The sequence below is a fragment of the Terrapene carolina genome, unplaced genomic scaffold (genome assembly GCF_002925995.2).
Source record: "Terrapene carolina triunguis isolate 2854851 unplaced genomic scaffold, T_m_triunguis-2.0 Scaffold85, whole genome shotgun sequence".
In the NCBI taxonomy this organism is placed as follows: Eukaryota; Metazoa; Chordata; order Testudines; family Emydidae; genus Terrapene; species Terrapene triunguis.
Genome location: NW_020664436.1, coordinates 21,825,815 through 21,897,903, shown reverse-complemented (window position 1 = coordinate 21,897,903; position 72,089 = coordinate 21,825,815). Strand labels below are relative to the sequence as shown.

The following is a 72,089-nucleotide window of genomic DNA, read 5'->3' as shown; positions in this document are numbered from 1 at the left end:
GGTGTAATAAACAATTCTAATGCCAATCTTAACAGCCAGTTCTTTCTCACACACATACCTGACCCATCAAACAGAAACAGTTCCAATGACCAGCACCTAAACAACCTTAACTCTGCCCCTGTAGCAGAATAACTACAAAGTGTAAATGAATCCTATCCCTTCATCATAACGCTCTCAAAGAACTACACAGAAAAACACTACTATTTTACTCTCATTCATTGACTTCAAGGGGCCTTGAATCAAGCATTGTTTCCAATAGAAATTCATTTTTAGTTTCAGACCTTTGTACCTTCAAGGGACTAGTCACAGGCTGCTAATTGTTCTTTACATTTTCTTCATTCATCTAGTTCAAAATAACCAGGCAAGCACACTATTATAGTTGAATGTGTTCCTTAGTATTGATTTAAAAAAAAATTATTGTTGGGACTGTTCGCAATGACAGATCTTGTGAGCCTGTTTTATTTTTTTAAAAGAAACGACGTCTGATTGCTAAGCCCTGCAGTCTAAAAGGTAAGAGCCAGGAAGGGCCAGACCACCGGAAATGCTCACTAAGTAACCAGTGGAACTGCTCACATGAGCAAAGTGAGCAGAATTTTGTCCTTCTATTTCCAATGTCAAGTATCAGAGGGATAGCCGTGTTAGTCTGGATCTGTAAAAGCAGCAAAGAGTCCTGTGGCACCTTATAGACTAACAGACGTATTGGAGCATGAGCTTTCATGGGTGAATACCCACTTCGTCAGATGCATGTCAAATAGTCTATAAGGTGCCACAGGACTCTTTGCTGCTATTTCTAATGTAAATTTCTTAATTACAGTTGACATTTCTGAACTTGCCACTGTTCAAAAAGTGCTGTCGTTTGAGACTCTGCCACGTCTGGCTAACGTCACGAGTGGTACCGCTTTATCCTTGTAAGCGGGAATCAAAATTGCAATCTAATTTAAACTCTGTTTCCAATACACTTCTGGATTTATTCATGCTGAGATGCAATTTTTTTTTTTGACCTTTCAGATGGCTGAGCTGAGTAACATGGTCATTTTTTCTTTTGAGATTCAGAAAAGCTGAATAGAGAATATGTGATCGACAACCAATAATGTTTGTTGTATTTACAGATAAAACAATTAAGACAAAGGTGAATCTCTGGGAACTGCAGTTTATTCTTTGGAGTGGGGGAAATCCAGCCCTGTATGGAACAATGTGGCAGTTATCCTGCTCCCTGGCTGTCCCCTACAGGTGATTAATTTTTCCATAACTACTGTAGTGTTTAAAATGGTGAGTAGGGGCATCAGGCTTGAAAGCCTTGGTCAAGCTGGCTCAGCAGGCATAGAAAATAAGCTGCATCCTGCCTAAGCAGGATCACCATGGGCCAGATGCTCAGCTGGTGTAAATCAGCATCATTCAATAGTGCTATTCTGATTTACACCAGCTGTAAATCTGGCCTTATGCATTCAAATCTCTACCATCCCCTGCACTCTCTGCTATTGCCTAAAATGGGACCATACATAAGGAGCATACTTTATATGCTATGTGTTCTAGTTATATACTACAGTAATCAGAGCACAACAGTTGCATGGCTAATAGCTTAAATATCAATATGGACTTGTGGCAGGGTGCTGCTGCAAACACACCTAATCAGCCCCAATCAAAGGGGGTAGATTTGGGCTGGTTGAAAAGCCTATTGTCTGCCTGGGGATTGGCAACACCTACCACCCTGATAGTCCAGGAGCTAAAAACGCTGGGAAGTAGCCAGAAAGGCAGAAGGGTCAGTCAGAGAGGGAGGTGGAAGCCCTCTAGCTGGTTAATAACCCAGCCTCCAGTAGGCAAGAAACCTGTAAGGCTTGTATATAGTTGGACACTGGTGGTGGGAAAATGCTTAAAGAATAAAAGACACGGGTGTTGCACAGAGCTGAAGTCTCCCTGGACTTATTTGGGAGGGCAACTGGGCCTGGAAGAAGAGGGACCAACCGTGCACCCCATGACAGGACTGTATCTGATTAAAAAAACCTGTATGGCTTCTGCACAACCTCTGCAGATAAATCAATATTTAAGAGCTAGCAAAGCCTTGTGTGGCTGCCACAGTGGAGAGACTAGATGGATATTTTATTGAATCCAGCACTATGTAATTGCAGAGTAATGCATGTGGTTCATGCCCGGTAAAATAAAGCCCTGGCTGAATGGACTGTAGTGCGTTATCAGTGCTGGCAACTTCCATACAAAAGCATCTAAGTGTGTGTGTCTGATATGGATAAAGTAGCCGTACACCGGATTGTATTTGAACTCCAGAAAGAGAGTCAGGATTTTGAGATACAAGAAGCAGCTGGTATTGGGAAAGGTGTTTATCCAGTCAAGTTCCAGGGCTTTTGCATGAGGTTTTCTCAACATTAGACAAGTAAATGATGAGTAAAGGCTCAATTCTATAAACTTCTTCAGCCCATCAAAAGACTGGGCCCTAATAGACTAGCCTCATCCAGCCCCCACTGAGGTCAGTGCAAGCCTTTCAGTTCATTTAAGGTCTGATCTAACTCCTATTAAATCAGCACATAACTAAAATTATATCATGTTAGGCCTGATTGTGCTCCCACTGCGGTCAGTGGCCAGACTCCCAGTGGTGGTGGTTGTGGTTTATTTGTGTTACAGTAGCATGTAACACTCCCAAACCAAATTGGGATCCCATTTTGCTGTGCAATGGAGAAACGTATCAAACAATTCTTGCCACGAAGAGCTTACAGTCTAAATAGACAAGAACATAACAGCCACACGGTGTCAGAGCAAAGGTCCATCTAGCCCAATATCCTGTTTTCCATAAGTGGCCAATGCTTGGTGCTTCAGAGGGAATGAACAGAACTGGTAATCATCAAGTGATCCATCCCGTCATCCATTCCCAGGTTCTGGCAAACAGAGGCTAGGGACACCATCCCTGCCCATCCTGGCTCATAGCCATTGATGGACCTATCATCCATGATAAGACAGCAAAAGTTGAGAGAACTATTATCCCTGGTTTATAGACGGGCAACTGACACCCAGAGACTGTCGTGCCCAAGATCACCTAGGAAATCTGTGTCAGACGAAAACTGAACCCAGCTCTCAAGTCCTAGCCTTCTGACCTAACCACACAACCATCCTTCCTCCCCACTGGTTTAAATGGGTACAGGAATGGACCCCAAAAGTTTGTATCTTTGTTTCTATGTACCCACCATAAATAACTTTCAGATTATAATGCAGTAAAACATTTGCTTTTAGATAACAGTTGCCATGGTAGTTTTACTAATATTTATAGTTGTCATATAGAGCTCAGTGAATACTGAAGAAATAATTACTAGGTGTTTGAGGTTTTTAAATGAATGCACTTCAACTATGAGTGCTGCTTTTGTATTTGATTTCCATGAACAGTCATGCAATCAAGTTATACTAGCATGTACGCTTGCAGAATGATTTTTAAGCCCACACTCTCAAATGCTCAAGAAAACCCCCTTTTAAAAGTTGCTTTCCATGAACATTCACATTGGAAACCTGATAAGAGTCAGTCGGAGACTGACTGGTCTGTGATTTCCATGTCCTCTTTGTTCCACTTTTTAAAGATAGGTGCCCTTCTCCAGTCCTCTGGGATCTCACTCATCCTCCATGAGTTCTCGGAAGATAACTGCTAATAGTTCCAATATTGCTTCTGCTAGTTCCTTGAGTACCGTAGGATGAATTTTCTCAGGCCCTGCTGATTTAAATGCATCTAACTTATCTAAATAGTCTTTAACCTGCTTTTTCCCTCTTTTGGCTTGCATTCCTTCCCCCTTAATGTTAATATTAACTGTGAGTTTCTGATCACCATTAACATTTTTAGTGAAGACTGGAGCAAAATAGGCCTTCTTGCTGTCCTCTGTTAGCTCTCCTCCGCTAAGTAGAGGACCTACACTTTCCTTCATCTTCCTCTTGCTTCTAATGTATTTAAAGGACCTCTTCTTATGTCCCTTGTGAGGTGTAACTCATTTTGTGCCTTAGTCTTTCTGATTTTATCTTCGCATGCTTGTGCTATTCTTTTGTACTCCTCCTTTGCAATTCATCCATGCTTCCTCTCTTTGTAGGATTCCTGATTTTTCAGGTCATTAAAGAGTTTCTGATTAAGCCATATTGGCGTCTTACTATTCTTCCTACCTTTCCTTTGCATCAGGATAGTTTGCAATTGTGCATTCAATCTTGTCTCCTTGAGAAACTGCCAGCTCTCCTCAACTCCTTTATCCCTTAGATTTTCTTCCCAGGGGACCTTACCTACCTGTTCTCTGAGTTTGTTAAAGTCTACTTATTTGAAGTCCATTTTCCTTGTTCTGCTGCTCTCACTCCTTTCCTTAAAATCATGAAATCTAACTTTTCATTATCACATTCACACAAATTGCCTTCCACTTTCAGATTCACAACCACTTCCTCCCTGATGGTCAGAATCAAGTCTAAAATAGTTGTTCCTCTAGTTAATTTCTCCACTTTCGGAAACAAAAAGTTGTCCCCATTACATCCCAGGAACTTCTTATCATAAGTGTAAGCAGAGTCTAAATGAGCTCTCCCCTGACATCTAGTGGTGAGCTGTGACAAAGGACTTTAGGAGCTGATCTCGTTTGCATGGGCACACCCACCCTGCCTAGTGCTCAGCATGATGGGATTGCTTGCCCAAATAATCATTTGTGGCTGGTGTTGGATTCCCAGTCTCCTTGTTATTGTGGCAGGAGTAATAAGGGGTTGTTATCCTTGTTGTGTGAATCGAGGGCAGCAGAACTATACCTGGCATACTGCAATGGAGGGACTCACCCTCAACTGAATGGTACTCGCTAGGCAGAGGACATGGGTTCCAAAGCCCAGTATGTTGAGAGAGGGTGGGGATAGGTACTTGTACCTGGTGGTGTGGGCCCTAGACACCATTTGACCTGTCCTCTTTCCATGGTAATTTAGCTAATTTAGACTCAATTGAGAGTCTTGTTACACTGTGTAAATTCTCCCAGGTCTTAAGCTGGTTTGGTGTTGTATTGGTAAAAAAGAACCCCTAGATACTGAACCCGGCCCTTGTTGCTGCTGGCTCCACATGACAGAAGAGTTACATAAGGAACAATAATAACAAACAACAGCTATAAAGTTAAACTAAATTAATGCTGAATTACTTTGAGAAAATTGAAATCTGTTCACAAATATTCCATAGACAGAAAAGAAAGTTGAAATTAAAATAATCCTTACAAGCCATTTGCTCAGCATTATTTGTCATTCTCTTTTGTAATTAAGAGAAAATCTTAAAAGGACCATGAGTTTTATTACATTCCACTGAGATGGTTTATTTGTTTTTCTGATCTATTGGAGCAAGTGACAGATAAAGAATTAAAGGATAAAATACATACAAACATAAATAAGAGTTTAAAAAACAAATCTATAAAAAAAATGGCAAACTAATATTATCACAAAGTAAACAAGCACCATTTTTGATAGAGCCATTGCAAGTGAATCAGTAAAAATGTGTCTTTATAAATGATGTTGTTGTTAGTTGTATTCTTACATTCTTGGGGGAGAAAGGGAACCACCCCTGGTAAGTTACCATGGTGATTATAATAACGCATCATAGTTTTATTACTATGGCACCTTTCCTGTATAACCATTTCAAATATTTTAGTTATCTCTTTGCTTTTATAAAAAGATCCCAGAACAAAACAAAATATTACTGTTGAAATGCAAGTGCTATTTAAATAGAGCAAATAAGAGTTAACGTTTCACTTCACAGGATGAAAGGTATTTATAATAAAATTCTATGCTATCCTTAACCACAAAAGAGCCCATTTCCTTCTATGTTATATCACCACACGAAGCAAAGAAAATAACAAATTGTACTATTGGCATTAGAAGAAGCTAGTCTTCTATTACTGCACCAACCAATAGGTTATGTTTATAGTTAAATATAAAGACAGATTCCACCTAAAGTATGTTACAAGAATGCAATTTTCATAACAGAAGACTAAACTTTGGAAGGCTATAGCTGTCTGTCCCACCAGGGTTGCAGTCCGTAGGAATGTTGAAATGTGCTCAGACAGGTTATGCTTGAACTACATACAGATTTTTGTAAAACTCAGCAGGCAATATAATTTCCTCTGTAGTTAACTGCGGCTATTCTTAAAACAGCCTCCTTGTTTTCCCCCTTTTGCGGGAGAGAACAGGAACGTCAATGCAAAAATGACAAGTTGAAGATTCAATTTTCTGCTATAACACAACAAAAGAAATATGTTTCCAGTCTTGTATCTGAAGTGTTTCATTTTCTGCTGCTATGTATTGTACTATTTGGCAATAACTTCAGACATAAAAGAAACACCTTGGGATAGAAGTCACTTAAATGTCAAAGCAAGCTGCACTATTATATTTAAAATGTTGCTGACTTTTCATAAATATTTAATGCCTTAGGATAAGTACTTCTAGCCTCTACTTCAATTCAAACCTCTCAGGACAGGGGCAAGAGTATGTGGTCCTGTGGTATTTAACATTTTGTTCTGCTGAAAAAATGTCCATACACCTATCACATAACATGAAGAGTGATTGCCAAGCAGATCAGAATTGGATTGCTATGCATTAGATTTTTTTCTACGAGAGGCTTTTCCTTATGTAAGTTGGTGTCAGAAAAACAACCTCCCTCCACCCCCAAGGCTAGATATCTATAAAGCTTTTCTTCTACACACTGTAGTCTATGGCCAAAATGTTCAGACTCTAAGTGCCTAAATCAGCATTTAGATGACTAAACAAAAGGTACCTGCTTTTTCATTGGTGCTGAGCCTTTGCAGCTCTCTTTGAGATTTAGCAAAATGGTCCTTTGGGATTAATGGTCTCTTTGTCTATGGAAATAATCATACAGATTAAGAGGGGTAGTTTCTGCTTGTAATTGCAGGACTGTTGGAATTGCCATACTAGGTCAGACCAGTGGTCTAGGTAATCCAGTACTGGAGAGGAAGGGTGGTCCAGTGGTTAGGGTAGTAGCTTTGGATGTAGTAGGCTGCTCTGTCAGACTTCCTATGTGACTTTGGGCAGGTCACTAAGAGTACGTCCATACTGCATTGTAAACCCAGAACTGTGGGCCCAAGACTGGACTCCATGTTTCCAAGCCCATGCTTGAGTTTCCACACTGTGTTGTCAACCAGGGTCCTGAGTGCTAACTGACCTGAGTCAGATGGGGGGGTTGGGCTCAAACTGGAGTCTGAGCCTCGGTTTACGATGCAGTGTAGACATATCCTTAAGGCCCGATTTCAAGGGTTTTGTTGTGCTGGAAGGTGTTTATAGCTTCCAACAAGCTTGTTTTTGATCTATAGGTAATCACAGACCACATTAAAGCTGGAGGGCATGCTAATCACCTTTTAGTCAAGCTCATTGGAAGAGCAATTAAGCTTCTTTAGGGAGTAAGACAGCCGGAGACCATGGAAGCCCCCTCCCAATGCACTAGGCCTCATGCATGAGGCATCAGCAGCTAAGCCATGCAGGTGAAGGAGTTTCCTGGGTACTGATTGCAGTTTCAGGGGCTGTGTGTATCTGTGTGAAAACCAGCAGACAGCATGAGAAGTGTGGAGAGGGAGTAGAGACAAAGCTCCTTGGGGCACATGACTGGCTGAAAAAGGCAGACTTGGAAATTCTGAGCAAGGGAATTGCCACTGTTGTTTGTTCCTACTGTGTTCGGGGAAAGAGGACTGCATACACATTTTTGGTAAAAACAGGGTTGCACCAAAAATTCTATTGACATAATTTCTCCTTCTTAAGAAAACAATCTGGCAAGGCCCCAGATGTTGGCTAACTGCTCAAGTCAAAGGACGACAGTATTTAGGCACCTAAGGATGCAGTGGGCATCTAATGGGAATTTACAAAAGCACACAGTGAGTTAGAATTTCAATAGGAGTTAGGTGCCTATTATGCTTAAGGCACTTTTGAAAATACCACTGGGTGCCTATCTGCATCTTTTGGCATCTAAACACCTTTGAAAAATCTGTAAAATAAATATAATAGCACTTGTGAGGATAAATACATTAAAGAGAGTCCCTCAGATACTGTGGTGGTGGTATATAAATACCGTAGACGGTATTCTGAGAATCCTTGTAATGGGCAATTATAGAATAACTTGCCCAGAAGAAGTTTTTGTAATCTTAGGCATAATTACTTTTTCTACATAGTAGGAAAATGATTAATAATAATAATTCTTAGCTCTTATATAGTGCTCTTCTCCCAAGATCTCAAAGTTTGAAGTAAATACACAACATGCTTCACTTAAGCGTACACAATAACATGATTCTTCACTGGTTTTGCAATTCAGCCTGTAGCAGCCAGTATGTGCACTCTATCTTTGTCTTCTCTTGTTTGTTTTCTTTGTGCCTTTAGGTTATAAGCCCTTTGAAGCACCTGCTATCTGTCTGGCACTACTCTAACTGTATAGAGCTTTCAGTGCTATGTCATAGCTCTTCAAATCCTTTAATAATAAACTTATTACATTTGTGATTATGCTTGAATACACTATTTTATTTGTTAGTATCTCTCACACATTGATATTATACTCCTTAATGGGTCATATGACCACAGGTACTTAATAAGAATTTACCCTGTTAATGTGATTTCCCCTGTTAACATATTACAGAGTAAGTACCTTGGGCCAGATGTTTCTTTCTACCACTTTTCTTCAATAGTCACTTGAAACCTACTGTATTTTTGATAGGCTAAGGAAGTGCATTGATTGTCTAGCTTGCTCGGTAAGGGAATTCTTCCTGACAATGGTGCATCAGGGAGTTTGCCCAGTGATTTTGCAAGCTCAGTATACACTGTGGAAAATAGTAAATTTATCTTATGAGCTTCCTTTACTTATAAGTACTGCAGTGATGTTACTGGAAAGGGCAAAGCCATGGTGCCATCTAATTCCTGCTTAATCATGGTGTGTTGTTTTTTTTTAATTGTTTTTTTTAACACCATTATATCTGTGCTCTATTGAAAGGACCTCAATATGTTACTGTGGCAAAAATATTTCAACTTGTGTGCCAAAAGTGAGGCACCTACTCCATATTGGATCACCTTAAAGCCCTGATTCAGCAAAATACTTACACATGTGGGTATTCTCATTAACTTCAGTGGGACTACGCGCTGATTCAGAGTATGGATGTACAGTAACTCCTCACTTAACGTTGTAGTTATGTTTCTGAAAAATGCAACTTTAAGTGAAACGATGTTAAACGAATCCAATGTTCCCATAAGTTTTAATGTAAATGCGGGGGTTAGGTTCAAAGAAATTTTTGGGGGGCAGACAAAAGGCATTATACTCTGTACAGTACTGTGGTTGGTTGGGAGGTGCCCCTGGCTTACCCCACACAGGCACAGCCCGCTGCAGACAATGAGGCAGGCAAGGACACTAGGAAGCACCTTGCGCAGCAGCAGCGGCAGCTTCCTCCCAGAAGAACAGGCGCCGACTTTGCCCGGGGATGCTCCAGGCCCCCCTCTTCCCGTCCCCACTCCACTCCAGGCCCACCTCTTCCCACCCCCACGCCACCTCCTCTCCGGAGCACGCCGCGTCCCCGCTCCTTCCCCTCCCTCCCAGCGCTTCCCTGCCACCAAACAGCAGTTTGGCGGTGCTTAGGACTTTCTGAGAGGGAGGGTAGAGGAGCGGAGACGTGGTGCTTCCCCGCTCCCTCCCTCTATCCCTCCCAGAAAGTCCTAAGCGCCGCCAAACAGTTTGGTGGCGGGGAAAGAGCTGGGAGGGAGGGGGAGGAGGCGGAGAAGAGGAACTTGTGCAATGCTCCCTTGTAAAGTCACTGCTCTTCCACAGAATCCTACAAGCAGTGGACAGAGCAGGCAGCCAAACAACGTTATAAGGGATCATTGCACAACTTTAAATGAGCATGTTCCCTAATGGAGCAGCGACGTAACTTCGAAACAACGTTAAACGGCAGGACGTTAAGTGAGGAGTTACTGTACTTAAGTACCTTGCAGTATCAAAACCTATGTTTCCCAATTTTATAGCTTGCTGAGTGGGGCAAATAACAGATTTTTTTTTTGGTACATGGACAATTTTATATATATAATATATCATTTTTGGTTGAACTGGAAATGAATTTTTTTTTTTTACATTTTTAGTGAATCAGAAAGTTTAAAAAAAAATTAAATGGGGTCAAATGAAACACTTAGCTCTACCGAAAACCAAATGTTTAATTTTGATTTCAAGCATTTCTTTAATCTTAGTTTTTTAAAATAAAGAAAATTTCAAAACAAAAAGCCATTTTGAATCAAAAACAGAAACATTTCATTTTGACAATGTTGAAACAAAACGATTTGATTTTTTTTTTTCAATATTTGGTTTTAGTTTATTTTTGTGTGTGCTTGTTTGGTTGTTTTGTTTTTTAACCAAAACAATTTGGCAAAATTTGACATGAATTCACACAATGTTTCGATTTAGCTAAATCTGTTTTGTGCCAAAAGAAGTTAGTTGAAAAAAAATCTTGCACAGCACAAGTGCTGAGTGTCTACAACTCCCATTAATTTCAGTGAAAAATTAGGCCTAAGTATGTATTCACAGAAGCACTTGAAATATGCAGAAGAGGAAAGCGCAACAGGAGTAGTGCACACATTAGTAGCCTTTAAAAAATATATTTTATAAGTAATATTTTGAAATTTTATTTTCAGAACATTACAATATAGGCTGGTGCTTTTTCTTTTTTTTCCATTCTCTACTGCGATCAATGGAGTTTTGACACTTGACTCCAGCTGAGGATCTGTCCCATACTGTAGTCAATTACTCCAGGCTCAGACTTGTAACTGAAAGCTGAATGTGGCTGATTGACTAAAATTTATTTCTGTGACATGTTCTTTCTGTGGATTTCTCTAAAACCTTCCATTAGCTGATAAAAAAACAACCATTTATTTTAAGGCTATTGTAGTGCAACTTCAGCCACGCTCAGCCCAGTGGTTGATGACAGCAAAGACGTTGCTGCTCATTTGTGATGCTTCTCTTGGGGCACCCAGAGCTGTGAGCCACTGTGTGGCATGTCTCAGCTTCCAGTGGTCTGCCTTGCCAGTAAATACTACAGGACTCTGCCAGTCCAAACCCTGCCTTGCAGGTAAGAACCAGGGAACTCCCGGTTCCCCTGAGAGTCTCCCTGCAGTGTCCAGTCTCTCGCTCTCATTGTTAAGTTTGCTGTCTCCAAAGAGACAGCATTCACACCAGCCTGTGAGGTTAGCTGAGGACTCACTCTCCGGTTTCCTATATAGCACTGGGATGGTTTTTTAATGAATATGTTTATTAACAGAGATTTAAATGATACTAAGCAAGAATAAGAGAGATGGGTTGTTACAAATAAAACAAAACCTGCTTTCTAATGACTAAAACTTAATTTCACAAGTTACAATCTTTATCTAAGCAGGGTTCTCACCTGTAGTCAGTTTCCAGGTCCTCTTGCCTCCTAGGCCAAGAGGATCCCCTTTTCATGAACTCCCCTTTGTCCCTTAGGTGATGGATGACTCAAATGTCTCTTTGCCCCCCTCATATTACCCCATTGTCTCTGTTTCAAGAGCCAGGAAGGCTTCCTGGAGGTACAGACTCTTGATCGCCGTTGTGATCATTATGCAGTCATCTCCCCCACTTGCCAGTTCTATGGCTTTGTTTACCTTACGTGTAAATATACTTTTCATTGTCCTCTGCTATGAAGCTGCTCAGACATGTGAATACCAAGTTCATTTGTCTAGGGCAGGCTGGGCTTTATGCGCAGTCTCCAAAACACATTTTAAGAACATATTTCAGCAAACACGTATAATTCTTTGCACCCCACCCCTACATACATGCAATGATTTTTGGGACCAGCTAGTTACTAGTTTGCATATTATATTTTACACAGAACTTTTTAGATGCAGATTATGACAACAATGTGTTGAGGCAATGAATGTGTCAAGCCTGATGTGAGTTATGGTACAGTGTTCCCTCTGCAAGTTGGTACTGAAGGGCTCCCAGGGTTACATTGATATAACCTTACCAATATTTCATAGCAGCAGTTTTTCAATGACAAGTACAGCTTAGAAAATGGTGCTGAGATGTTAGTGAAGTCAGACTCAGTGATGGAGAGTGGGATCACTTCAATATTCTGTTAATGGAATAAACATTAATAATGAAGAGGTATAGTATACTCAGTACTAATTACAAGACCTAATCTGACAGTCTAGTCACTGAGGGCTACCCTTCTGGCCAAAGTTGGGCCCATCTGGAAGAACAAAAATCACAGTACTTACACATGAGGTGCAATGCAGATGATGCATCTGTCACGGAGTGTGTGGGAGTCAGGGTCCTGCACCCCCCACTTCCTGCAATTCCCGTGACTCTCAGCCAGCCAGTAAAACAGAAGGTTTATTAGACGACAGGAACACTGTCTAAAACAGAGCTTGTAGGTACAGAAAACAGAACCCCTCAGTCAGGTCCATCTTGGGGTGTGGGGAACCCATACCCAGGTTCTGGGCCTCCCCCCATCTCCCCAGCAAGCTCCAAACTGAAACTCCCTCCAGCCCCTCCTCTGGCCTCTCTCTCTTTCCTGGGCAAGGAGGCCACCTGATCTCTTAGTTCTCCAACACCTTCAGTTGGCACCTTGCAGGGGAAGGGCCCAAGCCATCAGTTGCCAAGAGACAGGGTGTCGGCCATTCTCTGTGCAGACAACAGCACACCTGCCCTCTAGGACCCTGCAACAATCACACACCCTTATCCCACCACCTAGGTACTTAAGAAATGCATAGGGGAAACTGAGGCACACACACAATATTCAGAGAAAACATTAAGAACATTCCCACTTTGTCACAGCGTCCATAAAGAAACTGGCCAGAATTCAAGTGGGCAGGAAATACTGTGGATTGTCCGTTCCCTAGTTTCACTTGTTTGGCCACAGTGAAAGAGGATGTGCCAAGTCCATTGAGAAACTGCTCATATAGAAAAGGGAAAGAGATCACCGGAGGGAATGGTGTGACAGATTGGATAATACCTTGCAATATCCTGGCAAACCTTATGGAATTAAGTAAACCTTACTGGATTAAGTATTTTAGGAGCTCATTATATTAAAAATCACAACGTTTATATACTATTGTGAGACTGAATAAAATTTTGTTAGGAGGAAAACAGGATTAATGCAATCTCTGGGAAATATTAGAAACTTCAAAGGATTTATTGGGACAATACTTGTGAAGTGGATTTCTTAGGAAACATGTGGAGTGAAGGGAAATGCAAATGACCCACCTCCTAATCCATCCTTCTGAAGCTCCACCTTGAGCAGAAAAACATTGGTTGATTACCTATTCATGGTCTCTTCAAAGGCCCAAACTGAATAAATGAGTGACTCACAGTCATGAGAGTTCTTGTTCTGATTAGAGAATGTTATGGACTTGAAACCACAGGAAAGTCCCAGAGTGGCATTTTGATGACTGCTCCCCTGTCAGAGCCCATGCTGGAGTTGAGGTGATCTCTGGTTAGCTTATTAGCATGTCTGTAGGTTCTTTTGTTTTAATACATTTTTCTCTGTACTGCTTTTACTTTAATAATAAACAGCGCTTGATTAGAAAGAACTATGTAGTAACTTGACTGTGGAAATTACACTGTCAACCGTCTCAGAAGAGAAGCCAAAAGAAGCCTGTTTAGGCAGGCTCTCTTTTGCTGGGGATATTACAGGATAGTCAGAGGACTGTTCCATCTGGAAATACCGGGTCAGAAGGGAGAGAGATGTGTGTCTCCACTAAAGACAGTGAACGGCTGGGGAGCTGGAAGTCGGACAGGGGGTACCCTTGCTGGACCATAGAGGAGGACTACAGGTGCAGTTGCCCTAAACTGTGACAGGTGGTACCAAAATTATGTAAAAAGCAACAGAGAGTCCTGTGGCACCTTATAGACTAACAAATGTATTGGAGCATAAGCTTTCGTGGGTGAATACCCACTTCATCAGACGAATGTAATGGAAATTTCCAGAGGCAGGTATAAATATGCAGGCAAGAATCAGTTTAGAGATAACAAGGTTAGTTCAATCAGGGAGGATGAGACCCTCTTCTAGCAGTTGAGGTCTGAACACCAAGGGAGGAGAAACTGCTTTTGTAGTTGACTAGCCATTCACAGTCTTTGTTTAATCCTGAGCGGATGGTGTCAAATTTGCAAATGAACTGAAGCTCAGCAGTTTCTCTTTGAAGTCTGGTCCTGAAGTTTTTTTGCTGTAGGATGGCTACCTTTAAATCTGCTATTGTGTGTCCATGGAGGTTGAAGTGTTCGCCTACAGGTTTTTGTATATTGCCATTCCTAATATCTGACTTGTGTCCATTTATCCTTTTACGTAGGGACTGTCCAGTTTGGCCGATGTACATAGCAGAGGGGCATTGCTGGCACATGATGGCGCATATACAGGGCCAGTGCAAGGAAGTTTCGCGCCCTAGGTGCTCCCCCTGCCCTGAGGCGCTCCCCCGCGGCAGCTCTCCACCCCCCACCCCCGGCCCGGGGAGCCGTGTGGCACCTCCCCACCCCAGCTCACCTCTGCTCCGCCTCCTCCCCGAGCACGCCGCCCCCGCTCTAATTCTCCTCCCAGGCTTGCAGCACCAAACAGCTGATTGGCGCTGCAAGTCTGGGAGGCGGGAGAAGTGGAGCGGCGACCGCGCGCTTGGGGAGGAACGCTGTAAAAAAAAATTGGGGGGCACCGCTTTTTGGCGCCCCCAAATCTTGGCACCCTAGGCAACCGCCTAGTTCGCCTTAATGGTAGCACCGGCCCTGCGCATATAACATTGGTGGACGTGCAGGTGAATGAACCGGTCATGTTGTAGCTGGTCTGGTTAGGTCCTTTGATGGTGTCGCTGGTGTAGATATGTGGGCAGAGTTGGCATCAAAGTTTGTTGCATGGATTGGTTCCTGAGTTAAAGTTACTATGGTGTGGTGTGTGGTTGCTGGTGAGAATATGCTTAAGGTTGGCGGGTTGTCTGTGGGCAAGGACTGGCCCGCCTCCCAAGGTCTGTGAAAACGAGGGATCATTGTCCAGAATGGGTTGTAGATCACTGATGATGCGTTGGAGAGGTTTAAGCTGAGGACTGTAGGTGATGGCCACTGGAGTTCAAGAGATGGAAGAGGAATTTGAATTTGTTTTATGAGAGAAAAGACAGGGGGTTTTTGAGGAGAGTGTGGGGTGCTGCCCTGGTGATGGAAGTGAGGGAGAACTTTCTGGAGTGGAATTTTTTATAAACTGAGGGAGAGAAGAGAGCAGATAAAATACTAGAAATTTAAAGTGTTACAGTAATCAAGGCAAGAGAAGACCAAGGCATGGAGCTTTAGCAATAGGGATTGGGAGGAAAACGAATTTGAACAACACAACAGTGTTAAAAAAAAAAAGTGGAATTTTAATGCTCTCTTACTTCATTATCAGTTTATTTTATGCACAAACTCATGTAAACTTCCTTTTGTTCCTTTAAAGAAAATCCAATATGATTCTCCTCTCTTTTGGCTCTTTAGAGTACCCTGTGCTTAAAGTTAATTTATTGTAATCAAACTCAATTTAATTAAGAAAGATTATATAGCCTCAACGGTTAATCCTCTATGAACAATACTTTGCCTTTCAGCAATAATGGATTTGGGATGTACCAAGTGCCATCATCAAATCTGATTTGTTCATCCACATGGAGTTTTCACTCTAGTAGGTAAACTGTATTCTAGTGTTGAATCATCTGTTTATATTACATGCTCAGTGTGGTAAGCGAACACTGGCCAAAACACAAAAGTAACTTTATCAGTGTGCTTTATTTAGGATTTTTTCACAATGCTTATACCAGTACTTCCTGCCATCTCATTATGCTTTACACTGTAATTGGCTGTGTTTTACTGCACAGTGCATGCACTTGTACCTAAGAATTTATAAAGAAAATATCTGTGCTGTTTGCATTGACAACAACTCTCCTGTTTTAATATATCCGTATCAAAATAAAGATAAACTCCCAGATAGTGTATCCAGTGATGTCTCTTATTGGTCTCTGTTAGCTAAAAATTTAAGGGGTGAAATCCTAGCTCCACTGAAGTCAATTGAAGTTTTTCTGTTGGCTTCAATGGAGACAAGAATTCACCCAAGGCATGAATCTATTCTGAAAAGTGTTCGTGTAATAATGGCATCTGGGGTTCAACATGTGGTGTTCTTGGATGAGTTCCAGGTCAAATTTGCTTAGTTTACAGGTGTCTTTTCTAACTTCTAATTCTGCAAACTTAATCTGGGACATTTGTTATTGGTGTGCATGGAGAAAAGTACTGAGACTTAAATGAGAAAAAGAGATGAACAGCCTGGACAAGAGTTGTGAAGGGCTTTGAGGGAAAGACAAGACATTTAGCTTAAGTAAGCACTGCATCAAGTTTGAGTTCTTTACTTCTCATACATCACCACCAAAAATATAAGTTCTGCAAGCCAAATTATGGTCTATGACATCTGTCCAGCCTGTTAAGAGCAGTAACTGAAGACAGAGTTGGGCCCTGCATTTGGAGTTCAAAACAATTCTGTTGATGATCCATGCGCCAGAGTAGAATCCAGCTCGCCACAGATATGTGGTGATTCTGCCATGATAATAGCAGGAAAAACTTATTTCTATCTTTTAAAGTCAGCAGCTGTGACTCTGAATACACACAGTAAACAGAGCTGTTTAGTAAGAATGTGCCACTTTTACATAGTGACTTTTTTCAGACTAGAATTGCACTTCGTTAGCCAGAGTGTGTTGAGTGCCAAAAACTCTTGGTATTTCTTCCTCAGCATTTGATGAGCTCTGCATACCAACATTACACTTCAGCTTTGTGCAAGAAGAATTTCACCCCACTATGTTTGTACATTCAATGTACATTCAATGATAAAACACATGAAACCAAGAAAATGAAAGAACAGCATCAAAAGTGGCTACATTTTGGACACACATCTCCTTCTTTAACCACTAAAGGATTCTTTTAAGGTATTTGACCTAGAGCTCCCCAGTCAAGTGAAAGCTGAAAATAACTGTTTGTATACCTAGGGTTTTTTGTGTGTGTGTGTGGACCCAGGAAAATAATATAAGAATATACAGTATTTTCTGACAACTGGATTAAATTAAGATGACAGTGTACGGCACTTCATCTGTCTCAGTCAGAAATCAAGAAGCCTTAATATTAAAGGCAATTTAGTTCACCAGACTTCTTTACTGCCCTGAGCTGCTCTATCAAAATGTTTCCCTTGAAGTGAAAGTGTTTGAAGGATTAGTGCCTTAGATGGATAGGTTAGTTAAAACCTTTTTTTAAAATCTTAAAACATTTCACTATGAACTTTATATAAAAGATGATTCAGGAGCTGCAAGAAGATCTTAATTGGTTTGAATGACAGTGTTTTACATTACTTTTTTGATAAGCTTGATAGGTTGGTTGTGAGTCAGTGGGTGAAAATAGGACTTGGATTCAGTTTTGATTGAGTCAGATCACACCGTTGAGGAAAAAGTAGGACAGTGTCACTTGTTTTCCTTACCTCTGAATAAAAGGACTAAATTTTCACAGGGTTCAGGTCTCTGAAGTGGGTTTTGTGCTTGTAATAACAGGTGCTGGTGGAATTTTCACCCACTTTTCAAAGAGAAGTACCAGTGGGGGGGTGCGTTAGACCTACCACCATTGTCCCTGCGGAGGCGGGATAGCCAGGAGAATGAGCCTTTCCGAAGTGGCATAAGTGGATGTCAGCAGCAACTGCAGCTCCAAAAACTGTACCATAAATTGCACTCCAGAATGTGTCCTCCAGGTAAGCAGCCCCTACCAGCTGCTCTGTTTGCATCATTAGACCAGCCAGATACAAGCAGACATTACTCAGGCAGCAGTGTGTTTGTGCCTGCTTGGCACTGTATCAGCACCATTCTTCTACCTCACAATGAGGATAACCTTTCACAAAGCATTAAAAGAAAAACGTGGAAGCCCATGGGTCCTGGGGATGCTTCAGAACCTGACTTCATCCCCACAACAAGATTTACATGGCACAGATTACCTGAAATTGCCAGAGAAGCACATCTGGCAAAGGCATGGTGAGATACTACCCTGAACTCCTGGGGAGAGTCACAAAGGATTTGGAAAGTAAAACACACAAGCCTACACTGCAGTCAAAATCAGCCTCCAAAAAATTAAAACAATATTCACAAGAATTTGAGTTAATATTTTCAAATGTCAGTACACTTAGGCACTTGAACATTTTAATGCTTGTTTTGATTTGTTTCTTTAATGAACTTGCTTAGGAGGTACCTTTTCAGTTAAGGTATAAAGCAGTTACAGTTTGGGGGTTAGGGGAAGTAACCTAGTTAATGTAATGTTCACATAGTGGTATGAGAGATGAGCTAAGAACAATTTTGATCCTCAGTGAAACATTCTACATATCAGACGCCTTGCTCTCCAAGCTCATGGCCTCCCCACAATAATTGTGTTCCACTGGAACAACGGAATGATCAACTTTAACAGTGAGAGGTGTCTGCATGAGAGAGGCAGGGGGGAAGTGAGTGTTTTCTGATCAGCTGGCCTATGACTGGGGAATAATTAGACCTACCACAAATCTCATCACCTTCAGCTTGAAAGACAGTGAGGCCAAGCCCAGAACAGAACAGCTTTGGTTGAGAGGAAAGCCACTGCGATGGCTAAAGAAACAGATTGCCAGATCACCATCTGAAGAGTCATCTCATTCAACCAGAGAGACTGAAGAGTATTGAATTTGTAAGCTCTCCATCCCCTTTTCCACCACCCCACTTCCTGATGTGTGGGAGGAAGAAGATGAGAATCTAGAGTGGTTAAACAGGGGCAACTATTGGATCTGGAGTAGGTGGATGATATCTGATTTGTTTCCCACTGCTTCTTCCAGGGCCCCCCCCTGGTGTAGTAAGGGTAGGGACATTGCCAGAGTATAGGGTTTTTGTATTTAAAAAGAAAGAAAGGGGAGGGAGGGGAGAGATTTTACTAGTACCCACAAAAATAACGAGGAGTCCGTTAGTCTTTAGGGTGCCACCAGACTCCTCATTGTTTTTGTGGATACAGACTAACACAACTACCCCGTTGATACTAGTATCCAGTATTAACTGAAATATTTTCATGATTTTAAATATGCAATTTAATGTAAATCTTCCTCTAAACATTTAGTTCAAACCCAGAAACAGGGTGCTAATGCATGAAACAGAAAGTGAAGCTAAGCATGCTAGGTCATTCACTTCCCTAAATAGGAGCCAAAAAGTAAGATAATAGTATTAAGTGGCAAAACAATCCGACTGCAACTATAACCTGCACACCCATTAATGCATCCACCATGCAGCCTATGTTTCCGAACTCCCGGGCTAGTCCTGATCCTAAAACAGCATAACTGACTATTGCATCACTACATCTCTAATCAAGTGTTTTGTACCAAAGAAAACTTTTTTTTTAATTCTCCCCCAACAACTAGTTCATTCACTACTGCATGCATTCAAAAGTCAAGAACTGTGAAAGTTAAGCTTGCATGTACAACCTTAACTTTGCCTGTTTGTGCATATTGTGAGGGGGTCTACAAGCTGTAAAATCTCTAGTGTAGCAGCTCTAAGTTGATGGGAGAGAGCTCTTCTGTTGATTTAATTAATACACCCTCAACGAGCAGCGGTAGCAGCTCTCCCGCTGACATAGCGCTGTCCACACCAGCTCTTAAAGCGGTGTAACTTTTATGTCACTCTGGGGAGGGGTGGTTTATTCACATCCCTGAGTGACATAACCTATAACTTATGTCTACACTACCACTTAAGTGGCTTTCATAGTTAGGTGCAGTTTAAAGGATGGTGCAGACAGAGCCTTGTTCATTACTGGAGACCTTACTACAAACCTAATGATGTGCCATAATATGAACTATTGATAAGCTAGGAAGAGTTACACTCAGCATGACCAAAATCATATTTGGATAATACTATAGGGTAAACCTTATTACAAATTATTACAAAGGGAAATTACTTTTCCTATTGGATACAGACTGACTACACTATGAAAAGTGCATATCCATCACTAATATATTCAGGATATTGAGATAATAGGTCACATAAGTCTTTATTGCAAATTTAAGTAATATTACCTTTACAAAGGATGTGGCATGACTAACAGTCTAGAAAAAGTTTGTGTTTGGCCATTCATATGAAAAATAAGCATTCTAAATGATACCATTCCATTACCTCATCCTTTCTCTAAATATAACCTATAACCGGCAGCACTCTTTTTTTGCTGCCTCAATTCGGTAGTTTTAGCTTTTGTGGACAATGCTGCACCATTACTGACAGAAAAGGATTATCTGAAGAAGCTACTCTATCTCCATCATTCATTGATCCCTCTAGATGAATGTGATCAGGCAGGATATTGAAAATGTTATGGACAAATTCTGCTGTCCCTTTCATCTTCCATAGCAATAGCTTTCTGTCAAAAATTTGTCAGACACATTCAGGTTTTTAAAATGTATCAATCTCCTACTACTATGTCTCTTTCCTATTGCTACATTAGGTTGGGAAGGAGTCCTCCCTTGAGAAATTATTTTATTGGATAAAATCAGATGGTGTATTTTGACTTTAAAAGATGTATATTTGATAACCCAATTTAGGCAGGATTCCTTCTAGTTCAAGTAGAACAGCAAAACATGGCTACTAATTTTCTGCTTCTCAACTTACCTCTTTCTTGTTGGTGCCTCACAAAGCTGTGGGGGTAGGATTCTTATACATCCGTGCCGTCTGCTCACAAGAGCAGAGCAGGCAGGCAGAGTGATATACATATCTACAAGCACAAATAAATCCAGTGCTCTAGAGTAATTCCTCTGGTACGTGACCCACTAAGAAGCGGAGATTCTAGGTATGTTTCATTTAGGAGCTCTAATGGATACCGTAGGATGTGGACGGAAATTGTTTTTGTGTCTTTTTTTTATTAATAAAATGTGTTCATAGGACCAATTGACCTTGTGAGTATCCTTACAAGTGAATTCATAGAGGGCCTACATTTCTGGCTGATACTGTACTAATATTTTATGATTTGACCATTTAAGGTTTCGATTTCCTACATTTAATGCATCTATGATTTTCCCTAAAGCCAAATTTGAAGGAAGGTCATGAAAGATGCGGCAGTTCATTATTGCAATTCAATCTTCTCATTGTAACTTGAGCCTAATTTGTTTATTTCAGGTTCTCCAAAAGTAACGACTATCTGGCTCCCATTGTGCTGTGATACCCTAGTCTGCACTGTGCTGTGATGTCATACTGTGGCTCTCACAGAGCAGAATGAAGATTGCCCACAAGATGTGGGTTCAGGCAGGGGATTTTATTTGCTAGGTTGCACAGAGTTCAAAAGTTTTTTCAATATTATTACTTACTCCTAATAGAAGGTGGGGGTACTTAAAGGCAGTAGCGTAGCTAGTGGGGTGCAGGGGAAGCAGCTGCTTCCCCTAATCACATTTTCCAAAAGCGGCGCCTTAGGGGTTACCTTATATGGCGCCAGCGGGTGGGGCCTGCTCCTCTCTGAAGGGCAGCACGGCCAGAGGAGCCATGGGGCGGGGGGCAGCGGGCGCATCCAGAGGAGCATGCCAGGGGGCCAGGTAAAGAGCGGGGACAGGCTGCGCGCGCCTGCACTGCTGGGCCCGTTCGGGTCCGGAGTGCTCAGGCCGGGCCAGGGTGCGCAGCGGTGGGGAGCTGGGGGGAGCATGCGCGGCCGCGGGGCTGGGCAGGGTGCATGCTGCCCGGCAATAGGGGGGCCGGCGGCTGCGGGGAGAAGTGGATGGATATAAACTGGCCGTCGGGAAGTTTAGGCTTGAGATTAGACGACGGTTTCTAACCGTCAGAGGGGTGAAGTTCTGGAACAGCCTTCCGAGGGAAACAGTGGGGGCGAAAGACCTCTCTGGCTTTAAGATTAAGCTTGATAAGTTTATGGAGGGGATGGTTTGATGGGATAACGTGATTTTAGTCAATAGGTCAATAACGTGCCATCGCAGGTAATTAGTATCATTGGTCAATGCGGGTCTGGCTGGAGAATCTTGCCCGCATGCTCGGGGTTCTACTGATCGCCATATTTGGGGTCGGGAAGGAATTTTCCTCCAGGGTAGATTGGCAGAGGCCCTGGAGGTTTTTCGCCTTCCTCCGCAGCATGGGGCAGGGGTCGCTTGCTGGAGGATTCTCTGCGACTTGAAGTCTTTAAATCATGATTTGGGGACTTCAACAGCTGAGTCAAGGGAGAGAATTATTCCAGGAGTGGGTGGGTCAGCTTTTGTGGCCTGCATCATGCGGGAGGTCAGACTAGATGATCATAATGGTCCCTTCTGACCTTAAAGTCTATGAGTCTATGAGTCTAAGTGGCAAGGGGGGAGGAGGCTGGGCGCCTCGGCAGCAGCCTTGGGAGGGAAAGGCTCCGTTTTGGCTGGGCTCAGACTCAGTGCTGCCGGCCGCCCCGCTGAGAACGGCCCAGCTCAGCGCACCTGCGGCGGGGGAGGGGGTGGAGCGGAGGAGGACAGAGGGGAGGGGCACTCGGCCGCCCCGGGAGCGGGAGAAGGAGGCGGGGGGGCGCAACAGGGCGGCCCACAGCGCGGCCAGCAGAGCGGGGGGGCGCAGCAGGGCGGTCTGAACAGCGCGGCCGCGGCCGGAGGAGCGGCGGGGGGGCAGCACTAAACAGCCATAAAGGCAACCAGGTTATGGGGCACGCGGTGGAAGGCGCGCACCCGCAGGATGGTGGCCAGCACCATCCTGTTCCACAGGAAGGCGGCGGCGAGCAGCAGCATGCCGAACACCGACAGCAGGGCCCGGCCGGGCAGGGCCGCCGGGGGGCCGCCGCCGCCGCTCCGGTTGGCCGCTGCAGCCCACGGGGTGGTGGAGAGGTTCAGGGGCCCATCCATGCTGGCCACTGCATGGGAAGGGGAGCGGAGAGTGGCCGCCAGCTCCTGCCCAGGCGCGGCGGGGCCGTGGGACTCAGGGCGCAGGCGGCGGGCTGGGAACCAGCTGCGCCTCTGTGCCCAGCCCGAGGCAAAGTTTGGGGGGGGACGTGCGGCCATGGTGCTGGGCGCCAGTGGGAGGGAGCGTGACCGCGGGCTCGGCTCCGGCCTCCCAGCCTGCCGAGGGGACAGGAGAACAGCCCCGCTCGGGGCGAGCCCCGGCACCTCTACAAGCGAGCCCTGCTGGACCCGGCCTGTCGCGGAACCCCCTGCTACCCCACCTGGGGGAGCCGTCCCCGGCCCCCCAAGCCGTGCTCCCTGCAGCAGGGCGGCGTGCACAGCACAGCCAGCGGCCGGAGGAGCGGGGGGGGGGGGGCGGCGGGGGGGGCCGCACAGCTCGGCGGGCGGGCGGGGGGGGGGGGGGGGTCGGTGCGGCCGGAGGAGCCAGCCAAGGGCAGGGGCGCACTGAGCGGCCAGAGGAGGAGCCAAGGGGGGCGTGGCCAGAGGAGGGGCCAAGGGGGGGGCGCCTTTTTTATGTTTGCTCCCCCTGCTCTTAGATCCTGGCTACGCCACTGCTTAAAGGGATATTTTCTTCTAGGATCATCCTCATTAAATAAGGGGCCAGATTTGTAAAGGTATTTAGGCACCTAGTGGGATTTTCAAAATCATCTTGGTGCCGAACACCCATTGAAGGCAATAGTATTAAGTGCCTTAGTGCTTTTGAAAATCTCACTGGGTGCTTACATACCTTTTAAAAAATCTGGCCTGAGAGCCTTAAATTCTTTCAATACACTGGAAGAGGATAATCTAGAAGACGGTGCCCCATTCTTTCTGGACTACACATTGGAGAAGCCTCTCGACTGGCAACAAGAAAAGGCTGCCACCGCTGCTCAGTGGTAGTGTTAGAGAAGATCAGTGACTCCTTGCCACGTTTGGCATTCAGACCAGGCATAAAGATCAGAGAAATGTGGCTGCCCGTTTAGTTTTGTGGGGGAAATCAGGAGGACCTCCAGTTTTGTCCTCTACCACTTGCCATTGGTAGGAAAATAGGAAGATGCAGAATTGGAAGAATGTGTGATCTTCCCCTACAGAACAGTGAGCTTGCAGACAAGTTTATTCATGCCTCAGCACTGGGCTCAGTGCCATGGGGGAGCATTGGTATCTGTCCCAAGACCTCTTTTCCCTATAATAGCGGCAGCATCCTTCCCAGCACAAGGGAAATTAGGGACTTAGCCAGCGGCAGGGTCAGGTGATGATGTGGTTTAATGAGGTAACTTTAATAGGATTAGGAGGAAAAATTTCCTGGAGACAGGCTATCCCATAACAACCTATTGCAGGGTTTTTTGCACCTTCCTCTGAAGCACCTACTAATAGTTGCTTTGAGTGACAAGATAGTAGATTAGATTCACTAATCTGATCCACTTGGCCAATTCCTATGTAACATTGATCTTGAGTAGCAAAGTGAGATGGGCAGAGAGTCAGATCTTACTCTAAGATTAAACTTGTTATATAGCTGAATGCAAAAATATGATACTATAATGGCATGTTTGAGAATTTAAACCCAAACAAGTCAGTATCACAGTATCCTTCTCTCCGCTCCCTGATATGTATACATCGCTATGGAATCTTTCATTAAATGATCCGTACAGATTCTGAGACAAATGTATATCTTGGGGGCTTTGAATTAAAACACTATTTTACACAGTGTTGGCCAAAATTCAAAATGCCAGAAAGTCTGGTTTGAGAGCAAGAGTTTGAATGCTTAAATGAAAAGGCCCAGCTCTGTTGTACTCTGTGACTGATCCCCATGTCCCATATTTCTGATGATCTTTGGAGGAAAGGTCACAGAGTTAAGAGCTGTGAAGTTTTGGGGCAGCAAAGAGGCTTGAGTCTCTCTCTAGGCAGGCATGGGGATGTATGAGAGTAACTGATTCACAGAAATGGAGAGCTGAGGAAGTATCTGGGAGTCCAGTAGGATCCTATTGAAGGTTTGTGTAGATGTTTGGTCACAGCAGAGTTTCCTATTCCCTCTCAGAAGAGGTGGTGCATTCTTAACTAAACAGTTTCTAACTTTGAAAGGACATTTGTTTTGGGAGTTAGGAAAAGGTGGAGGTTGATTGTTATATTTAAACTAACTCGTTTGTCCACCCCCATCCATAACCAGAAGAGTATCTATTTTATGCTGTTCTATTTTGGGAAACAATGTACTGTATCTCAGTCAGACTGAATGCAATTGATGAAGATGAAACCCCAATGTCTAATAAATACTGGTTTCATTTAAATGGTGTTTTTAATTACATAAGGAATCCGGTATTTGGGGGAATTAATGATTAAGCTGTTGGAGGAAATGACCCCAGGTGTGTGTTCCTGTTGTGTGACATTACTCAGCGAGGTTTTATGACCGCTCTATGTATTTAATGACTTTTAAATGCACACACTCTTAGATGGAAGCCAGAAATGTTTGGTCCAAATGCTCCCTTCAACAGTTTTGCATTGCACTCTTTTAGACAACATTCATTATTAATCATCATTACTGATTTCTGTAGCACTGTTCATTATGTATCAATGTTTTACAGCTAATAAATATATTTAAAGACAATTTAGTGTTGCTGAAAGATACTAGATTGACTCTGCTGTGTAACGGAACTGCTGCCAATTGATTACTGGGAACACATAATACATTTCTAGGAATGTTGCTTCTTTAGAACCCCAACGTTACCTGCATCTCACCCCAATTTGATGTTTGCTTACTTTGATGTTATACGTTATATACCTCAGGAATTCAGCATCAAGGCTGTGGCAGACCTGGCCCTTTCATGGGCTGTGTGCACACAGATGCCCCAACTCCCCAGCCCTTGTGCAGGCTGTTTCCGGAACCGGCGGGGGTCGGAGGAGACTTCCCTTTCTCGTTTCACATTGGGCTAGCAGAGGAAGCGAAGCATTTCAGATCACACACACACCTGTTCTGTTCGCATGACCCCCCGTTTTCCATCTGTCCCTGCTATCAGTTCCGTGTGGGGCAGGGTTTATCCACAGCGCCTGGGCAAGCTGTTCCTTATCTGGAGCCAAACCCAAGATAGCAGCCGGGCCCTCTGTGTACCTGGGGAGCGGGGGGCAAGGCAGGGGCATGAGCGGCGCGGGAGGACGGTCGCAGGCTTGGCTCTGTGCGTGCGTGCGAGCTCGCCCGGGAATAAATAGCATCCACCCGGAGCAGGGCTGCTGCTGCTGCTCCATTGCTGGTTACCTGAGCCGGGAAACCACGTGAGTGCCACATCAGCGGCGCTTTTTAGACTGAAAGTCACAGAAAGGAAACAGGAACCGGAGAAGCGGCTGGGGCCGGCCGGCGTGTGGCTTTGGGAGGGCGGACGAGGACTGGGGCGGGCCGCTGGCAAGTCCATTTCCCCGGGGGTTCATTAATCCCCATCCCCTCCCCCCCCGGGGCGAGCCTGATCCTCGCCGCTGCCCTGGAGGCTGCTGCGGAGCGAGCCCGGCAGCCCGGCCCGCAGGCGGCGGTTCAGCGAGGCGGCTCCCTCCCTGCCGCGCGTTTCCACGGGGCGCGTGGCCAGCTCTGTCTGCGGCGGCGGGAGCGGCAGGGCGGCGGCGGCGGGGGAAGATGCTGCAGTCCCTGGCCGGCTGCTCCTGCGTGCGGCTGGTGGAGAGGCACCGCTCCGCCTGGTGCTTCGCCTTCCTGGTGCTGGGCTACCTGCTCTATCTGGTCTTCGGCGCCGTGGTCTTCTCCTCGGTGGAGCTGCCCTACGAGGACCTGCTGCGCCAGGAGCTGCGCAAGCTGAAGCGGCGCTTCCTGGAGGAGCACGAGTGCCTGTCGGAGCAGCAGCTGGAGCAGTTCCTGCGGCGGGTGCTGGAGGCCAGCAACTACGGCGTGTCCGTGCTGGGCAACGCCTCGGGCAACTGGAACTGGGACTTCACCTCCGCGCTCTTCTTCGCCAGCACCGTGCTCTCCACCACCGGTAAGGGGCCACCCTCCGCGCCCACCGCCTCCTCGCCCCTCTGCAGCCAGGGCCTCTCCCGCCCCCAGGCCCCTCTGCACCCAGGGCTTCTCCATCCCCCTCTGCGCCATGGGCTGCTCTGTCTTCATCTCCCACCCCCTCTCTCTGCACTCAGGGACTGCCCCATCCTCCTGCACCCAAAGACTGCTCCATCTCTCCCCACCCCTTAATCTCCATCCACTTGCACCTGGGGGCTTCCTTCTCTATCCCCTTCCTGCACCCACAGACTTCTTCCCTCCTCTCCAGGACCCTGTATCTCCAGGGCCCGGTATCCCTGCACTAGCACCTCTTCATTCCCATGCTATCTGTCCCCATGGCCCTCTCCATCCTCCTGTCCTCCTTTGCACTCAGGACCTCTCCACTCTTGTGGAAGGTGCACAGAATCCCAGGGAGAAGAACCCCATAGGCCCCTTTCTTCCCTTCTTTCTCTTGGGAGCTAAGGGCAAGAGAACCAAGGAAACTCCTTTTCATCCCGAGGTCCAGTCTGCTCATCAAGAAGACTTAAGTAGCAGCCAAGCGGATAGTATTTGCTTTGATGATTTTTTTTTTTAGTGTTGCATAATCCAGAGGAGTTTTATTCAAACTGCTGCTTTTTGTCAAGGGTGAACAGAGAGGGTTTCCCTGCATTGCAAAAAGGGTTACTGGGTTGGTTTGTGGGGAGGAGAATAATTGGCAACATTTACTAAAGTACCTGTTCATACCGCTTTGCATTCTTGGTTTATATCTGACATTAGTAGTTGGGGCGGGGCGGGGGGGAGTGAAGAGTGTCACAACTCCTTTGGGGGTCTCAAATCAGTGGTGAGGATTGCAGCCATCCTGGCCTTTTCTACAGTGTTCAGTGGGAGGGTTAGATGGATGGGGGTGGGAGTGGGGATGCTGATATGGAAAAGATAGTGCTTCTCAATCTTACATAAATCAAGGTAGCTAAATTCTCTTCTCATTTGTGAGGGCGTAATACCATTGGCCATCATTCTGTTCCCAGTTACACAAGTATAAAACCATAGTCTCTCCACTGGTATATGATTTTGGTAATTGGAAGAAAACTGAAAACTTCAGGGGCTTGATTTCACCATATTGTTATGCTGGTGTAACTCCATTGAAATCAAGGAGCTTATGCTGGTGTAATATTAGAGTAATGCTGTGGTGAATCAGGACCCAGGTTCTGTCATCCTGATCTCTCCTTATTTAAAAAGTCACGTAGTGAGGCCAAGTGGGTATTAAGTTTCTTTTCACAGTGGAAAAAACAATTGCTCATCCTGTGTAGCTGGAAAAAGAGCACGCAGATAACTAATTCAGCATATGCTTTCACTTTGGGTACTCTTGATATTTATATTTACCGAGTGCCTGCCAACACTGTGTTGTCTACTTATTTGTTTGAACTATGCCATGGTATCTGCCCCAAGATGTTTACTATGTAGTTAAGTTTTGAACCATCTGCCTACTTGTGGGCTAATAGCTCACGCACACTAACATTTTTTTTCTTCAAGAGATACCATCAGCTTAAAATTCATGGCCCAAGGTTCTGAGCTATGTCTGGTGCTTGGTGCAGCTCATGGTGGAGGAATTGAGTGTGGCTTTACTCAGCTTCACAGCCTCTGGAATCTGGGACTGGCCATGGGTCTTTTCCACAAATCTTTAATTTATGCCCACCTGCCCATGGCTCCAAGGGTCTATTCTGGCAGATGGGGATAGTCAGAGTGAAGAGGCGCCCTGGAAATGTCCCCTTTGTGAGGATACTACAGGGGGCCTCTACAGGGGGATACTACAGCTGCTGTGTGACTCTACGCCACCCAAGAATTCCCCTATTTAAGAGGAATTGAAGGTACATTTACAGAGGGATAAAAGATAGCCATGGCTGACCTGGGTCAGCTGGCAGACTTGGGCTCACAGGGTCCCAGAACTCCCCAAGCCCAAACATCTACACAGCAGTTTTTAGCCCCACAGTCTGAATCCCATGAGCCTGAGTCAGCTGACCCATGCCTGCTGTGGGTTTTTTATCCCTGTGTAGACAGACCCTTGTGACTGAGAGAACTTGTGCTGCCAACACAAATTTCTTTACTCATGTTACTGTAACACTTTACATTCTTAAAAGTGAAACATCTTTAAAAATCCAACCTGTCACTATGGGCCTGATTTTTAAAGGTATTTAGGCCCCTAAAAGTGCAGATGGGTGCCTACAGCCCTGACTCCTACTGAAATCAAAGGGAGTTAGACACCTAGGTGCTTTTGAAAATCCGAATAGGTGCCTAGCCACATCTTTAGGCATCTAAATACCTTTTAAAATCTGGCTCAGTGCCCTTACTTTGTTTTTTTGCATTTCTTTCCATTTGAAAAATGAAAATCAATGAAGTAATTTTCATATTTGTTTATGTAGTCCCTTTCAATTTAAAATTCCTGGTGTATTATGTTGAGTCTAGAACACTACATGAGAACGTGTATTTGCTTAAAAACAGCTATTTTCATTGGGATTTTTAAAAAGTTGTGGAAATAGTTTTTAGTTTTAGGTTTTATAAAATCTTGCTTTTACAAAATTTAAATTTTGCATCAAATTTAAGTTGACAGTGTCCTTTAAGGGACAGTATAGGTATATGTACCAGGAATGTTAGACTGTGATGATTTGAATGGCTGAGTTTTAAGTGATCATTGAAACAAATAAGTGTCCTCTTTCATAAGTGTGAGATGCTTTTGAAAACACCCTTAAAATTGAAAACTTTTCCATTAAATGAGTGTCTTGGTAGTATTTTGGTACTGCTAGAAAAGCTGCAAGTTTAGTAGTAAGCAATTCCCTTTTCTATTAAAGATATCAGCTGATAACGAGGATGATATTTAATGTATCACAGTGTATTTACCTGGTCTGACTCTGATACTTACTCTCAGATTAGAACAAATAGTGGCTGTTCTAAATAAAAAGTTTTTGATGTTAAAAATATGGACTAAGTTATGTGGTTTTTTAATTAATAGGAATGTTTTTATAGTAAAATGTTAAGTATTCGCTACAGAGGTTTGTACTTATCTTTTCGTTTAGTTCTGATAATCTTTGGGATAATAGGAAATGTAAATAAAATGTTTGGCATATATGCAGCTAAACATTTTACAGAAATAAGTTTAAGTTACAAGCAGCATAAGTTTAGTAGCAACATCAGTGATTTTTAAGACGCTAACTGAAGATTTGGAATGATAATTTTAGTAATTTAACACACTGAACCTCTAGTTTTTCAGTAATTGTAAATTTGTCACATACACTGAAGAGTTATAAGCTCGAGTACTTAATTGTGTGGACTTTATGCTGTAACACTACAATGCAATATCTTCATTCCTAATCAGTGAAACTGTGTGTTCTTATCTATTGGAGAATATTAAAATTATGTAAAGTATTTAAGAGCTATTTTTAATCTTCAAACTTATATTTTTTTATACAGTATTCAGATACATTATGGAAAATATTATACATTTTGATATCATTTGATACTTTTTTCTAGTGGATAATCTCTTTATAAAATAAAAATGTTTATCCAAAAAAACCCAAAATATGGTTCTTAATAACTTTGGTAAGTTTTATATTAGGGATGAGGAAACTTAGAAAAAGTTCAGCGCCACTCATATAAACAAAGCAGTGGGATTTGGTTTTGGACTCAGCAGTATCATTTACAGTTCATTATCCTCCCCTCCCAACTGCACATCTGCATAAGGCCTCAAGTGTTTAGCTGATTAGATCACAGAGGCCCTCAAAGGTGAATACTTGAACATAAGTGCAGTCATCCCATATATTAATAAACTTTAAGAGTACCTACGCTGATGAGAGAAGTTCTCCTGCTGGCATAGGAGTGTCTTAACGCCACAGCAGCACAGCTGCAGTGCTGTACATGTAGACAAGCTCTATATCTCCAGCACTTTTTTCTGAACGATTCTGCAATCATCTGGGGGTTGACATCCCCAATCTTTATGCCCTTTGCTAGGGATTTTACTGTTAGGTAATTTTTCCCATGTCCCATTCCTGCCTACCCATTATCTGCTCCTTCTGCTGGCTCTAAAGAATCTACCCTTTTCTTTTTCCTTGTTTGCATCCTGTCTTCCTCTGTGCTTTCCCTATCCATATTTTCTAAGGCTGGTTTCAGTGTCATGGGCTAGTGTGGGCAGATTGAAGTGATAACAAATCTAGCCAAGCCAACTAAGCTCCCAGTCTGCTCTGACCCTTTATAGCCCCCAGGCGCTGCCCTGCCCTCTTAAGTGGCTCAGCTGGGAGCACTTACACTGGAACCCATTTGTTCCTTAGCATCTACAGGAAAGTATAATTTGTTAGAGGGATTATTTAAAAAAAAATCAGAGGACCACATGCTTTGCTCTGCTAAGGTCACTTTGCGATGTAAAGCTGCCTTAAAGAAGCAGCTTATGATTTCCTTAGTATGAAGGAATCCTTGTTAATTTCACACCAGTCCTTCCTGGCATCCCCAGTGCAAGGGTTTTGTTGGGGCTGTCTGAAGGTGGAGGAGGCAAAGGTAGAGTGCAATGCACTGTGTCAGTATCTGATGGGTTGGATATTACCTAAGCAACCTGCAAAACGGGGCCAGTGTGCTGGCCCCATGATTAGATGAGGAATACAAATGGTTTCAAGGGAGCTCCGTGTACCCTCTTCCCTTATGTGTCCCAACCCTGAGTTCAGTGCAGCTCAGGATTGTGCTCCATGGAAGTTGTGTGCATGTATAGGGAGGCAGAATCATCCATATGAATTTAAAAAATCCATGTTAATAAAGGTAATTGGGGTAATAAAGATGAGACTGGGGTGTCAGAAGTAGAGCTGGAGCAAAGTGATAATTTAAAACCAATAAGTCAACAGGCCCAGAGGATATACAGCCAAGAGTTCTGGGAAGTTTAAGTACACACAAAAATATGCAATTGCTCATTAAAAATCAGCCACTGTTCAAGAGGATTGGAGGGTAGCAAGTTTTGTACCTATATTTTAAAAAAGGCTCTCTGGATGATCTGGGGAATTGTATATCGGTGATCCTGTCATGGGGCCAGAGCATAACTGGCCCATGAGGATCCTGTGGGCTACACCTGGGAGTAATCAGGTGCTCCAGGGGGTGTCCCTTTAGCTAATTAGTAATGAAGCAGCTGAGCTAGAAAGTGGCTACTAGAACTGTATAAAGGAAAAGTTGCTTAGAAGGAAAGGGAAGAGAGAAGGAGTTCTAGAGAAGCCCTGTGGTAGGCTGGAAGGGGTCTATAGAAGGTGGAGCCAGGCCCTGGCTTCTATTGGGCCAAGCCTTGAATGAGGACTTGGAGTTAACAGTGAGAGAGCTTGCAGGGTCCCTTGGGAAGGGAGGCAGTGTGGGAGTGCCTCTCATTAGGCTCTGGAAAGAGAGCTGCTGTTGGCCTCCAGATCAGAAAATCCAACAGGTGGAAACTGGTTTCTGGGAAAGGAGTAAGAAGGAGAGAGCTGGTAGGACAAACCCATGGGGAGCAGAGTAGACTAGACTCCTGTTGGGGAAGCCCTGAGTTAGGGCCTACAGAGGGTAGAACAAACCCACAGGGGAGCAAGTTAGGTTTCCATGGGAGAAGTCCTGGGATAGGTCTTGTAAGTGGGAGCAGGGTGACACCAGAGGTAAATTGCTGGGGTCCCTGGGGCAGGGAGGCAGTGTGGCGAATCCTGCTGGAGAAGAAGTGGTTATTAGTTTGACCCAAGAGGGGCCAAAGAAGAATTATTACTTAGGATTTGTTAGGTTTTTTGTTTGTACCATTTAATTATCCCGTCAGGGGTTTGGACTTTGTGATTTAGCCAGGGGAGATGACCTGATGAAAGGCAGATATCCCCAGCACCTTCTGCTGGCTGAGGACCCCTTGCTGCATCACACCCTGATATAAGGGGGTGCTACAGGTGGTGAGTCCAGAGCCTTATACCTGTACCTGGCAAATTGACTGAAACAATAACTAACTAAAAATAGAATAACAAACACCTGGAAGATCATGATATGATAGGTTCTAACCAGCATGGTTTCTGCAAAGGAAAATTGTGCCTCACTAATATCTCAGACTTCTTTGACCATGTCAGAGTAGTGGATAAAAGAGAACTGGTTGATGTAACTAATTTAGATTTTTCAGAAGGCCTCTGGAAAAGTCCTTCAGAAAAGGCTGTCCAACAAAACTAAGGAGTCATGGGGTGAGGGGCAAAGTTTTTGTCATGGGTCAAAAACTGCCTAGGAGACTGTAAGCAGAGAGTAGGATTAAATGATCAACTTTCATCGTGGCAGCAGGTTAACAGTGGGATGTCTCAAGGGTCTGTATTATATCCCATGTTTAATGATCTGGAAAGGAGCGCGAGTAGTGTGGTAGCAAAATTTGCAGATGATACAAAGTTATTAAAGTTAGGACTGTGAGAAAGTTCAGAGAGACTTGTACTTCCCATGCATCTAGCTTGTACAAAGGCAAATGAAACTGTCAATAAATGCCAAGTAACACACACTGAACGGGAAAAAAATTAAACTGGTACACCTTATGGGGATCCAAATTAACTGTATCGGCTAAAGAAAAGGCCCTGGGCATTGCTCTAGACAGCTCAATAAAGACTTCTGCTCAATGTGCAGCTGCAGTCAAAAAAGACAGCAAGATACTGGAGTCCGTAAGGAATGGGATGGTGAATAATACAAAAAAATACTATAATGCCTTTATGTAAATCAGTGGTGTGGTCTCATTTGGAATGCTGTGCAGTACTAGTCAGCCCATCTCAAAGATATTGCAGAACTAGAGGGGATTCAAAAAAAAGGGTAACAAGCTTGATCAAGGGCCTGAAAAAGCTTTCCTATGAAGAAAGATTGAAAAGACTGGACTTGCTGCCCTTAGAAAGACGATGAATGAGAGGGACATGATAAAAGTACACAAAAACAATGAATTGATAGTCAGATTGGGAACTTCCGTTCTCCCGGTCCAATAACAGAAAAAGAAGGGGACAGTCAGTGAAATCAAAAGTGGTTTTGAAAGATGGCAAATTCAAAACTGATGGAAATACTTTTTCAGCCATGTGTAATTAAATTGTGGAACTGTCACAAATTGTTAAAGCTAGGTCTTAAGCAAGATTCAAAAAGGATATTGGATATCAAGAATATCCAGAATTATCATGAACAAATTTTGGAAGGGATATTGACTTAAGTGCTGAAGCACGAAGTTTAATCTATAATTAATGAGAGATCAGGATGAGGTCTAATGTGGAGGACAGATTATCCCACACCCACCTACCACAGGGTTCTTACACCTGGTGCTGGCCATTGTCAGACAGGATACTGGACTCAATGGACCATGGGTCTGATCCAGTCTGGCAGCTGTTCCTATGTTGCCTTCTTGAAGAAAAAATGTTGCTGTATTGTTAAGATTTCATACACTACTTAGTCTGACAAATTGGGAACTGAAAGAATTCCTATTTCAATGTGAGTCAGTGTGTATACATATATTTTTTTGTATATAGTTTAATTTTAAAAATCCACTTCTCCAAGCATAACCTTTGAAAGGGAATATGGGCACACTCCTCAGCTGGACAGAACACATGAGTGTTGCAGCTGAAGGAAGGGAATGGCAAAGATAGTTCCATGCCAGCTTTATGGCCTCTCCAATCATGAGGCCAGTGAGCAGCAAAACCAGTTTTTGGCCCAAATTAGAGCACCCACAGGGCAGCTTTAACTTCTATCAGCTAGAGCAGTGCTGGTCAGTGACTGATGGAGCATGTAATTTGCCAGTTTCCCCGCCCCCCACCATCTGGAACCTCCTGACCCTGCCCTGATATGCTCCCCTGCTGGGGGACAACCCAGAATTTCCCCCATAGTAGGAGAATAATCTTCCATTGGTGCTTTGTCAGCTTTAGGGTCACTATAGTCCAGATCCTCAAAGGTATTAGGTGCTTAACTCCCATTGATTTAAATAAGAATTAGGTGCCTAAATACCTGTGGGATCTAGGCTTAGTCACTGCTCCAGTTTGTTGTTTTTATACTTCAATATGTTTTAAGGGATTGCTTTAAGTAATCAAAGGATTAGTATAAAGCCAAGGTTCTATTTTCCAACAATTTAAGTTTATACATGGCCAGTTAGATTATTGCTCTGGTATTTTGGCTTTAGTGTGAGCTCTGGTGTTTCACTTCTTTAATGAAAGTAGAGGATTAATTTCTAGAAAATCTGACTGCTATTAAAAAGGTTTAAATTGCTCTATTTGTATATTACTTCTTGAAGTCTTGAGCTATTACTATTCTGCTGACATCCCAAATTGGAATTTTAAGCACAATGTTAAGTAAACTTTCAGAGAAGGGTCTCTTGCAAGATCTGCAGACCCAAAATCCTGCAGTTCCTATTCACTCCTTCAGATTTCAGTAGAGTTTGCCTCAGTGAGACTCCGCTTTGCATTCGTATAATTAAAGCTACAGATTCCTTTACACCCATAATGGAGAGAGAATTACTGTTTTGACCTCTTTCCACCAATGCTTGAATCTCTTATGCCTCTGTTTTGGTCCCCATGTCCATCTAAGGTGTATTGCTTTACATCCAAAAGCAATAAAAAGAAGAAAAGAAGATTCTTCTATAATTTACATTAGAAGGAGACTCTTCTAATGCATCTTTTGACCAATGGTAACAAAGGTGGTGATTGCTACTTGGAAATGGGAAGGCTTCAGTGAGGAATGGAAAACACTTGTGGAAATTTCCCTGGATTGACTTTAATGGTATGAAGGGTGACATCTATTTATTCAAGCACATGGGACCACAGCTAAAGGAACTATGGGAGACATACTTATAACAAAATAGGCTCAATAGCCAGACATTTCATCAGCATCTGTCCAGTTGTAAAAGCAATACACTGGTCCACTCCTACATCTGTGGTAACATGAGTTAATCTCCACTATGAATCCTTACTGTGTACACAGCCTTAGCTATGGCTAGCATATCCATTATAGTTCATCACCGTAATGGTGCACAAAAACACTGATAATGCAAATGCTTTTTTAATTATTTGTGATTCTAAAGGGGAACTGGTAGGGGAAGAGGCCAAAACCATGCAGAAAAAATATAAAATTCCTACAATAGCCATAAACTAGACTTCAGTGTTTCCTCCATTGGTGAGCAGCATACATACAAATAACATGACTCTTTGCTCCTTTGCACGTGACCACTAAGGGCTTGCCTTCACTAACAGGGAGATCGACACTGCTGCAATCGATGCAGTGGGTGTCGATTTAGCGGGTCTAGTGAAGACCCACTAAATCAACATCAGAGCACTCTCTGGTCGATCCTGATACCTTACTCTTCTTGGAGAGGTGGAGTAAGTCAACTGGAGACAGTCTCCCATTGACTCAGCACAGTGAAGACAATGGGGTAAGTCGACCTAAACTACGTTGACTCCAGCTATATTCTTTACATAGCTAGAGTAGCTTAACTTAGCCTGGTAGTGAAGACAAGCCCTAAGTCCTCCCAAAAGCACTATAAGTGGAGCTGGACACATTGGTTCAGGTGATATAACAACCGATCCACATTTTTGACATCAAACCTTTACTTAAAATACTTAGAGTGAACAAAAAAAAGCTGTCCTCAAACACTAGCTAAGTATAGAACACCATAAGAGTACATACAACTATTAAGTTTTCTTGTCCCCATACTATGAAACTAGTCATAAAAGGGGGAGTAGCTTACCATACAAAATGCAGAAACCCCCCCCCCCCAAACTAATACATGTACAAAACTCAAGATGATAAATAAGACCATCTCACAAAAGGCCAGTCATAAAGATGACCAAAAATACCCACTCTACCAAATTACTAATAATTTACTGTGACAGGTTGTCGGGTGGTAGGACTCATTTCTGCTTACTCACCTGATAAGGGCTTCACTGTGAGAAAGAGAACCCAAAGAATGCAAAATACAAGAATGCTCTGATGTATACAGTTTTGTATCCTTAAAATTCAACCTATCCTTCATGAAGAGTGTTTCTTGGAAGGAACTCAGTGGTCCCCCTGCAGGACAGGTAGACTCTTAATGCCTCAAGACTGTAATACTGCACAACAGGTTGATGTTGAGAGTGGGTGGGTGGTGAAAATGCCCAATTTGTTTTTCTTACAATGCTAAATCCTGGTCCTATCACATGATAGGTGAATAAACAGTGTAGAGATCCATCCTGCAGCATCAACTTAATTCTTAATCCGTATAAGCCAAAATACATTTTTTTAAAAAGACCCTTCTTAAATTGGAACTATCCTGAAAGTTTAATCTATTTCTGTACGTACATCCTCATTGTGATTGATAGGGATAAATCTGCACACTACTCCATGCACATCATAACATGAGAAATGCATACAATCCTGAGGATAATTTTTGAGTGCATGTTAACTTCTCAATGACAAACACAATTTTGTTCATAATTTCTACAAAATTCCAATTTTGAATACAGCTCCAGAGAACCAAAGCCAAACATTGGTAACTGGTAATGAATCAAAAGACGTTAGAAATGTCTGACATCAGCATGGTTCTTAGTCTAATATTCCAGCTGTTTAATTTATCTGTTTCAATTGGTTTTAAAGGTAGGCAATTATATGGTTCTAGTTAAGCATTTAGCAGTGAAGTGACAGAAATGAAGTAAAACTTTACAAATAGCTGTGCCTGGAAAAATTACTGAAGCTTTGTTATAACGTTAGCTGGATTTTCTTTATTCTAGAGAGAGAGAGAGCTAATAGGTTTTCACATTCAGAGATTAATAAGAGATTAATAATGTCTATTGTCTCCAAACCACAAATCTGAACCTGCTGAGTTTACTCACGAATGCATACTCAATGTTAGAGATTACTCTTCACAGACTCTGTGCCACAAGCGTTATCAACTTCAGCAAAACGTCTCTGCTTCTTTTTCTCACCTACACAGAGGATTGATTTATGCCTGTTAGGATCAGAGAAGGTACTGAGGAGGGGCAGTGCTCTGGCAGCAGTGCTAGGCAGCAGGTTTCCCCTGTATAACAGGTGTAACCCTCGTCCAATCCTGCAGGCATGTAGAGAAGCTGGGTTGTGGCTTTCCCCAAGTCACATTCCATCTGGAGGCACTGGTTGCCTCTTTCCTTTCTGTTCACCTACCCTGTGGCCAAACTTGCGACAAATCCCTGAGTGCTAAAACAGAAAAGAGCTCCCTGTGTCCTCTTTCCATCTCACCCCACAAAGTGAGGGGAGTAACACTAAGTGGACCCAGAGTGTTCCCAAATGTAATATAATTTGTCACTTTAAAATAAACATTATCTTATAAGAGATCAGAAAGCACTAGTTTTGCTCCTGAAGTACCTCCCCTGCATCACATATTGAACATATGTTCCAGAGGTGTTAAAAACTTCAGGAATCTGAAATGAAAAGGTTAAAATGTGCCTGCAAACTTCCATCCTACTTTTCAGTGTTTTAAAGTGTGCTTCTGTGCCACTCGCTTATTTAGAGACTTAACATGTATTCAGGTAATTAAATAACCTTGAACTCTTTCACAGCTGTTTTTTTGCATACTGAGACCTTTGTTTTTCAAGGCCATAAGTATAGGCTGAATTTTTCTGAGAAATTCAGAGTTAGATGTTTAAAATTTTAATTAAAAACGTACTGCTCATATTTGTTTTTTTTGTTTGTTTTTTTGTAAACAAAAACTTTGCCTAATGATAAAGAGAGAGAAACTAGTTTCAGAATATCTACTTTCATTTCTAAAAGTATATTTAGGTGAATTTTAGATTCAAAATTTGGTTTAAAAAAATTGGAACTTGTGAGGTTGTTTGCAACTTGACTGAAAAGTTTTTTCATTTGTAATTAAATACTCTCCTGCAGTGTTTGCAGCTCAAACACTGAAGCAGTGAGATGCCAATAGACAAGTGCTAATTAAAATCACAAGTGTGAATACAAATAAGGAATTGTGTGTGTGTGTATGTGTGTGTGTGTGTGTGTGTGTGTGTGTATGTGTGTATATATATATATATATATATATATACACACACACACACACACACTCCAAAAGTAGAGATTGTTTTTCAACAGTGTAAAAGAGTTGGGGTTCCCCAACTATGAATAAACAAAAACATGTTTTTGTACCTATGGAAAAATAATCCACTGAAAGAGCTCAATCCTGCTACCTTTGAAGTCCATAAGTACCTATTTGTACTGATTTCAATGGGACATGGATCTGGCCCAAAGTGAGAGATGGGCAAGTGTATTTAGGGTGGTGGTGTGGGGCTACTAATGGTCTTCAGGCACAAGTGAAAGAATCTAGAAAAAGGGGTTTTAACGAAAGTAGTATTTCCTCTTTCATTGTTCACTAAACGTTGTGCAGAACTGATCTAAGGTTTTGTTCATGTGAATTTTATTCCAGCATTTTGTTTGACTTTTCACCCCTGGTTTCTCATACTAGCTGCTTTGTTTTGGGGATTTTTATTCTCATGCTAACTTTTTGTATTCTACATTCAGGTATCTTAAAAAAACAAAGCAAACCACCTAACAGCAATATTTGCCAGCATCATTCTTTTCTGACCCTTTGGGAGCCCAAAAGTTCTATGTTCCCAGGGTTGGGCTCATATATTGGAAAAAATTCAGTAAGCCTCTGGAATGACTCCAGCATGGCTGCCAATGTCCAGCACTGGCAAGTGTCAAATGTCAGACTTCACATTTCATAAAGCAGGCCTGGAAATATGGAAGCAAAAGACAATTTGATTAGCTTTTTATTTTGGATTGTGTGTTTTCAAATTCAGCTTGTACACCATGTGTGTGTACAAGCTAGTAAGGTAAAATATTTTAAATACCTTGGGATTTTTTTCTACAGGAAGTATTTTCCCTCCTAACTATCCATGGGGTGAAATATTGTGATATAAATTCCTCTGGACGTTATGCTCTGTGTATTTGAAGACTGTGTACAGCAGTGATTATTTCCTGCATATCCGAGGTGACCTGATTATTTTGTTTCTGCCTTTTACTGAATGAGACTGCTCGTACTTAGTTAAGCACATGCTTACGCACCTTTTGAATCTGGGTTTAAGTCTCAATCTCACCCATTTTTGTAACATCTGAGCTTGGCTACTGTATCGGACTTTGCTTTGGCTATATGTGAAAACCTCCCAGGCGTTTTGTCTTGGGCCCGGCTGACTAGTCGGGTCTTCCTGTTTTTCCTCCTGACACAAAGTAAATCATTGAAAATATAAGGGGTGATATGATCCTGGTCCCTGTACACTTGGTGAAAGGGCTGGAGTGGTGTAAAGAGGCCCTAAAAGACCAGATTCTGGCAGGGGGAAGATTCTACTGCACAGTAACTGAGGAAGACAGCCATAAGATTGCCTTCTGAGGAGCCCCTTGCAAGCTCTGGCATAGGCATGGTGTGGGCAGGCCTAGGGGTGTGTCTAGGGCCAGGCTACAGCATGTAACACTGTGGAGACTTCAGGAAGCACTACAGTCCTGAGCAACAGGGATGCTACTGTAATTTACACAGAGCCCCAGGATTGTCTGAACTACATAGATTCCAAGGCCAGAAGGGACCAGAATGGGGACGGGTCCTGCTTTGAGCAGGGGGTTGGACTAGATGACCTCCTGAGGTCCCTTCGAACCCTGATATTCTGTGATCATCTAGTCTGACCTCCTGTATAGCACAGGCCATAGAACTTCCCCACAATCATTCCTAGAGCAGAGCTTTTAGAAAAATATCCCATCTTGATTTTTAAAATGGTCAGTGATGGAGAATCTACCACAACTCCTGGTCAGTGGTTAGTTACCCTCACTGGTAAAAATTCATGCCTTAATTCCAGTCTGAATTTGTCTAACTTCAATTTCCAGCCCTTGGATTGTGTTAACCTTTTTCTGCTAGATTGACGAGCCCATTATCAAATATATGTTCTTCCTGTAGGTTGTGATCAAATCACCCCTTAACCTTCTGTTTGTTAGATTCAAGGAGCTCCATCTATTTAGCTTATCACTATCAGGCAGGTTTTCTAATCCCTTAACTATTCTCATGGCTCTTCTCTGAACCTTATCATTTATCAACATCCTTCTTGAATTGTGGACACAGGATTCCAGCAGCGGTTGCACAAGTGCCAAATACAGAGGTAAAATAACCTCTCGATGCATGAACAAGAATATCAAATGGGAGTAAAGAATTGCATTCACCTGTTTGGCCACAGCATCACACTGGGAACTCATGTTCAGCTGAGTATCCACCACAACCTCCAAATCTTTTGTCAGAGTCATAGCATCCCATGATACTTACAGGATGGGCAAACTATGGCCTAAATATTTTTTTTTTATTCCTAAATGAGGATTCACAGTTTACAATTATATTTTGAGACATAGTAGTTAGCCAGCTTTCAATCATGTGTGCCATGTTAATTTATTAACTTCTGGGTTTTTAATCAAAATTATCATGCAGTACCAAGTCAAATGCCCTACAGAAGTCTAAGTATATTATGTCAGTGCTATTACCTTTACCAACCAAACTTGTAATCTCATCAAAAAAGGGTATCAAGTTAGTTTTAACAAGTTATTTTCCATAAACTCATGGTGACTGGCAATAAACTGGACATTAGGAAGTTTAGACTTGAAATTAGACGAAGGTTTCTAATCATCAGAGGAGTGAAGTCCTGGAACAGCCTTCCCAGGGGAGTAGTGGGGGCAAAAGACATATCTGGCTTCAAGACTAAGCTTGATAAGTTTATGGAGGGGATGGTATGATGGGATAGCCTAATTTTGGCAATTAATTGATCTTTGATTATTAGCAGGTAAATATGCCCAATGGTCTGTTAGATGGGATGGGATCTGAGTTACCACAGAGAATTCTTTCCTGGGTGTCTGGCTGGTGAGTCTTGCCCACATGCTCAGGGTTTAACTGATCGCCATATTTGGGGTCAGGAAGGAATTTTCCTCCAGGGCAGATTGGCAGAGGCCCTGGAGGTTTTTTGCCTTCCTCTGCAATGTGGGGCACGGGTCACTTGCTGGAGGATTCTCTGCACCTTGAGGACTTTAAACCACTATTTGAGGACTTCAGTAGCTCAGACATAGATCAAGGGTTTGTTACAGGAGTGGGTGGGTGAGATTCTGTGGCCTGTGTTGTGCAGGAGGTCAGACTAGATGATCCTAATGGTCCCTTCTGACCTTAAAGTCTATGAGTCTAATTATATTACCCTCCTTTAATTCTTGGAGTCCCAAATCAGCTGCTCCATTACCTTGTCTGGGACTGATGTCAGACTGAAAGGCCTGTAATTACCCAGGTCGTCCCATTTACCCTCTTTTACACCAGGGGCTACAAAGCAACCCAGAATCTGGAGGGTATGGAGATTAATAAACCTTAGCCCCACAGCCCCTGAGCTACAAAATCTGTGCTGCACCACAATATGGGCTGTAGCCCCCCCAGAAAAAAAATAGTGGGTGCTTAGCACCCGCTGGCAGCCAGCTTTCCCCTCACCCCCAGTGCCTCCTGTCTGCTGGCGGCCCCGCTGATCAACTCCTCCCCTTCCCACCTGCTGCAAGCAGCTGTTCTGTGGCATGCAGGAGGCACGGGGGGAAGGGGGAGGAGTGGGAACGGGGCGCTCGAGGGAGAGAGTGGAAGGGGGTGGGAAGAGGCGGGGCAGGAGCAGGAAGAGGTGGGGTGGAGGTAGGGTCTTGGGGGAAGAGGTTGAGTGGGGGCGGGGCCTGGGGCAGAGCGGGGGGTTTGAGAGCCCCCAGGGTCTGGAGGAAGCCGGGTCCTGTGCAGCACAGAATTTCACCCAAGCTGAAGTATGGGATTCAAATAAAAAAAAAAATGCTGCTTGTGTTGAGTGGAATGGGCAAAGTAATGCTCTGTTCACCTCTCTGGTTACCAATTGACCGCCAGATGAAGTTCAGCGTGCTGGTTGATATATCCACCATGAATGGTCTAGCTCAGGCTCTCAAGGACTGTCTCACTATCTCCAACCTGCATATGATCAACGTTGAAAAGTGCTAGAAATGTATGTCCCAAGAGTAACTATTGTGGGTACTGTTGGATGAGCTTTCTCATTAATGGCATCCTGTCTCTGCACTTCACTCCATGCAAAAATACAGTTAAGCAATAACTTGATCACTTCTAGAAGGAGCTGCAAGATGCATCTCTTTGGCTAGGCTTTCCAGACTGATGAAAACCTGGTTTTCTTAATAAGCTGCAGGCAAGGGAGGGGAGGTGGGTGTATGGTGTCTGATCTCCCTTACTAAAATCTTAAATGACTCAAGCCTTTTAATGTGCTCACATGCCATAGTGGTGGGTGTCAAATGAATGCTTGTAATTATAATTGATATGTCTGTAAGCCACTAAGATGACAACAAATTATAAATGCAATTAAGCTAAATTACTCTATTTGTACCAACATCAGTGAAGGCTTAAAGTTCAGGCTTTGATATACAAATATGCAATGAAACTTATGAAATGAGTGCAAAGATTTTTCAGGAATTTTTTTACACTGTTTAAAAATGTGATTGATTTATTTTTAACCTTTAGAAAATTGGGACCACTTAGCCTTCTGGGAATTCAATCACAGGTGCATGGCTGCTTTTGCCTCTTCTGCTTTAATGTGCATAAAGGTGACCTCCAAGTATTTCGGAGTTGAGCCAACTGTAGAGTTCTGCAGCACAGAACTCGCCCAGCAAGAAGCAGAGGAACAACTGTGATTATAATTTTTGTTTCACAGTTTTCCTCCATCTCAAGAAGACCCGTGTAATAATTTCATTGAGGAGCAGAGAAGATGGTCTTACCTGAGACCTCAGTTCAGAGAACCACAGGAGCTATGCCTGAAGTTAAGCACATGCTTAGGTACTGACCAGAATGATGCTGGGACATCTTAATTTTTGTACTCAGAGAGCACATTTATACATTATATGCATGTATACTGATTGATCCTCTAAGTGGTGACTGACTAACCTGTACTTCCCTGTGGCAACCCAGCATGCACTATGCTGTGAAAGCAGCTACTGGAGCCAACCTAGTATTGGGTGAGTCTTGCGTCTTATTTTATGATACACTTTTGTAAACCTGTTTGTTACTTCTGAACTCACCAATGCCAAAGCAAATGGGCCACTTAAATGACTTCCCTTCCTTCTACAATAACTGGCTTCATGCTACAGAGAGACAGCTGTAATGTCAAAGAATGGTGCATGTTGGGATTCACATCAGTGGTAACAAATTAGAAATGTTTTCAGGGACTGGGAAGAAACAATAGATAGCCTTAGTGTTTAGCTTAGTGTTTAGCTATTTGGGACATTCAGTGCAGAACCCTACATCTAGCTTATTTTGCAAACCAAAATATCTGCATTTCACGTTTAAGCTTATGACAGAGCTGTCAAACCTCTATACTGTATATTAAAGAAACAATTATTTGCCTAAGTGCAATGGTGCAGCAGGGAGCCAGCTGCAGCAGGGCAGCCTCCTACCAACATCCTGGGCACAGCTGATCCTGGCAGAGGCTGCCTCACTGCACTTCCTGCGTGGTGGAAGGATGGAGCTAAGCTGCTACTTGACCCAGCAGCAGCCAGAGCTCACTGGCTGCTCACCTGCTCCTGCCCAGCTTGCTGTTGTGCCTGCTTCAGCCCCTGCCCTTCTCCATCCTTGATTCCACTTCCTAACCCCATCTCCGGCTCACCCATTGGCTCTGACATTTTGGCTTCTAATCCCTGGCTCTGGCCGTCAGCTCTGACGTTGACTACAACCCCTAGGTGTCCTGTGGTCCTGATTCTTGACTCAAGATCTGCTCTGCTCTAATTTCCAGGCCTTGCCATCCCGTCTCCGACTATTAGGCCTGACTACCCATGTCTGGTCATGTCCCTGGCAAAGTGTGACAATTTGGAAATCTGTCTATGCAACTTATGAATTCAGTTTCGAAGTGGTAGCCAGGCTCCACAGTGGTTTTGGGCAAAATCTGAAACTAAGGCGCCCACCCTTCCAAAAAATTTTCCATAGAAATGAGGCCCTGGTGGGGGCAGGGGAGGTTGGAGAGTGAGCTCACCCTGCTGTGAATTGTTTGCTATATGTATGTATGTATTATATCTAGTTATATATATCTGGCTGTAGTAGGGCCTGCTAAAAAGACCATTGAAGTCAGTGGGAGTTTTTCCAATGATTTCATTGGACTTTGGATCAGAATCAAAGTGCCTAAGCTAAAAATATATTTCAAAATATTTTTAAAGTTGGAAAAGTCATCACTTTTCTAAACCAATTTTAAAATATGCACGTGGGAGTGTGTCTTTCCATGCCATACAGAGAAAGATATGGTCCCTGCCCCTAGGAGCTTACAGCCTAAAGCGAGAGAGACCCTAACACACCGTAGAAATACTTTCACTCTGTTCCGAAGCATTTAGATGCATTATCAACTAATGCCCAATTAAATTTAAGTTTAAAACAGCCTCATATACTTTTCATGCCGGAACAGCACACTTGTTGCTATGAAATTTTACTTACGACTTCCTGGAAATAATAACTTAAAATCAGAACGTTGACTCAACCAGTAATGCAAAATAATCACTGCAAGAATCAAAGGCTTGTAAACATTTGACAACTTAATATGACTAAACTGTTGTAAATCCTAAGAGTTGATGCAGTGAGAAGGAGCTAAATGATGTAACCCAACCAGAATAATTAAACCATTCCTGCCTGCTGAATGAAAACATTCCTACCTGCTGTTGAGGGAGCCATAAGAGAATTTATTTTAATTGACTTAGCTGTGTTTGCACGTCCATTTAGACATAAAGAGCTCAGTGCTGTGCTCATACATAATAAGTGCAGTTCCAGGTAAGTGAGCAATAAACTGTTAACACCACAGGATGCTGAAGAATGTGCACAAGAGTTTACATGCTGGTAAGAAAAGAACAAATCCTGTAGGGGTAGAGGAAGTGTTTGCTGACTCTTTCATTATTGTTCTTTTTGCATTTTCCTCCTATCCATCTACAATTAAAAAGTAAGACTCTGACCCTGCAGACAGAGCCATATGGATGCAGGAGTCCAGTCTATCTAATCCAATTGCAGGATCAGGGCCTAAAACAGTAAAGTCTGAAAATAATTTCCATCTTACTGAATTTCATATACTTTTATCAAAGCACTGTCTTCATTAGCAAGTACCTTTAGAGATGAGCCCAAACCAAAGACTCTGACCACTCTTTAACTTTTTGGTAATTTGCAACAGAGATCTGAACTTTGTATCTGGGCACATCTCTAATGTGGGAGCTGGGAATAGTGCTTTACGTTTCTGTAGCACCTTTCATCGTTGGATCTGAAAGCATATGCACTAGTGTAAGGTAAAATAGTACTATTATAGCCTGTAGCTTGTGAGGTAAGATAGTAGTATTTTTATATGCATGGGTGAACTAAGTCAGAGGTTAAATAATTTGTGAAAGCTCCACCGGTGAATGATTGCCACCATCAGGAATACAAACCCATGAAGCCTGACTTAGTTCCCTGCTCTGTTAGGCATCACTCCCTCCTAGCCTAAGTTTTTCCATCTTTAAGATCTGCTTCAATGTGACTTGATGTTGTTGCATTTAACTTTATGTTCTTTTTTTTTTTTCTTTACACAAAATAAGTAAAAATTTCACCACTCAACAGTGGTGCCACAGTGTCGAAAATGCCACAGTGAACAAAGCCTTAAAACATGATCCATGTTCTACAGCTTTTTTGTCAGTGGAAGAAATGGCTAACCTCTTGCAGAGATTCTGCCGTTCCCATGATCCCTTCATTGCCCACTCTGTGCAGAAAAGAGGCTGAGTCACCACAGCCCATCAAATGCATGAATGACCTCTAATAAAGCAGCCAGTGTAGGTGCCAAGTTATATCATGCTGGTTGCATTTCCTTCTACACGGCACAGTATTTGCTCTATGAAAGCGCTTAGAGAGTCAAAAATGTGGAAACCAAATGAACAGCAGATGTTGGAGAGGATTTAGCAATACAATAAAGGGCAAGTCTACACTTAAAAAGCTGTAGCTCTTTAGCGTTGGCATAGTTCTCCTGTTGGCATAGTTACTCCACCTGCCCGAGAGGGACAGGCTGTGTCCACAGGAGAAGCTCTCCTGTTGACATAGAGCTGTTGACACTGGGGTTAGCACCACAGTTATACTGACCTCAGGGGTGTAGATTTTTCCACACCCCGAGCGACGTAGTTATACCGATAGAAGTTTGTAGTGTAGACCTGGCCAAAATGAGGGGTGTTTTGCTTCCTGTAGTGGTAACATATCTGATAACTGCTTACTGAATGCCCCTCTTGAAGGAATGCAGTTGCAAGCAAGGTTAAAATGACAGCTAGCAAAACTGAAACCACTTAAGGAGAACCACTTCTTAAAAAAATTATTACAGCTATCCTGGCCACTGAGTATTTCTATTATGTTACTGTGCCAGCCTCCCATCCAATATGCCTACAGATACAATCATGCTACAAAGACCTTCCGCTGAATTTATGGTTGGGGAACCTCAATTTTTTTATTTGATAACTTAAAAAAAACCCGGCTAGCTATGCATGAACTGCAGTGCCTTTGAGACCAATTAAAAAAAAAAGTTATAATAATGCATTAGTACTGTGTGACTTACCCTTGTTAATGGTCAGTGACCAAATGTTGTAAGAAAGTGGATATCCCAGTGGGGGCAGACTTCCGGAAAGAAATATCTCCTGTGGAATAGATGTACAAGAAGCTTACTTACATAATGCTCACCCAGACTGCTCACTACTGTACTAAGTCTACAGTGTGGAATTGTAGGTGCAGATAGTCATTGCAGGGTTATACTGTGGTCAAGAAAAATGGCAGATCACACTAGTCTAGACTCCTTTGTTGTGGCCAAGATTTTAAAAAGCGATTAGTGATTTGTGGCATCCAACTTGAGATAACTTAAAGGACCACATTTTCAGAGGCTGGTTGCTAAGGCCATTCTGAAAATCAGGCTGCTTTAGGATGTCACAAGTTGGGCACCAAAACCCACTAATCACTGTTGAGAATCTTGGCCAGAATTCTCAGGTCCAGATTCTGACACCCTGCTGCGCATTGAGCCGTAACTTCCTCCATAAGTAGTAGCCCCACTGATTTCAAGTTACGCTTACAAACATTGAATAGTATCAGATACTGGCTCTTTGAGAGTGCAGTGAAGCACTGCCAGTGGGAAAATCCTACTACAGGAAGTTAGGGATTTAAGAGGATTTGTGAAAGGATTTATTTATTTTTATTTTTAATTTGTAATAAACCATTTGAGGAAATGTTTGATCACTTGTGTGAGGTAAATAATCTTTAATCGGTGCATACAGTATAACTGAAAACCATGAAGCAAAAACCTTGTTCTCACTTTATCTGGATATTTTCAGCCTACTTTGTATTTTCTTGCATCTCACTGGAGTTTCTATCTTCTGAAATATTAGGTCACAATTCATTTCTAAGTAATAGATGCTCATCCTCTCTAATATAAACATGTTAATAACAATTCTACTATTTGCAGTTGCTGTCCCATTTTGTACTTCCCCTGTGGAAATATATTCCTTTTAAGTATTTTCCTTTGTATATCTTTCTTTTGGATGCTACATATCTGCACTATCCCAATGTGCAGCAGCATATTCTGCCACGTTTCTGGTATTTCCCCATCTTCAACCAGAAATTTCTTTTCCATCGTCCCAAAGGGAATGGGAGCTGAGGGCTGTCAGCAGTTCAGAGGATCAGTCCCTATAAGAGACATGAGATTTTTATGTTTGTCTTTTTCTGCATTATATCCAGAAAGCCAACCTGAAAACACCACCTTCACTTAGCACTATCTTACTGTGACCAGGGTTGCTAGAGGGGCCTCTCTGAGATTGCTCAATCAGGGTGAACTGCAAAGAGTGGGGCAGACAATCCCCAAAACTAGTGGTTTATTTTAATAATTAGCAACAAAAGCCAGCAACAAAACCGCTTCTACAATGCCTTACTGGTTACTCGGAAGCCAAAAATACAGCTCCCTCACAGCAATCCAGATCTAGACTCCCACCCAGACAGCCAAGTCAAATATGGTGAGGATTATTTAAAATCTTATTCACCATATATAAAGTTCTACCAATCCCAAGAGATCAGACACATTGCCCACCAGGTCAATGAATATTTCAGCCTTTACCCAAATGCATGCTCACAGCCAATCCTTCTTAACTAATCTATTTATTAAATTTATTAAAAAGAAAAGAGTGATTATGGTTAATTCATATCTATACGTATAATGATCTTTTAAGTACTTACGTCCGTTTCATAGTAGAGATGGTGGGCTGCTGAGTTGTATAAAAATGTTTCCAGAATCAGTTCATTAGATTACAGTCCAAATAGGCAGTCCATGTGCAGAGTCTGTTTAAATTCTTCCATTGAAAAATAGCAGGTTAATCCAGACTGGAGCTGGAGGCCTCAGTCTTGCGACTCAAACCTCCCCTGACCAGGTTCAAGCAGACTTGAGATGACAGGATCAGGCTCTAGAGTTTTTATAGATCTCCGGCAGGCTAGGACAGCCTCTTGATAGCAGATAACACAGCGGGCATTCCTTGGGTGAAGAATAGGTAATATAGATTGTTGCTTTGAAGTCCATTCATATTTCCTATGTACACACAAGTAATTAGTTACATTGATTAGCATAAGGCTATTAACCGTTCAAAAGTTCCCAGACCGTTTACTACAAATTTCAAAGAGAAATAAAGAATGATATTATTACACGACATATTTCATTTAGTTGCTAATATTCCTTTTTGATCTCTGAATCAATAGAACATAGTAATAGACAGGAAAAAAAAGTTTATCGTCTACCAGCTAATGAGATCACCATTGAGAAGCTTCTAACAGATATAGGTAAACTCAGACAAATACAATTAGTATTTACTTCTAATTCTCTGATCATACAGACTTACATTTCAAACACTCTGGTCTATCTATCATGGCTTTGTTAGCTGTTTACAAGAAATGGCACTGTTTACCATTTCAATACTTCCCTATGTATTAAAGGTTGATCTGGGTCACTTTAGCCTGCTGGTTGCTTAACCCCTTTTGACGCAGTGTCACGCTTATGTATTAAGGACTTTTGTACGTGGGAGGACCTAACTGAGCTTGATCTATCCTTTGATCAATGTATCCAGAAATAGTGATCTAGTGCAAGATGCTGTGTTCACAGCTTCTGTTACCTGCACTATCCTAACATCAAAAGTGACAAATAATATCTCTATGTATAAAGTGGGTAGGGCTGATATAGTCTCAAAATTTGAACATGGGTCAACAGATTAGTTCTCAGAGCAGTAAAAATATCTGCCTGCTGGTCCTCTCAGAATTAATACAGAACTTTGAACATGTGAATGTTTTTATATTTATTTGGGCAGATTATGATAGGTTTTACAAAATATGACGGGATCGTGTTTGTGGATTACTCAGGTCTGAAATGACCACACTTATTTTGCTTTAAACCTAAGAGAAACATTGTGTGAGCTTCAGAAAGAAGAGTCTTATATTTTTAGTTACAAAATGGATTTTCCAGTTTGAAAACATGCTCCATAGAAATAGAGAATTGTGTATTTTTGTCTGGTTTGTAATAGTTTGTTTCTTTTGACTGATTTTTAGGGATTAATGGGCTGTGAACACGTTTGGGAAGGAGGAAGGATAAGCCAATGAATATATGTGGCAGTTTTATATGCTGTTAAAACCTTAATATTTCCAGAAATTGCTACATTATCAAATCAACCAGAATTAGACTCTCTCTATATATGAAAACATATTAAAATGTAAAATGATTGGAAATGACATATTAATGCATATGCTTTGAATGTCAAAACGTCCTACAAACATGGGTAGGGATTATCATCCTCATGTTGCAAATGAGGGAACTGATGCTATATGACTTGTCCGAGGTCCACATAACAAATCAGCTTTACGAATAGAAATTCCTCAGTAGATGGAAAGTTGCATTTTTCTTTAAAGAAACTATCTACATTATAGAACTCTTTGGTTCTGCCCACTGAACAACTGGTCTCATTCGCTGATCTCACTCTCCGTTCCTCCTGAAGGTGCAGTAAATAGTCTCTCTGTTTGGGAGAGGGAGGTGGAAAGCAGTATACTCTGCAGCTGGTTTGTTTCTCTAGTCCCAGATGGTCGAAGAGCTACAATTGCAGCTCATTTCAGTGCAAGAAATGATAACCTTGCAAAATTACATATCTATTTTTCACTAATTAGATACTTGATTAAAGTACTGCAGTAAATGGCTCTGTGACACCTTCAGAGCTGTTGACGCATCTAAGATGCATTTGGGAAGGGAACAGCTGCCCGATATCAGTTTTTAGAAGCCTGTTCTTGATGAAATGCATCTGACTTTTGTTCCTGTCAAGCTGAGTAACCATACTGCACAGGTGCTGGGCTCAGCAGTGGCAGCTGGTACATCCCTACAGTGCGCTGTGCATAAACAAAGTCTTTCAAGTGGCAGAAGGCTCAAGTAATTGGGATGAACTTTAAAAATGGATGTAGCACAGAAAATGTTACTACAGGAGATTAAAAGCATAGCTCCAAGCCTTTCTGGAGATAAAAAACGTCATCCTCCTACCCTAACCCTCAAGACCGTGTGTATCCTCTGAGGCTCAATGCTAACTATGGTAAATGGGCTTTCACTGCTCAGCTGCTGTTGCCATAACTGACACTGCTGTAGTGGACTGTAATATTGAACAAATCCAGGGTAGTAGTATTTGTGGTACAGGAGCACCTAGATGGCCTGACCAAGGTCAGGGCCCTTTTGTGCTAGGCACTGTACAAATACATAGTCTGAGGCAGTCCCAGCCCTGTGTGGGCCCTCTTCCTTGGGTGAATTTTGCCCTTGGTAAGTAATGGTTAAGAAGGTGCTATGGTAGGAGAGCACAAAGAAATATGCTGCTATACGTAAAGGCACAAACAGCATACGCAAAAACATCAACTCAAAAAAACTGTCCATTTTGTAACATTTCAGTCAGATAGAAATAATGCTCCCTTTTTAGCAGCCGTTTGTACTTCTCTGAGTTACTGAGATTCTTGAGTGAGTTCTACCAGGCAACAGCCATCATGAAATAGCTTATTGGTGGGAGCCTGACTCTGGTACAAATTTGACCATCTGTTGCCTGGCAGGCATGTAAACCAATTTTAAAAAAAAGAATAACTGGAGTTATCATTACTGAATCCTCACAGCAACTCTCAGGAAGTCTAACCTTGTCTTTGACCTGTTGGTTGGCTGGTATTCAGCAGCCTCTCAGTACTTGCCCTTCTTTTTATTTTATTAAAAGATTAATCTGAGGTTGGAGGAAAAAAGAGCTATAGCTTTTATGTGAGATTCTGCTGGAGATAATAAAGATCTGGTGGATTTATTTTGTATTAGTTGTCTTTATTTCTAAATATATATTTTTATTTATCATTCTACGGGGGGAGGGGGGGAAGGACTCCAAATGATTCCTGTTTTGATCACCATAAACCCTTGTGATCTTAGGTTCAATTCTTACACAAGGGCTTCAGCTATAAAAACAAACAAAACAAAACCCTAATAGTAATGGCGGAAAATACTTACACAAATCTTTTTGACTATCATCAAATTGAAGTCAGAATTTTTCTGCTAAGGTATAGTAGATCTCTATCTGCTAAATAAGCTTGTAAATTTAGTCCTTAGTCCTGCAATGAGCACTGTGGGGAACCTTGCACCTATGTGGCGCACCTGGAAGTCTTTAATGATACGTTGGCTCAATGTAATCAAAATAATTGGGGCTCTTTGTTCCCCCCAGATCCTACCCACAAGGAGCTCATGTCAGGATCAAGGTTTAAATGTATCCTAGTAAGAGGAGTTTCACTCTAGATAATTCTGTATAAACTGAGTAACATGCCAGTACTGTATTGGGGCTTGAAAAATCCAGTTGTCCACTTCTAGAGGGGGTGTGATTGTAAGATAAGTGCCATCAGTTTCTGAAACATCCAGGCTTTCACTTCCTACAGAAATGTTAGGTCTTTTTTAAAGGCATTTTTATTGGTCCTGGAAATAGTATGACTACAATCACAGCAGTTCTGTATCTTTCTTTTCTCCTCTGGATTCCTTTTTGGTGACAGTTGGAATGTATGCTTTCGTGCAGACTTGCTAATTAGAGACCTGCACTAGAGTAGTGTAATGGTTCACCTTGAGTTGATACTATATGCTTAGCTCATATATAATGCAAACTGAGTGGGATTAGCAGGTCCATGGCAAGTGGAAAATGATAGCATTTTCCACTTCAAGTCATTTCTACGGTGTAATAAAAAAGAGATTCTACATTTCTCTCTGATGCTTATGCTGAGAAGTGACATTATTGAGCCAAACATTAATCTGCTCAAGTATGACACAAGAATATATTCAGCAGTATTCTTATGCCTATGAATATAGAGACAATCACAAAGGAACAGACTATCTGCAATGCAGTAAACCATATCGCTTTGTCATATCTAAATCTAGCTTCATCTAGTTTAGTCCAATTTTTAATTACCCCTGTAATTCATTATGGATGTCTGTCAGAATTTTTAAGTGGGGGAAAAAATAAATAAGAGCTGTACTCATTACACATTGTCCTGTATATTTAAAATGAGAGCTGTTCCTCTCTATGGAAATAGAACAGGAAAAATAAAGTGGAGAGACACACTTCTGCAATATGTGGTAAGGTAAAATTCACCCATCTACAGAGACCTCTCCAGTACTAGCCACAAGGGTGGAGGGAAGGGGAGCACAATCACCTTAGCCATGCTGTCCAATTGGAGATAGACTTTGTAAACTTGCTGATGCTTTGTGGTATAGTTGTATCCTTTGCAAATCATATGGTGCTTTATAAAGGCTACCCTACTGGTCTCATTTTGGAATTATGAAGTGCTGTCCTTTACTGTTTGAAGAGTTCAAGAAACTGTTAAACTGCAGTTTGTGGTACTAGGTAGTGCCCTAGCAACTTAAAAATGTACTTTCAAATAGTCAGCAGAGACAAGAGAGTCCTTTATTATGGAGAGAGTACTACAGTGTCTTGACTGTTAAGACTGCAACTAGATTCCTGTTCTATGCTTAGTTCTGTTCTCCCTTTTAAATTCCTCAGAAATCTCTTTACCCTCAAAATTCTACAAGAGTAGTCAGTGGTCAAAGAAGTATGTATGTATTGGTTCATAGCAACAATCTTCTCTTCTCCCTAGCAGCCGCTACCTCTCAGCAGGTCTGGCAGACTTCATACAATTTGAAAAGGGCCACCAGATATCTAGCAAACTGTGTGAAAGGTGTGCCGTATGGCAGTCGTGGTAAAGTACAAAAGCTCCCTCATGCAAACTTCTTGGGTTCAGGGGCTGCAAACTAGTCTGTGAACTCCATGGACTGGACGTTTAGGATTTCTGACTTAGCTGACAGCCAGCAGAAATAATAAATTCTCATGAACCAAACTGCTTGGGTTCAAAGAAGCTACACCCTGTAGTGATTCAGCCAGTGGCATTTCTAAACATATTAGTTGAACCACTCTTTTTCAAGGAGGCTACAAACTTTGTTGGCAGAATATTTGTTTTAAGTATTTAATTTTTTGGTTTCATTGGATAATGATAGCAAAATATAATCTGTCAGAAGGGAATGAAACATTATACAATATAGCAGATCTTCACATGTCAGTGCATTGGAATGCTTGCTTAGAAAATCAGTGAATTCCCTGACAAACTTCAGGATACAGTTGGAATTATAACTAGAGATTAGTAAAATTAAAGTGTGGTTTTACTCCAAAAAATGATTATATTGGAACTCACTACTCAGTAGACCTGTTAATCCCTTTGTATACTTAGTCATAAGTGCTTTATTTTATTGGTTAAAATTACTTTTTATCACTTTTTATTCATGTCCGTTTCAGAAACTATATTACTATAGGAAGAGGAGCTGGGTTCTGTTCAGGTTCATGAATTATCAACAGATTTTTTTTTTAATTAAGCTTTGATTAAATCTTTATTGTTGGTGATGTGAGAGTTAGAAGGAATCCAGCTTTCAGATTCCCGGTTGAGTTTGCAGGTTACGAAAACAGCTTTTTATTTAAAAAGTGTACACAGTTGGTCTGGAGTCACTAAGATACAATATATATGGAACCACACACTGCCATTTTTAGTCACTTTTCAGAGGAAAACCGTGTTTTAAGAGAGCATTATTAGAAAGTTTGAAAGTCAGGAAATTTCAAGTTTCCACAGACCATCTTAACTCTGATCCTCAAATCTATACCAGTATCGTAACAGCCAACCAACTTGTCTCATCTACATTTACATTAAGAAGCACAAACCATGCCACACTGTAAATATAATATATTAAAAACAGGATTGTTTATGGGAATTTCACAATTTTTGGCTGTGGTTCCTGCTATTTTTGGCATGTGGTTCAGCTATTACATACATATCTAAAACCTCGCCTGCTGTCCTCTGCATCCCACCACACTTGACCTGAACACAAAACCTCATCTACTTCAGCAGTCTGTTGTCTGTAGAGAATATCTCATCTCCTATACCTTCATACATAGTATTGCAACAACATGCTCATAGCTACCATTTCACTCAGAACCAAACATATCAGTCTATGGTGCCTCTCACGTGAGTCACAATTCACAATTGTGGACATCTCCTTCTCCTCTTTGATTTTTCTCCTTCGATTACTACCAGACATTTCCTTTTTAGTGCGTGCCTTTTTGTAAAATGAAAAAAGTCTCCTTTCCCCAACAATGGTCTCCTTTCCTATGCTTCTGATATTGGGATCTTTCTCCCTTCTGCCCTCCCATGATGGATTCTATCAGCCTGCTTAGAAAACATGATCAAATTTACCTAAGTATTGTGGACCTCTTAAAATAATCTTAATTTTTACTATTGCTTTAGTAATGTACGATTCTGCTTTCATGTTTCCCTCCTCCCCCTCCCCATGGCATTGCTGTATTTTAAACCCTTGAGTCAAAGTGCTGAGAAATCTTTTCAGGCTGCCTTTTCTAATTGAGTTGTGCATCCCATACCTTCTTCTTCAGCCATTCCCTTTCCCATCTTTAATGAGGTGGAAAGGTGCTCACATGTCAGGTGTGAGCTGAGAAGCTAATAAACTAGGTACCTAGAATCATCATTTTATTTTTAAAGCTTGTAACTGGTTCCTTTCCAATCCTAACATTGTCTGATTTTTTTTTCTCACAGAAACACAGGAGGCAAGAAATTCTTCTTAAAATGCATTTTAAATTAGATCTGACATTATGGCATGTTGACATAACATGGCTGTGCTGCACAAAGTGACCTTTGAATTTCATTTTATTCATGCCGCATAATATGTGACCCTTGCCTCGTAATTTATGCCCCAGTGAGCTTCTGTATTTTACATAAACTCACTAATCAGCTTTTTTAATCCTAACGTTGCTATGGGTTTGAAATCCTGAGGGCAGGGTTCTGATCACTTGAGTTACTGCTGTGTACCTCCTACCAAAACAAAGTGCTGAAGAGTTGTATCTAGGATTTATATAGCCCATGAGCATATCAGCAACTCGTATAAAGGAAATAGTCCAGCCATAAATAATCAGTTTGTTGCACTGTTAGCATAGGTTCCAGAGCATGACAAAGGCTTACACAAAAACAGTGTAGAAAGAGACTTAGAACATGTAATTGGCCTACATCACCCCTCAGTGATTCATGCATGGAAGGTGGGTGTCCATGAAGAAAGTGGATGTCACCCTTCACCGTTCCTCCTCATTCTTCCCATCGATCCATGGATGCAAGCTCTTGAGCTTGGGCCAGAAAAGGATGGATCGGGAAAAGTAGCACTTTCCACAGCATTATGTGGGGATTTCTGCCTGGAAATTCAGGCTGGAGGTAATCCAGCTCAGAGCTGCATCACCTCTTCCTTCTGGGAGACCTCTGCCTCTGTTGCTGGAGGAACATACCAGGAATATGGTTCTGGTCTGATGTACTGGAATTCTTTAATCACTTCAACAAAATAGACAAAGGAGAACCAGCAGTTATAATTTATTTGGACTTTCAGTAAGCCTTTGTCAAAGTCCCTCCGGGAGGCCATAAAGGAAACAGTACACTACTGTTCTGGATTAGAAGCAGTCTAAAAGGGATTGAAAACCAGGATTAATTGGTCAACTTCATGGTTTCCTGAAAGATCTGTGCTAGGACAGTATTTAAAATATTTCTAAATGAATTGAAGGAGGGACTGAACAATGAGGTAGCAAAAGCTACAGATACACAAAACTATTTAGTCCAGACTAGCAATTGGGAAGCATGATAACAGATAACTCAGTGTTGACAAGGTAATGCAATTTGGAAGAAATAATGTGAACCTCTCATACATGTTGCTGGGTTCTAGACTGACGCTAGCCATTTGGGAAAAGGAACTGGGCAGCTCAGTGAAAACATCTGCTTAATGGAAATCTGAAAAGCAAACAAAATGTCTGGCTATAGAAAGAATGGGATAGAAAATAATGAAAATATTCTAATGCTATTTTATAAACCAGTGCACACCGAAGATACTCTCTTCAGTGCTAGGATATAGGAAAATAGAAGAGGTACAGAGACAGATGAGGAAAATAACTAGAAGGGATCAATAATAGGGAACATGAGAGGCATATAAAATGAGTTGTACAGAGAAGGTAGACTCAGTAACTTCTGTTTACTGGTATGATACAAGAACAAGGGAACAATTAATGTAATTAAACGGCAACAAATGTAAACCAATAAAAGGAAATATTTTATCCAACACATAATTAACCTGTGTAATTGCCACAAGGTATCAACGGTCAAGGGCTTAAAAGGATTAGAAAAATAATATCCGTTTCTATGGACAATGAGAATATGCACAATTACATCCTATAAGATAAAAATGTATAAGTGTATACTGTGCCTTTTAGGTTATAAAAGTAGCCATTAAATGACTATTAGGAAAAACATCCCCTATGGGCTGGCTGTTGAATAACTTCCATTATGTGAGGGGTGCCCCTTCCTCTGAAGCATCTGGTATTGATCACTGTCCGTGACAGGATGCTGAGCTATATGGACCACTGGTCTCATCCAGTCTGGCAATCCCTCTGTGTTTTGCAGTGATTTCTTTTCTCCCTGTGAATTTTCTTGCAGAAGTGGGTGACAATTTACACTGTTTCATATCTTTGTAATTGCTAATTCAGTTACCAAATATGTTACTTGGACCATTTTAACTCTAGTCCCCCAAATCAAGTCGGTCCCAGTCCTCTTCCTAGACTGATTAAAGTAATTTCATAATTTTAATAATGGGGATACGATTCCCCTTAATTTGAGTCCTTTTCTCTCATAAGGAAAAGTATGTCTTAGGACTACTGTTGTGATATACATAAACATGATTGCTTCAGCTGAATAATGGAAACTGACACATTATTATATAGCTATATAGAGCCAGATGTGTGCACCAATCTTAGAAAATCCTTGCCCTGAAGAGGTTACAGAGCGAAGAGGCAACACATAGATGAAGGAAGGGAATGAGATGCAACAGAAAGCAAGCGACTGAACAGTAACATTTAGCTTATCTTTTTAGTTCCCTGATTTTCTCTGAAATGTAAGGCTATCCTCTATTGTGTTAATATTTGTTACAATGAAGGACCAAGATTTATAGGCATTACAAAAATATTGTAACTGTTATTCAGTATTAAAGTGGCCTTAAATCACTTTATCTTAACTCACTTTGGAAGTGAATGAATTCTGTGTAAGGGTGTTCACAAAGGGGTTAAATGCAGTTTAACTAATCCACTGACTTCATGATCTTTGGATCAGGCCCTAACATTTGTGAAAGGCAAAAAAACTTTGGAAACCACTAACTGGATGGTCTGTGTATACAAAGTAGTTAGGAGTGATTTTCCAGTTGTTTTTAATATGGAGTTAGATTTAGGCAGAAAACTCTATAGGGCCAACTCAATAAAATATGAACAGTTTCATGTACAAGTTAGAGGCATTAACAGTTTAGTGTGTTTAAAAATCTTTGAGGCTTGTAATGGATTTCAGTAGTACTATAAATATAAACAAAAAAAGTGCCCTGCAGCATGACTTTTTTTTCTGGAGTTCAAGTGACTGAACTTGGATGAATTATTCATCAAGTCATTAAAATTCATGTCGGACTGAAGACTATTTGGTGCATTAAGTTATATAATGCAGAGAAATTACACTGCATAGGGTTTCTTTGTGCATGTTGTAATGGTGAGGAGATTCAAATTTTGTAATTTGTCATCCGTTACCTAAAAGTGTTTCTATGCATCTTGGAGAAAAATATTGCTTCCTCTACGACATTTAGTACCAATTTTTAGACCACCGGTAAACTTCCAAGAAGGTTTATTTTTTATGTCTGACTTGTAAGGTGGATAAGATTGGAAGTACGGGATTCAAGTGACTCTTCATGAACTAGCAGATTTTTAGCTGAAAATGGCTAGGACTTGTCTGAACTTTGTAGCCTTTTATTTTATTTTAAGTGAATTGTGTAATGTGGTATTACACCACCCTGGGTTCGGCTCTGGTGGCTACAGTTTCAAACTCTACAGAGTGAAAGTCACCTCTGCTACCTAGAGGATTTAGGAACATAAAGACCAAAAGTAGTGACCACACATACGGTTAGAAGTACAAGGTCTAGTCTGTTTTACAAGTTTTATTAATGTTACAATTAAGGTTATGATTACCCATGCATATAGAAATCCTACAAAAACCCATGCACAAGTTAGAAATATAGTCATACTCACATCCTTAATGATATTCCTTGAGGTCTGATGGATGCCTTGCCAATTGATCATCAGTAGAGGGGTGGTTCCTGCTGGAGTTTTCCTATAGGGAACTCATTTTACCCAACCTGGGAGCCCCCTCTTTTATAATATGATTCTAACTATACCTTATACCCTGCACAAGTGCATGAAAGTGTCAACCCTCTTTTCCCATATTTGTATTGTGTCTCCCAAGAATATTGGGATACCCCATGTTTTCATAGGTTGTTTGTAGATCCTTTTGTTCTCATTAGCATTTATGCACATAGTGCACCCTGCAATTAGGACGCGTGCTAGAAAAATGTGACTACCAGGTATCTTGTCATCAAAAATTAATCTTACAGTTAATTTTTTTGCAATGCCACCCACTGGTATATCTTTTCTCATAATTTTGTGGCATAGGGTCATTCTTTGGTCACTCACTTATGTCAAGCATTTCTTAAGCTTATAGCCTAGTATGGCTAAGCTGACATCATACAAGGCTCAGCCTGTAGGCCTGGCGTTTCAGCCCTACTCACTTAGGCCTGGTCTACACTAACACGCCAATTCGATCTAAGGTACGCAACTTCAGCTACGTGAATAACGTAGCTGAAGTCGACATACCTTAGTTCGAACTTACCGCGGTTCAGACGCGGTCCACACGCGGCAGGCAGGCTTCCCCGTCGACTCCGCGGTACTCCTCTCGCTGAGGTGGAGTACCGCAGTCGACGGCGAGCACTTCCGAGATGGATTTATCGCATCCAGACCAGACGCGATAAATCGAACCCGGAAGTTCGATTGCCAGCCGTCGAACTACCGCGGTAGTGTAGACCTGGCCTTAGATACCTAATGTGTACTTATCACGTCTAAATACTGATTCATCTTATACTTCTACAATACTACAATTTAACTCTATTTAGCATACAATGATTGTATACCATGTGACATGTTAGTTAATCATAACATCACACAATAAATGAATGATAAAATGAACCAATTGGCTACAACTTGCTTGGAGTTATATTACTACATGTCTTGCTATTGGTGTGATTAACCTCCCTAGATTGCAGGAGACTTCCCCGACCCCACTACAATAACAGTAAAATATTAATTTTCTCAGCTGACAAATAGAAGAATACATTTACAGTTCACAGTGGATTTATTGTGCTTGTGGTTTACATTTAAAACCAAACAGTCTGGCATGGTACACTTTCTAGCCTGGGACTAGTATAATTGCATTCATTGGCATCAGCAGCCTGTACAGCACTGTATAAATTCCTACATTCTAAACTAGACAGATTACTATTGACACTTATAATGCAACAGTGACCTGGTGAAGGTCCAGCCTTCAAGCTATTATTTTTTCTGTGGAGGTTTGTTTTGTTTTTTAAATATTCTTAGGGGATTATCATTTGAAACACCTTATGGAAAAAATGCAATGTGGCGAACTAATTACAATAATACTTTGCACTTTTTAACACCTTCCTTCTAAAGATCTAAAAGTGTTTGACAATCAGTTAAGCCTAACAACACCCTTGTGAGGTAAGGATTATCCCATTTTGACTGGTCAGTAAATTGAAGCAAAGAAAGGTTAAGGCATCCTCTAAGGTATTTAGGCACTTCCATTAATATCAGTGGCAAAGTGCCTAAATACCTTTTCAGGATCTGTGTCCAGGTCACTTGCTGAAGGTCAAACAATAAGTCGGTAGGAGAACCAGAAATAGAACCCAGATGTCTTGATCTCTGGTCTCATGCTCTGAATACTAGACAACATACCCTTTCTCCAAAATATACATTGTTAAAATGACATGCATAGTTTTGAAAAATGTTTTCCCTTATGCTTTGTTCTGTATATGTAGCTGTTAACCCCCCAATAGTCTGGCTGTACCAATAGTTTAAAATTATCCTTGATAGTAGTACATTTAAAGTGTAGCAGAGTTCAAAGTTTTGTGAAAGGTTCTTTGTGTAACATAATACTACACAGTCACATATGCAGCAAATGAGTTCCCCACTGGTGGTATGTGCGTGTTCCAATTTATTTTCCACATTTCATATACACCCTTCCTCTGTTTGTTTGTTTTTCCCTCCCCCAGGTTACGGTCACACTGTGCCTTTGTCGGATGGAGGAAAGGCCTTCTGTATTATATACTCCGTCATCGGAATCCCCTTTACGCTGCTTTTCCTGACTGCTGTGGTGCAGCGTATCATAGTCTATGTCACCAGACGGCCTGTATTGTATTTCCACATTCGCTGGGGCTTCTCCAAGCAGATTGTTGCCATCATCCACGCAGTGATTCTTGGGTTTGTTACCGTCTCATGCTTTTTCTTTATCCCGGCAGCAGTATTTTCTGTTATGGAAGATGATTGGAACTTTTTGGAATCTTTTTACTTTTGTTTCATTTCCCTGAGCACCATTGGTCTTGGAGACTATGTTCCAGGAGAAGGTTACAATCAAAAATTCAGAGAGCTGTATAAAATAGGAATTACGTGTAAGTACCAAACTAACCAATGGGATTTCTACGTATTAGGTACCTCTTTCTCCCCCTCCATATTCTTTGGTTACTTACCTGTTCATCTAGGCCTTGTGCCCCATTTTGAGTTGGTAACAGTGATTTATGGGTTCTTCCTCACTATCCCAGCCCCCTTCAAAAGCACTAATCTGAATAGGGAGTTGGTTAAATGAAGATTAGTACTGGGGATTAGTTTTTAGCTCTCTGGGCTGTAGGGTTGTTTTTTCCGCTTCTGTGTGGGTTTTTTTAATTTTTATGTGTGTTTTAATATAAACTGAAATAATGTCTGGCCAGATAGTGATTAATAAACCAACATGCATCCCCATTACAAAAACCCCAAGCGCAAATTGGCATTAATGCTGTGGCAGTCAAATAAGTGATAAGGAGCAGGATAATTTGTTAGAACTAGAACTGGTTGAAATTTTCCAAACTTCAATTTAAAAAAAACAAACAAAACACTTTCTTTGAAATTTCAAATGTGAGCCAAAAAAGGGACAATGTTGAAGAAAATTGCATCCAGTTTTTCGACAGCTCCATTTATAACATCCTTTAAAAAGCTGTGCAGACCTCCCAAAAGCTCCCATTAGACCTTGCCAAAAAATTTCCAACTGGAAAATGCTGATTCATCAAAATTGGAACATGTTGATTTTGAAGGAATTTCATTTTGGAAAAAAAATCAGCATTTAATTTTATATTTTATAATTTTTATTTTAGTATTTATAAAAAATAAGAATATACAATAAATACAAAAGTATAACAATCTACTTTTTTAAATTTTGACTTTTTATATTTGGGTCTTAATGCATGTCACTGCATGTTTGTGAACACATGGCTATTGCATATGATGCTGAAGATTAAAATTTGTTTTTAGTGCTTGTTAATTTACATTACAGCTATACCAGTAGGGAGCCTGTGTGCTGAAGGAATAAGGAAGCAAAAAGGCTTTAAGATCAGTTAGGAAGTGGCTTGCTAAGAAAAAAGAGGCAAAAACAAATATCCTGCTTCCAACTCTGAACTGCTGGTCTTATTATTTGTAATACTCTAGTGCCTGGGAGGCTTAGTTATGGACCAGGATCCCATTCGGTTAGGCGCAATATAACTATAGAACAAAAAGACAGTGCCTGCCCCAAAGAGTTTACCCCCAAAGAGCTTACAATCTAAGTATAAAACAAGAGACAACGAATGGATACAGACAGATGAGGGAATACAAGGAAACCTTGAAACAATATTGGGTAGCATGACAGGCAATTGTCTTGTGCCATAGCCTAACTGTTGTTAAGCTGCTTGTGGGCATCATGGAAAAGGAGTTTTCAAGAAGGTTTTAACGGAGGATAATGAGGTAGCTTTGTAGACATTTATGGGGAGCTCCTCCCAAGCCTTCGCACCGCAGAAAATGTGAAGCTGTGTGTTTAAAAACTTAACAAGTGGGCGATGGAGCTGCCATGGGCTGATTGGAGGCAGGAGTCAAGTTACGGTATTTAAAAATAAGAAATCCTTGTTGGACTAGGTTCCGTGGAGTCCTGTTCAGGAAATGGGGTGTGTCTGTGTTTGGAGAGGAAAATAAAGAACATGATGGATTGTTAGTCCTTGGAGGCCTGATTTTTTGGAAGAGCTCCAATGCAAGTCCATGGGAGTTGGTCCACCACAGAACCTCAGAGCATGATGGTTTTCCCTTACAAAAACAAAATCTCAAATGTGTACAATATGCAACAAAAGTCAATGGTAGTGTTTGTGTCAGGGCCGGCTCCAGGCACCAAGCACCCAAGCTGGTGCTTGGGGCGGCACCTGGAGGGGGGCGGCGCGGCGCTCCGGCCCCCGGGGAGAGCAGGGCCACAGCCGGGCTTGCCGCCCTCCCCCCGGCCGCCGGGGGCCGGGGGGAGCGCGCGCCGCCCTTGCCCCGGGGCTCCGGCCGCCCTCCCCCCCGGCGCCCTCCCCCTGGCGGGAGAGCGGAGCCCCCGCCGGGGCTCGCCACCCTCCCCCCGGGGCTGCGGCCGGAGGCTTTTTTGCCTTGGGCGGCAAAAAAGCCAGAGCCGGCCCTGGTTTGTGTAAGTAACGCCAGCAGGATTTTGCCTAATTAGTGTAATGTATGTAAGATGGATACAGTCTTCATGATTCAACTATGTAATTCTTGTGTGTGTGTGTTTGGGGGGGGGGGGGGAATAGAAACATTTGTCTATTTTCAAAGTGCCAGCAGCGATTGTACACGTTTATGTGAAATTTTAGACTTTTTCTTTAATTTTTTTGCATACATTTCTAGGCTTTTGCACTTGTTGTATGGTACAGGTTTTCTTCATACATTTTTAAAAGTATAAGTATATACATAAGGAAAAGATACTTTCATGTTATATTGTTTAACTGTTCTGTATTATTGAACAGATGTAATAGCCAAATGACTGTATTGAACTTCGTAAAACTTCTACTTTTATTAACAATGTGCAATAGTAATAATGAAAACAAACTTTGAAGAATGCGCAATTCATGAAATTATATATAGTGTACATGATTATTGAAGTTATAACATTCTTATGCATTGCATGTCATTGCCTTCTTTCCCGTACGGAACACAATGAACTAAAACAATTAGCAAATTATTACATATTATAGCATTTTCAGTGGTCTTGTTGAAAAAAAGTAAAATACAAAGGGCTACATGCAAATTACTTTTCTTCTGTCCCCAAAAATTCTAGGACAGAAAGGAGGGAAAAAAATAATAGTTCAGGGATCATAGGTGGGAAAAACTCCAAGTTAGAGCTTTATCACATCAGCTTTCCCTGATAATGCTGCGGGCACTGTGTTGTTTTTCTCTGAGCAAGCTCAAAAGCTTGTCTCTTTTACCAACAGAAGTTGGCTCAGTAAAAGACATTACCTCACAAACCTTGTCTCTCTTTTTGTTTCTTGGGCAGGTTACCTGTTGCTGGGCCTCATTGCAATGTTGGTGGTTCTAGAAACTTTCTGTGAACTTCGTGAGCTCAAAAGGTTTAGAAAAATGTTTTATGTGAAGAAGGACAAGGAAGAGGACCAAGTGCATATAGTGGAACATGACCAGCTTTCCTTCTCTTCGATTTCGGACCAAGCAGCTTCCATGAAGGAGGATGAAAAAGCAAATGAGCCTTTTGTGACTGTTCAACCTGCAACATATTATGATGGCTCTATAAACAATTAATAAAAGGGCATCCATACCAATATTATAGTGCACTTACATCATTACCGTAAGAAATAGAATGCCTCTTTATTTTTTGTGGGGGGGAAAATTTACGAAAGAAAGGAGACTGTGCTGCTTTAATAAGTATTCATCATTTCAGATGTTGAAAAGACTTCTGACACAAATCAATGTTGCTAAAATGGAGCTACACTGGGAGAGTGGGAGGATATGTAGCAGCTGGTGGGGTATCCCTGGGAGGCATTATGCCTGAAGAGACCAGGAGGAAGCATAATGCCCCACTGGCAGCTCCCTGCAACACCCTTGGGATGGGTGTAATCTGCTCTCCTTCAGTGTAGCCTTATAGCTACTGGCTGGTGTGCAGGGAAGTAGTGCTTTATGCACACCCCTGTCCAGTTACCAGCCCTATGGGCAGTGTGCATTGACAGTAGAGGTGGCCAGCCTCTCCACCATGCTTCTGCAGTGGGATCCTGCCCCATTAAAGTCAGCAATGATAGATATGCTGCCGGGTTAGATGCAGGAAGCATTGAGTGAAATTCGACAGCCTGTGTTATGCTGGCAGTCGGACTAAATGATGATAGTGGTCTCTTCGGGCCTTAAAATCTGTGCCATGAGAGTTTTACAACTGATTTCTATGGACGTAGGATCTGGATCCTGTAGCACAAGTCGCCATATTAAGACTGCCTCCCACATAAGAGCAGTGCTAGGGAAAGCCCTCTCCCCTGCAGTGCATGCATGCCAGATGGGCCATAACTTGGCTTTTAGTGTTCAAAGATGAATATCTTACTGTAATAAAGCAGCAAAATGAAAGTGTCTAGACTTAGCTGACATGAGAAGAATACTTGAAATTAATTACCTAAAAGATACCATATGTGAGTTTAGTTATAGCTAGTGTTGAACAGATTTTATACCTTTTCGGGGAAACTTTACTTTATGGTTAAATCTGTTAAATCTATATGACTAAAACTTATATTTAAGAAAAACGAGCTAAAGATTTTTTTTGTTAGGTTGAAGCATACTGTGTTTGCATGTTCCCAACAAAGTGGCTATTTTTGTACAGCCTAAGTTAAAACACCTCTATTTATAATGAACGTTTAACTAGTATATGTGTACATATATACATAAATAAATATATTTATATACTGTACATATATTGTAGCCCACTAGAATTTAACCGATTTAGGAATGATATTTTTAGGTAGATTTCCCCCCCCCCCCTCAGATTTCTCTTTATAAAAGGAAAAACTCAAAATTGCAGCACTAAAAATGTTGACTTTAAGATTTAAGAGTAGTGTACAAGGAACATTTCTACTATATTTCAGTGACGTTTTTGAAGTTGATTGATTGTCTTCAGTACTTGAAAACACACGATTTCTGTCAATTTGAATGTATTGCTAAACTCTGAAGAACATGACATGCATAGAAACAAAGTGATATTCAGTGTGTGCACAAATTGCAAAATACAGACACTTGATACTAAAGCACAGAATTAAAAATAGAAGAAACAAGCTGAACAGTCTACTGTGGTGTCTGTGAATATACAATACTGTATTTTAAACTTAAGGTTAAATAAAAAAAAGTGTGTAGCTTCTGGGTGCCTGTACTTAATTGTGCTCCGTGTTTTCTTTAAGAACTTATATACTGTACATAGATGACATATGAAAAAAAATGCATGCATAAGGCTAGATTGTGCCACTCTAACCCTGGTGAACAACTTCAATGGGACCATTCATTCTGAATATGCTTGCCAACATGAATAATGAATGTACCGTCTAGTCCTCTACTGATTATTCCTATAGAGTAATGTTTAGTATTTGAAACAAAAATAAACACACTTTAGAATGATAACAGCAAACAAAGCACAGTAATGACATTTATTTTAGTGTCTCAAAATAACTGATCTGTTAATTACGGTTAATGCAAAAATGGTCATTTCCAATTATTATTAGTGTCTATAGAAATATGTTCTAGTTCCTACAAGTGTCAAGTAGTCATGTGAAACCAAAGTTAAATTAATGAATGAGGCTAACGTGGTTAAGATGGGCTCTGGATTAGAAAAAGGAAAGATTCCTTTGCATCTTGTATAAATTGGAAATGTGTTGCTGAAGCTAATCAGAAGTCAGGCTGGCAAATACAAATTGAAATAGAGAGCAAGAGTCTGCAAACATAAATGAATGATCTGTCAGGAGTGTAGAAGTCCTAAGAAGAGGAGTCAGAAGAAGTAAACACTTCTATTTTTATAGAGAAGAGAATAAGGCTCCATGGCTTCAGTCGTCCACCTACTGCAAACCTCCCCCAACTTCAGCATGTACATGCATATGCCCCATTTACAATTAGAAAAGCATTACTACTGTGCAGATGGGCCATATTCTTTCTTTCCTTTATTTGTCTTGCACTTGTAAATGGGAATTGTTTGTCTCTAGGAACAACATTGTCAGGCTATTCTGTAGCCACTTTTGTTGGGAGAAGTCTTGAGCAAAGTGATTAGTCTTAGGGCTTGTCTACACCACCTGCCGGATCAGCGGGCAGTGATCGATCCAGCGGGGGTCAATTAATCGCATCTAGTATAGACGCGATAAATCGACCACTGAGCGCTCTCCCATGGACTCCGGTACTCCACCAGAATGAGAAGTGCAAGCGGAGTCGACGGGAGAGCGTCAGCTGTTGACTTACCACAGTGGAGACACGGTAAGTAGACCTAAGTACGTCGACTTCAGCTACGCTATTCATGTAGCTGAAGTTGCATGTTTTAGATCAACCCCGCACGGTAGTGTAGACAAGCCCTTAGAGTGAGCCCTAAATGTGCCAGGACTGTGGCTCTTTCTGATCCCTAGTGTAGGGGCGTTCCACAGTCAAAATTCATTCTGCTGCAACCCTTCTGTCCTATCCCCCAAGAGTTTCTCACTGGAGATGGTCAGTGGCAGCTTGTCTGCTGAGCACAGCTGTTGCAGAGAGAAGCAGGCTCAGGGATAGCTAAGCTATTACGCCTTCAGTGGGTTAAGTTTAGAACTGGGTCCTTAACATCTAGCTAGCTAGACATTAATATCAGAGCCATTGCTAGAGTATCTGATAGGGCTAGAGAGCCAGTGCACCCGTGTAATGTGCTCTTATCTATGTCCCACATAAGCAGGCTGATGCACATAGAATCACACAAAGATTCTATATACCCACCATGCTTTCAAGTTAATCCTAGGTACAGTTCTTGCTATAACCAGCCCACATATGACAAAGGCCTGGAGTACTGTGGCTAGGTGGGATAGCCAAATGAGAAAGGTCCCCGGCCACCTGGAGATGATGAAAATGATTTAGTCACTGCTATTTACCTGGCTATTTGGGAGCATTCTGTACACCACGTTTCACATGTTGCCTCTATATAAATACATGGTACGCCCACATCTTGAATACTGTGTGCAGATGTGGTCGGCCCATCTCAAAAAAGATATATTGGAATTGGAAAAGGTTCAGAAAAGGGCAACAAAAATAATTAGGGGTATGGAATGGCTTCCGTATGAGGAGAGATTAATAAGACTGGGACTTTTCAGCTTGGAAAAGCGACGGCTAAGGGGAGATATGGTAGAGGTCTATAAAATCATGACTGGTGTGGAGAAAGTAGATAAGGAAGTATTGTTTACTACTTCTCATGACACAAGAACTAGGGGTCACCAAATGAAATTAATAGGCAGCAGGTTTAAAACAAAAGGAAGTATTTCTTCACACAACACACAGTCAACCTGTGGAACTCCTTGCCAGAGGATGTTGTGAAGGCCAAGATCGAAACAGGGTTAAAAAAAATTAGATAAATTCATGGAGGATAAGTCCATCAATGGCTATTAGCCAGAATGGGCAGGAATGGTGTCCCTAGCCTCTGTTTGCCAGAAGCTGGGAATGAGCGACGGGGGATGGATCACTTGATGATTACCTGTTCTGTTCATTCCTACTGGGGCACCTGGCATTGGCTGCTGTCAGAAGACAGGGTACTGGGCTAGATGGACCTTTGGTCTGACACAGTAGGGCCATTCTTATGTTCTTATGAACTGAAATCTCACCACTCCATATGATTAACTTTAACAATCCTCATATTTTGATAATGAAGGCTTTGTTGTATTTATAAAGCCAGCTGTTAGAAATGTTAGGTGCCCAGCCCCTAAATGAACAACACACAAATGCTGGCCCCACTGAAGTCAACAGTAAAACTCCGACTGATTTGACTAGGGCAAAGATTTGATCCTTAGTTCCAGATTCTGCTCTGTGTTAAATCTGAGTAAATCTGAAGTAACTCAAATAATGTTAATGGTATTACTTCAAAGCTACACTGTTGTAAAAAGAGTTTGGTTCTCACTCCATACAAAGTTAGACTAGTCATGGTTAATATTGTAATATGCTTTTAACATAATATTCTACTAGAGACACATTATTTTTATCTTCACCGTTTACTAGTTCCATCAAATTTGTTTCACTTGGAAATAGTGATTTCTAATTGCAGTAGGGTCACTTTGACTTGATCTGAAAAATCACATGCTATCTAATGCAAATTCCACTTGCTGAAGTATGAGTGAGTGCTTTTTATCACTGGTATACTTTTTTTACCAGGGAAGATTTTCTTGGTCCAATTACCTTGAAATAGCATTATGTTTCTGCCGATGGTTAGTCCCATTGTATGGTGTTATTTTACTCAGCATGCTCCAGATACACTGCACACATCATCTAACTGACAGAGAGAGACTACCGTGCACCATGGAGATTTTGGTTAAATGACAGACTGGATAATCATGAGGCAGAATATGGATGGGAACATGTGAAAAAGCTGACAGTCATCCGACTGAGTGGCACAGTGTGAAGGCTTATTATGATGGCGAGCATAAATCCGAATGATAATAAATGTCATGATGACAACATGCTGACATTTTGCAAAGTGTAGCTCATGGTTTTAGCCTCAACTATTACATGGCTTTATTCCAGTGAGAGAGAAGAAAGTTTGTAGCGTTAGGGAGGTGAAAAGATATTGCTAACCCTTACCTGAAATGAAATTCAATGGAACCCTGAGATGGTGATTTTTTTTCCCCATAGAATAACTTCACTATAAGATGAGGTTCACTGTATCTGGAATTGCTATATATATGTAGCAAGTCACTGAAAACATTTGGAACTTCATCCTAACCAGAGTTGCACAGTTTTTGTGCTCATTGGAGGAAAATGATATTGTTAAATAGAGTAAACAAAGAATTTTATATAAATGTCCCTATATTAAATTTAGGGGATAAATGATCAGGTTGCAAGAAGGGTAATTAAGCATCACAACTAATGGCTCTAATTTGGTCATACTTTTTAAGCTACTGGTTTACTTAATCTGGAGTTGCTAACATTGTTAGATCCTTATCCCTGCAGATAACAGAGTGATTCATTGATTAGTGTATCAGACACAGCCATTCCTTCTAAAGTGAAAAAGCCACTCTGCTGGGAGGAGGAGGGTTCATACAACACAGCTGATCACTAAAGGCCCAGTTTTGTGTTCTGTTACACAGGTGCAACACATTGATGGCAACAGAGCACAGAGTTGGTCCTAATCTTCTCTTTCTCGGAGGTACCATAGGTAGGGAGCCTTGGCCTACCTCGGCTGCCACTGACTTCAATGGGAGCAGAGTTAGGCCAACCATTAAATGTTTTTGAATATCCTACTCACAAACAACCTAAATAGGCTTAAATTAACTTTCACTATAGTCCTTAGGCCTACCAATTTACTTTTAAAAAATAAGTCCAAGGTCCAACATGTAATTGTTGTATACAGGGCCGGCTCCAGGCACCAGCTTACCAAGCAGGTGCTTGGGGCGGCCACTTCGGAGAGGGGCGGCACGTCCAGCTGTTCGGCGGCAATTCGGCGGATGGTCCCTCACTCCCGCTCGGAGCGAAGGACCTCCTGCCGAATTGCCGCCGCAGATCGCGATCGCGGCTTTTTTTGTTTGTTGTTTTTTTTGTTTGGCCGCTTGGGGTGGCCAAAACCCTGGAGCCGGCCCTGGTTGTATAATTCACCCAACTCCTCTCCATATAAGTCAGCTAGAGTCATATTTCTTACAGAATGTTGAATATAAAAACTAATAGATCACACAGGAGAATTCAATCTTAGTTTTTCCTACTTAAATGAATAATTGCTGTGTTACTTGCCATTATTCACACACAATAAATGCACTCAGGTTACAATGTCATGTTATCAAACACCTGAAAAGCTTTTGTTTCAGCTGTATGCTGGCAAATTTTAATTAATTTGTGTAAACAGAAGACTGCAAAATGTAATATCAATTTAGATGGGAATTAATGAACCCTAAGTCAGAATTCCATGGGTAGGTTTTCCTGATTGCGGTAGGTGATATGCTAAATTCATTTTGTGATTCATTGTCATTGCTTGAAGTCTTCAGTCTGAACACAGAGGTGATAAATATTGCTGTCCGGTAATAAAGTACAATATGACCTTTGGGCTTAGTTCCTAGAAATGTTTATTTGGCTACTTTAGCAGATTAATCCTATTTGCATGGAGTAACAAGAACTTGTTTGAAATTCATTATGCAGGATAAAATTGCAATCCATGCCCCATTTAACTCAAACTCCTAGTGCATGTTCAGGCAAAATAACTAGGGCTCAGTTCTTTATCCTTTGAGTTCCCTGAGAGCAGTGCTAGGCAAAACTCCATCTTGGGGATAATGCAGAGCCACAGTCCCTCTGGAGGAGTCCAGGGAACAATTCCACCTCAGCAAGGAAGTATTTTTTCCCTGGGGTGTAGGGCAAGCACAATTGCTGCTACATCCATGCCCGAAGTATAGCATATTCCCCCTGGCTTGCTCTATGGACTGGTGCAGGAAGGGAGAAGCCCA

The 72,089-nt window shown here is 41.8% G+C and overlaps 1 protein-coding gene across 1 annotated transcript; it reads left to right on the top strand.

Moving 5' to 3' along the window:
• The first annotated feature begins 26,317 nt into the window (after positions 1 to 26,317).
• KCNK1 (potassium two pore domain channel subfamily K member 1) lies at positions 26,318 to 66,812 on the top strand. The gene is made up of 3 exons (XM_026649844.2): positions 26,318 to 26,854; positions 61,650 to 62,045; positions 64,970 to 66,812. Exons 1-3 carry the CDS (start codon positions 26,500 to 26,502, stop codon positions 65,227 to 65,229), a joined length of 1,011 nt encoding a protein of 336 aa, XP_026505629.1. The 5' UTR covers positions 26,318 to 26,499; the 3' UTR covers positions 65,230 to 66,812.
• The last annotated feature ends 5,277 nt before the right edge of the window (positions 66,813 to 72,089 follow it).

What these genes read in the sequence shown, in the direction of transcription:
- KCNK1 (XM_026649844.2), top strand. Translation starts at nt 26,500, where the DNA reads ATGCTGCAGTCCCTGGCCGGCTGCTCCTGCGTGCGGCTGGTGGAGAGG. An exon ending in CACCGTGCTCTCCACCACCG is followed by an intron (nt 26,855 to 61,649) that starts GTAAGGGGCCAC and finishes TCCCTCCCCCAG; the next exon opens with GTTACGGTCACACTGTGCCT. An exon ending in GTATAAAATAGGAATTACGT is followed by an intron (nt 62,046 to 64,969) that starts GTAAGTACCAAA and finishes TTTCTTGGGCAG; the next exon opens with GTTACCTGTTGCTGGGCCTC.